We start from the raw sequence: 71,787 nt of genomic DNA on the forward strand, positions 1-71,787 counted from the left end.
CATGAGGTGCACACCAGATCTATGGGTATAAGATACTTACATCAATGATCCTAGTGTGTGTGGCAGACTTGTGTTATGAGTATGTTAATGTACTATTGAATAAAGTGTTATTCGTTCCTTGAGTAACTATCATTTACATTCATTGACAAGTACGTGACTTGGTTCGTGGAACTCTTTATTGATTATGATCTTATTCTAAATGATCCCTAGTCTATATCATTATGTGGGACAATAACGACACAGACTAGCACACGTATTAATTTATGATCATGTTTCACAGATCATAGATATGGAAATATTAGATTAATAATGTGAACACATGTTAGTCAACATGGCGTTGGATTGACCCACCTCGAGACACTGCTAGAATTGTTATTCTGTATGTGCCATCAGTTGGTCTTTAGTGGTACACCTGCTAGATCCTTAGACTTAAGATCGCCATTGTTTCTGACCATGTGTAGTGGTGCACATTGGGACTTACAAATGCTACTTCGTAACTAGGTAGTCATAAAAGTAGTCTTCGGGTGTATCATGAAACATGGAATGGGATGTGAGCGGATCAAGATGGAATCTGCCCATCCTAAATAATAGGAGAGATATCTCTGGGTCCCTCGAGATAGGTTGATTGGGAAGTGCATGGCCATGCCAATTTGATTAAGGAGTTAATCACAATTACTAGAGGTTATTCATGAATTGAATCCACTATTTGATCAAGTGAGTGGTCGAGCTATCGCAAGGGTGGAATGTATCTTGCCTTGAGCTTGACTGGTATCATGTGGCAGAGGGATTAGTACATGAATAAATGTACCTAGGTTCGGCCGATAAGATCTTTATGTACATTCGGGAGTCAGTGTGTCTTGCTAGGTACCGTTGCTGACTTGTGGTTTGAGTACAGTTTCTGTTCATGGCCATTTGCACATGAACCTAATGGGTCACACACTTAACGGGTTTGAATATTGGAAAAGCTTGCCTATATGATTGTCTCCAGTGCAAGTGGGAGATTGTTGGTGATGTGCGCAAGAGGCAACCATAACAATTTGGACTCAAGGCCCACGGGATAATTCATCCATGAGGGATTAGAGTAGCTAATGGGCCTTCAACATAAAAGCCCATTAGTATGCTATATAAATATGATGGGTGGGGCTAGGGGTGCACCATTCCACCACGCCACAACCCTAGCCACCACTTTCTCTCGGCCTGACCCCGAGACCCCAGCCACGCTCGTGGTGCTAGCACATCAGCGCATGGCATTCCTTCCCTGCACGTGTGGACTCCGTGGAGGCGCTGCTGCTATTGCTGCTGTGCTGATCGGCTACGATGGCGCGAGGCTGCTGTTGGGGCAAGGATGAGGAAGAGACGATCCGATCGACTACTTCCTCTACACCGACGCGCATCTACATTGGATCGGCTGCTCCAACTCTACTTCCGTTGCGCTGCGCGTCTAGTGGTAGCGATCCATGACTTCTCTACTCACAAATTTCCTTGAATCCCTACAAGTAGTTCATCATGGTTATGGCTCCACTCGATGAGTTTCACGAGGTTGCGGTGCCTCAGTCTGCTGATGAGAAATCAACTCGTAAGATTATGAGAAAATATCGGATGTCTTACTATACAAATGAAGAACTTATAATCTTACCGATCAGCGCCATGAGGACAATCGAGTATTTGTTGAGTTTGGCCAGTCAGCTGAACCCCTAATGTCTGCATACCTGTTAACGTTTTTGGGGAAGTCTCCCACAAGATACTGAAGTTGGTAGTTGAGACAACTTGTACATGATTCTGTCGTCAGGTCATTCCTGCATTGCACCAGCCCGTACATCATACTCGAGTTATCCTTACTAGGCCTGTTCACCGGTTTGATCCAACCCGTTGGAACCACCTAACCCGGCCCGTCTTAACCCATGAAAGTGATGTTGTGTGGGTTAAACAGTTTTCGGGTTAGGCCCATAATATCCAAAATGGGTTGAGATGGAGATAGTTTAGAACCGCATAACCCAGGTAAACCCGTCCCCATTCCTAGGTTAGGATGTTGCATCCTCCCCATCTACCGACAGTGGCGGCTGAGGATGAGGAGATCACGGCTTCTCCCGAAGAAGATGAGGAGGCCGTGGCTTCTCTAGGCGGACGGACATAGAGATTAGGACATCCCTGTGACCCAAGTTCCACATCATAGCAGCGAAGGAAGTCATAGATCAATTCGTCAGGGTGGCATTTTCACAGTGGTGACCCAAGGACAGGTAAATTGCTGCTCGATCCATAGTAGCGCGTGATTCTTAGTCCTTGGTGATTTGTTTGTTGCCTGGTTCTTGTTGCTAGTGATTAGGGTGGATTGGTTAGGATTTGGGTGACTAGGGACAGGATGTGCGAGTACATCTTGGAACTGAGGGATTTCAATGTTTCTTGCTACCTTACTAATTGATGTGTCCTGCTCCGAATAGAAATGAAAATAGCAACTACAACCAAAGTCATTGATAAAGTAGCAGTATTGTTGTAGCTGAAGTAGCAGTACTGTTGTTTTTAAGTTTTAAGTAGCTGCATCAGTAATATCTGAACTAAAACCTTTCTTGCAGAATGGTGATGAGGTAAATGTGGAAACTGAACTCGATTCAACTGCATCAATGCCACCATCTCCAGTGGCTGCAAGGTCAAGGACTGAATATCAAGGCAGAAAAACAAGCTTGGTAGGGATAAACAGAGGGGTGAACCTTCATACACTGGAAAGCAGGGGGCAAACAAAGGAGGTATTGTTAGCTAACACTGAACATTTATTCTTAGCATATGGTCAAGACTACAATGATAATTTATTGATATTTATTGCTGCAGCAGGTATATAGGCAGCCCACCACATCTACCAAGTCATCTCCAGTGAAAATTACAAAGCATGTGCAGATAAAGAGAAGGCATGGTAATAAAGCAAGTTATGATGTTTGGGATCATTTTACACCACATGAAATAGAAGATGGTCCAATCGTAGTATGCAATTATTGTCATCAAGTTTATACATGTGACAAATCTTTCCATGGTACAAGCACACTTCGAAGACATGTGATGAATCTATGCACATCGTCTCCATTCTGGGACCCAGAAAAGCAAAGAAAGACAGCTGAATAGCAAGATCACCATTTCAGTATAGAAGATTGCCGTAGAGCACTTAGAAAGATGGTTATACTTGATGAGATGCCTTTTAATGTCGTAGAAGGTGAAGGATTCAAAGAACACTCGAAGACACTTGAACCAAGATTTGAGCTACCTTCGAGAATTACTATGGCAAGGGATTGCATGAAAGTTTACTTGGAAGAGAAAACAAGGTTGAAGAAAAGCTTGAGTGGACATCAGATTTGTCTCACAACAGATACTTGGACGTCAAACCAAAATCTTAACTACATGAGTTTGACTAATCATTGGGTGGATGATAACTGGAAACTTCAGAAAAGGGTTATGAACTTTTGTGTGATACCTGATCACAAGGGGGAAACACTTGGAGAAAAGATTGAAGAATGCCTTTTAGAGTGGGACATTGGCAACATATTAACTATTACCATCGACAATGCTTCTTCAAACAATTTTGCAATTTCTCATATGAAGACAGTCAGCAAGGATTGGTAGGGGGTCATTTTAGAGAATGCGTTCCTACATATCAGATGTTGCGCCCATATTGTTAATCTAATAGTTAAGAGTGGACTAAAATTCATTAGTAGCTCTATGACAAAAATAAGGAATGTTGTTCTATATGTGAGATCCTCTCCTGGAAGATTAGTTCAGTTCAAGAAGTGTGTGGAAAAAGAGAAAATTTCTGAGCGGAGCCTCCTCTCGTTAGATTTAGAAACTAGATGGAATGCCACTTACCTCATGTTGGAGTCCGCTGTAAAATTCCAGAAGGCATTCTTTAGATTAGCTAAAGACAACAAAAGCTATTATGATCATTTTAGTGCAGATGGTATTCCAGATTCAGTGGACGGGGCATATGCAAGGGAGTTCCTTATGGTTATGAAGCCATTTTGCGATGTGACAGTAAGACTCTGGTTAGAAATATGTGACATCAGAGTATCTTTTTCCATGATTTTATCTCCATACATGACAAGCTAGACAAACTATCTAGAATAAATGACCGTGCTTGGAGTATGATGGCTGTACAGATGAAAAAGAAATTTGATAAATATTGGGGAAATATTGCCATCATGAATCCATTGTTATTTATGGCTGTCGCTTTGGACCCAAGGTTCAAGCTCAAATTTATAGAGTTTTCCTCTAAAATTCTGTATGACAAAGTGAAGGCAAAGGAATTTTGTAGCACAATTGAAGCAGGTCTTAGTCGCTTATATGATTTTTATGTTAAGGCTGTTGCTGGTACTTCATCATATGGTGCTAGAAACAACAGTCATCATCAGCTTCCAATTGATATTGAAGAGCATGTCGATTACATTTCTCACAGTTTAGTGTCACAGTTTGCTCTTCACCTCAAAGAGATCGAAACCAGGGAAATCAATTCAGAGTTATCAAGATACCTGAAAGATAATTATGAGAAGAACACAAAACAGTTTGACATCTTGAATTAGTGAAAAGTGAACTCCAGTAAATATCTTGTATTGTCAAAAGTAGCCAAAGATGTTCTAGCAGTACAAGTGTCTACAGTAGCTTCAGAGTCTGTTTTTAGCACCAGTGGTCGAGTGGTTTCTCCCTTTCGGAGCTCTTTGTCACTCAAGATGATTGAGGCACTGATATGTGCACAAAGCTGGCTATGTTTATTGCCCAAGAATGTGGATCTAGAAGAAATCATAAGGATTCCTTACCATACGGCTCGCTGCTGTTTGCGAACCGCTGTGGCGAGAACGCAGCATCGTTGATGAGCTGGTTCATCATCGTCGTCCACCAGGTATTGTTCCAGCTGTCTACATCGTTGACATACAAAGTGACACAAATGTTGAACACATGCCCTTGCTCAGCCTCAGAGGAGAAGAGGATTATATTCGGAATAGCGGAACTAGCACTGAATCAAACTCGACCGAGAAATACAACACCAGGGACTCCAATTCCATCCAACGAACTAGCAGCAAGCACAAGGATGGGTTGGACGATCCAAAGCACAGCCAGCATATATCATTGGGAATCTATGCAGTCCATGTTATTTTTTATAGGGTGTAATATAACCGATTAATCAAACTGCTGAATGAATAGAAAAAGCAATCAAGACGAATTGTTGACGCTTGCAATGACGTGCTACCAACTACAATTCTTGTAAAAAGAGAAATGGTCTCTGTGCAAACATAAAAAATACAGCGATGGCCTGAGGCCTTGGCTGCACAATGCATACCCATGACCACTAGTAGAGAACTGACTTTCGATGCGCCTCCTTTTGTCCCGATTTAAAGTTAGCCCAGGACAAAAGGGGGTGCGCCACGGTAGGCAAAAATGAAGGGGAGATTTACTCCCAGTTGGTTCTGCAACCGGGATTAAAGGCCCCCCTTTAGTCCCAGTTGTAATGGCTAGTTCCGGGGTGTCGGTGGCGTGACCCTTTTGTCCCGGTTGGAGGCTCCAACCGGGACTAAACTTTCAACCGGGACAAAAGGTGTTCCTTTTTTTCTCGGTTGGAGTTTTTAACCGGGATAAAAACTCGTCCCCATTATATACCAAGACAGAGGTCTTTCTTCCTCCTCCAGCCCGAGCCAGTCCACCACATAGACAGAGAGCTAAGCTTCACCTACTCTCCGGTGGTGCCGAAGCAAGAGAGGTGCTGCCCGAATTTTTTTCCCTCATTTTCGTGGGAATTTCACTCAGCCAACACAAGTGTTGTGAAGGTTTGCTACTTCATCCTCTTATTACGCTTTGATTTATGCTTTGGAGATGGAAAGTTTATTTGCTAGAATGTGATGAAGTAGAAAATGGAGAGGTATTTTGAGCTAGAATGTGAGGGAGATTGATGTGTCATATATAGTATGTATTCTTGCAGTGGGTTAAGAATGATGCTACCTTGTCTAGACGGTTTATCTTATCAAATTCAATATGATTTTTCAAATCCATACTTGTTGAACTTGCATACCGTGTTCATCTCTATGAGGATGTTCTCCGCTGAGCAGCAACGTATGTCAAGAAGGAGGTTCGATTCTACGAGAAAGAGTGGATACGGACATCGTGACAGTGTCCCCTTTTCTGTAGAATCGAACCTCTTTCATGACGAAGTGCAGTGCTGCCCAGTTGAGAACATGCTCGCGAGATTATCACGGTCTTCAAGTTCAACAAGTTCTGCAGGCATATCGTATTCATCTTGGTACAGTAAGCATGTTCTCCGTGGAGCAGCAACGAACGTCAAGGAGGAGGTTTGATTTTACGAGAAAGAGCGGCAATAGACATCGTGGAAGACTATGTCCCCTTTCTCGTAAAATCAAACCTCTTTCATGACAAAGTACGGTGCCGCCCAGTTGACAACATGCTCACCGAGATGATTACGGTCTTCAAGTTCAACAAGTTCTGCAGTGCTAAGGTAAGAATTTTGTTACATAGATGGCTTCTGCTACTGGAGGAAGTGGTGATGGTGGGGGCGATCGTCTTTCCTCTTTTGGCAAGGGGAAAATCATAGTTGGCCCTGAGGATAAGCTGAAGAAAATGAGCGTGTTGGAGAAAGCAATGCTTCGTTATTTGCAGAAATGTCATGAAGAAGCTGTTGCCGTGGGTCAGGAACCTCCTTTTGGTGGTCGTTATGCTCCACCCTCAGTCCCGGGTGTTTCACGTCCACTTAGTACTACCGTTTCAGGTGGCACAAATAAACCACAGGATGAGGCTGGGTCAGCGGAACCTTCGTCTTCACCGCCCAAGGATGCTTAAAGTCCTCCTAGATAATAATCAGTGGATGGCTTATTGTATTGTATCATGTTGTTTGGATCTTTAATTTAAATATGTGTATTTGTATCTATATCTAAACTTTCAGCATTATTTGCAGTACAACGTTTGACATGCTTTCAATCGTGAATCCATTTTCAAGTGTAATCAATTTTCACGCGTAATCCATTGTCAAGTGTAATCTATTTTCATGCGTAATACGATGCAGATGGACTGACAATGGATGCATAATGCCGACAAGTGGAGCAAGGTGTTTATTGATGGCTTGCATTATTTTCTCGAAGTGGCCAAAGCGAACAAGCCAGAGAATGGGTTCGTATGTTGTCCATGCTTCCAATGCAATAACAAGAAGGACTATTCAAAGGATTCCTAGGGACTATTCATAACCATTTGTTTAGATACGGTTTCATGCCTAACTATTTGGTTTGGACCAAGCACGATGAACGAGGGGTTGTAATGGAAGACAGCGAGGAGGAGGAGGAAGATGACAACATTCCGGACTGGGTTGCAGGCCAAGCTTTTGCAGATAGTACAATGGGCGAGGCTGATGAAGATGAGTTTGCAGAAAATGGCCCTACTGATGACCTTGGTCAGGTGTTACGAGATGCACACAGAGATTGCGAAACTGAGAAGGAAGCAGTAAAGTTGCAGCGCATGATAGATGATCACCAAAAATTGTTGTACCCAGATTGCCAGCAGGGCCATAAAAAACTAGGTACGACACTAGAATTTGCGCAATGGAAGGCAAAAAATGGTATGTCCGATAAGGCATTTCAGGGGATCTTGAACATTGTCAAGAAGATTCTTCCCGAGAATAATGAATTACCGTCCACAACATATGAAGCTAAACAGATTATTTGCCCTCTCGGATTAGATGTTCAGAAGATACACGGATGCCCTAATGACTGTATCCTCTATCGTGGTGATGAATACGAGAAAATGGATGTTTGTCCCGTCTGCGAAGCGCTGCGGTATAAGATCAGGCGAGATGATCCTAGTTATGTCGAGGGGCAGTCTCCCAAGAAGAGAGTTCCCGCGAAGGTGATGTGGTATTTCCCTATAATACCACGCTTGAAGCACTTGTTCAGGAACAAGGCGAATGCTAAGTTGATGCGATGGCACAAAGAAGAACGTATGGAAGATGAGATGCTGAGACACCCCGCAGATGGGGCCCAGTGGAGATCAATTGATAGAGCATTCCCGGACTTTGAAAGTGAAGCAAGGAACATAAGGTTTGGTTTAAGTACTGATGGATTCAATCCATTCGGTGAGTTGAGTAGTGGCCATACTACTTGGCCTGTGACCCTATATATGTTCAACCTTGCTCCTTGGTTGTGCATGAAGCGGAAGTTCATTATGATGCCGGCGCTTATCCAAGGCCCAAAACAACTCGGCAACGACATTGACGTGTACCTAAGACCGTTGGTTGATGACCTTTTACAGCTCTGGAAGGAAGAAGGTGTACGTGTGTGGGATGAGGATAGACAAGAGATCTTTAATCTACGAGCATTGTTGTTCGTAACCATCAATGATTGGTCTGCACTGAGTAACCTTTCGGGACAGACAAATAAGGAATATCGGGCCTGCACCCACTGTTTAGACGACACAGACAACATGTATTTGAAGCATTGTAAGAAGGTCATCTATATGGGTCATCGTCGATTTCTCCCTGCTCAACACCAGCTGAGAAAGAGCGGGATGCATTTCAAAGGGGCGCCAGACCATCGTAAAAGACCTGCACACCGTAATGGAAAGCGTGTCTTCGAGATGATAAAGAATGTAAATGTAGTCTTTGGAAAGGGTCATGGTAGCCAACCTATTCTGAACGACGATAACGGACGTGCACCCATGTGGAAGAAAAATTCAATATTTTGGGAGCTACCTTATTGGGAAATCCTAGAGGTTCGCAACGCAATAGACGTGATGTACCTGACGAAGAATCTTTGCGTGAACGTGCTAGGCTTCATGGGTGTTTATGGGACCTCGAAAGATACATTGAAAGCACGACAGGACCTGAAAGCCATGAGGCAACGATATGACCTACATCCGAAAAAGAGAGATAATGGACAGCACTACTTACGTCCTGCCAGTTACACTCTCAGCAAGGAAGAGAAGGATACCATGTTTGAATGCTTGAATAGTATGACGGTCCCGTCTGGGTACTCCTCGAATATAAAGGGAATAATAAATATGAAACAAAAGATGTTTACAAATCTCAAGGTGCATGACTGCCATATGTTGATGACCCAGTTGCTTCCGGTTGCACTGAGGGGTGTTCTACCAGAAAATGTCCGGTTGCCACTCGTAAAGTTATGCGCGTTTCTCAATGCGATTTTGCATAAGGCAATCGATCCATCCAAGCTATCAAAGCAATAGAATGATGTGGTGCAATGTCTTGTCAGTTTTGAGTTGATATTTCCACCATCCTTCTTCAATATTATGACGCACTTACTGGTTCACCTAGTAAAAGAGATTGGTATTGTTGGACCTGTATACCTGCACAATATTTCGAGAGGTTCATGGCAGTCCTAAAAAACTATGTTCTTAATCGTGCCCGTCCAGAAGGAAGCATCGCCAATGGAAACTTTTCCCTCCTGGTTGCGCCAACAACTTATGGGTAACTCTGAGATTCACCCACAGCTCGTTTGGTTAGCCAGGGGACCTGCTAGCACAATCGTGAAATTCCAAGACTATGAGATAAATGGTTATACATTTTACACGAGAGCCCAGGACCAGAAAAGCATGAACCAGAATAGTGGTGTCCGCATAGATGCCATAGATAGAAATAATCGCAAGGAGTCGTATTATGGTTTCATACAAGAGATATGGGAACTCGAATACGGACCGCTGTACATCCCTCTATTTCTTTGCAATTGGGGGAAGCTAGCTGCCGTAACCAAAGATCAGTACGGAATGACAATAGTAGATCTGAGCAAGACTGGATATAGTGATGACCCATTCGTACTTGCCAATGATGTGCATCAGGTTTTCTATGTGAAGGACATGTCTAGCAAACCCAAGAGAAATCCAGAAGACACATGAGAGCCAAAGTGCCACATAGTTCTTTCAGGTAAAAGAAAAATCGTGGGAGTCGAGGATAAAACAGACCAATGAGATGTTTATGATCAGTTTGATGGCATGCCTCCATTCGCAGTTGAAGTTGACCCAAGCATCCTGTTATCCAAAGAAGAGGCTCTGTACTTACGCCGCGATCATGATCAAGGAACTTTCATGAAGAAGAAATTTTACAATGTTGTATTGTAATGCGCTAAATTTACATGACCTTTGTGTAGTACTTGATACAATTTTTAATTTAACCTATGTATGATTTCATGTGTTCTTAAATTTGTTGAGGTGAAGATTTATTAGATAAACATGAACAATGTTAACCACATACATACATGAATTTTTTTGCACGTTGAAATTATTTAATTGAATAATTTCTTCATCATAGCGATGCAGTAAAATAATTATTTTAGAGGCTAAACGAACTGGTATAGAATCAATGACCAAATCACACTTATTGTCAATATACTCGCTAATTAAATATATTTTTTATGTTCAAAATATGTGAAATTTTTTGTTTTTGCATCCTGAAATGCAGTGAAAACATAAATAAAATCATTTTCCAAAAAACAGGCGCGAGATGAAATTGTGGGAAAAGAACCTTTTATCCCGGGTGACAATAGAAACCGGGACAAAAGGCCCCACATTTATCCCGGTGGACAACTACAACCGGGATAAAAGGGTCGCTTTCAATTCCCACCTGGGACGTACCCTTTTATCCCGGTTACAGTTAGCAACCGGGATAAAAGGAGGGCCCTTTTGTCCCGGTTGGTGTTGGCACCCGGGACAAAAGTGTTGGTTTCGATTCCCGCCGGGGGACGTACCCTTTTATCCCGGTTGCAGTTAGCAACCGGGATAAAGGGGGGGGGGCCTTTTGTCCCGGTTGGTGTTGGCAACCGGGACAAAAGGACCTTTAGTCCTAGGTGCAATTATGAACCGGGATAAAAGGGAAGGGGGGATAAAAGGTACTGTAGCCCCTTCTACCCCCCCCTCCACGCCAGTCACTTAGCCAAATTTTCACCCCACTGCCAAGATCCCGCGCCCTCTCGCCTGCTCTGTCGCCGCCCATCCACCTCCCTCACCGGCCGCCGTCGTCCTCGTCCCCCATTGCCCCAGCCATCATCGTCCCGCCGCCCGACCGCCTCGCCCACGCCCGGACCGCCTCCTCCTCCATCGCCCTGGCCCGCCTCCGATCCTCCTCCGTCGTGCCCCGGCCCCTCGACCTCGTTGCCGCCGGCCGCCTCCATCGTGGGGCCTTGTCGCCGCCTCCGTCCGAGTTGCCGCCTCCGTCAACGCCACCTCCTCTATCGCCACCGCGCCCTCGTCCATCGCGGAGCCTCCTCGTCGCCGCCTCTGATCCGTCCCTCATCGCCGGCTGCCTCCGCCCGTCGTTGCTGCGGCCACCTCGCTCCATCCCCGCCTTCGCCGTCATGCCACCCCGGCCACCTCATCGCCCAAGCTAGGCAGACAGCGTGAGGTCCACCGGCACGAACACTGGGAACGAAGGACTCTTGTTGACGCAAGCCCACCGGCTTTCGTCAGCAAGGGCCTTTTTAATTTGTTAGTTAGAAAATGAAGAGAAATTAGTAGATTAGTTGCCAAATCATTAGATATTTGTAGATTAGTTAGAAAATCAGTAGAAAATCAGTTGATAAATTTTGTAGAAATTCATTCAAATTAGTAGGAATTAGTAGTAATTTGCTAGAAATTCCAATAAGTATGTATAAATTAGTAGAAATTTGGTAGAAATTATTACAAAGTACTACTAATTTGTTGAAATTTGTATAAACATTCCGGACTTTGTGGGATTCATGTTATTGTAAAATTAGTAGGAATTAGTAGTAATTTGCTAGAAATTCCAATAAATATGTATAAATTAGTAGAAATTTGGTAGAAATTCTTACAAAGTACTACTAATTTGTTGAAATTTGTATAAACATTCTGGACTTTGTGGGATTCATGTTATTTTATGATTTCATGTATATACCCTTACGTACATGTAACTAAGGCGATTTCTATGATTCATGACTGTCATGTATGATTCCATGTATGTTTCAATCAGTAGTTGAAATGGCAGACGACAAGACCGTAAGGTATCTCATGGAGCAAATAATCGCTAGTGATGGTAGTGGCGACAACCTTCCAATATCGTACACCGATGAAGAGGGCACCAAGGCGGACATGTTCCTCAACATGTCCGGCGATGCGAATGAAGAGCATGAGCCCCAGCAACATCTTGCCGTGGCGGAAGGTTCCGGCGAGGTATATATAATTTGTATTGTTTGACGCCACCGTTAATACTACGTACTAATTAACGAATCTTGAACTGTTAGCCCTCTGGATCGACGCAAGGGCAGAAGACCCGAGGTCGTACAAAGGTGATGGAAGGGAGGCTTGTCATCATGGAAGTGACAGAAGAGGATAGGTCAGTTGCTCCCGAGAAAGTAGCAAAGAAGTACGTGAGTCAGATCGGGGCAATCATAAGGGACAACGTGCCTATCAGCATCAGAGAATCGAAGGGCAAAAGCACTAATTCGTACGCGCTCCCGGAGACACAAAAGAATATGCTGTGGGAAGATGTCAAGAGACATTTCACATTTCCCGAAGGATATATTGAAAAGGATGTGAAAGCGTGGACACTGAAGAAGATGGCTACACAATTCCAGACATTCAAGAAGATGTTGGATGCCAACTACATTTAGAAGGGCCGAACTCCAGACTTCAATGTGTGGCCAAAGTTGAGGGACCACTAGGAGGCATTTGTTGAATATAAGAGGAGTGAAGACGGTGTGAAAAAGATCCTGACCAACACTACAAATTCTGGTCAGAAGGGGTACCATCATCATCTACGGCAAGGTGGTTATGGCACAGCAATTCCCAAGTGGAAGAAGATGGAACAAGATCTGATCGAATGGGGAATCGTACCTGCAACTATTGAATGGCCCGAACAATCGAAAAATTGGTATTATGCTCATGGATGCTCCCTGAGCCAAGAGGATGGGACGTTGATATTCAATGAGACAATACGTGAGAAGACCAAACATCTTATGAAGAACATTGAAGACTCTAAGGCTGGGAGGTTGAAGGTGGACTGAGAGAATGATGAGCTCACATTGGCCCTCAGTAATCCCGAGGATCCAGGACATTGCCGAGGGTTCGGGGTCATTCCGTGGAAGTTTGCTTTCCGAGGCTACAGCGCATCGTACAGAAGCCGCAAGCGAAGAAAGGAACAGATCGAGGAGAGCTGGTGGCAGATACTAGAATCCAAAGTGCAGGCACAAGAAGAAAGAATATTGGAGGAAATCAATCGTTGAGTGGCCCACGCAGTTGCGGAGTTGGCCCAATCTGGAGCATTGCCGAATCCAAACTACGCCAGCCCTTCTCAACACCTCTTGAGCAGTTGTGCTTCTACAGGGGTCCCCGATGCGCAAACACCCAGGTTACCCGTGGAGGAGCAACGGTTCCCCGTGGATGCCATCACGCAACGCACCACATGTGAGCTGCATGCACCAGTCGGCAACCTGACTATTAAGGTATACTTATACATAATATTTATGCAATCTTGTCAATTGATCCACGCCTCGTGATCGGAGTTTAATAACTTGTTTACTTCTGCTATATGTACAGGTAGTGTACGGGAGTGTGTTACCAACCCTGGCAGGGCAGAGCAGTCATGGCATGGAGATTCCACCTGGCTACGCCAGCATCCGCGTAGAGCAACTTGTTGATAGCCAATATGAAGGCCTAGAGATCGACCTCCCGGGAGACGACGGGGAAAGGACACTCGCAGAAGCGCTTCATGGGATCATTCTATGGCGTAAACAATACATCATCATTCCCGGCACAGAGCCATCTCCTCAGAGCTCAAGACCGCTCCCCGTAGATCCCCAGCAGCGACCTTCTCCTCATAGCTCGAGACCCTCATCTCCTGCACAACCTGCTCCAGGATCGTCGCTTCCTGCTCTATCAAGGTCTCCATCTCCACCACATCCCGGTGGTGGGAGCGACGATGACAATAACAACACCCCTCCCCGATCACCGTCGTCGGGACCACTAAAGAAGCCACAAGCACCGCCTCCCAAGCAAAGATAGAGAAAGAAGAAAATAAAGGAGCCTGAAGTGACTTGTAAGGAATGCTGGGAGGCAATGAGTCATGTAGAACAGTGGGCAGAAATCCAAGCAGAGACCAGTGCGTGGTTCAAGAAACAAGCCGAAGAAAAAAAAGCAAGGGAGATGGAACCACCGCCAGTAAATCGAAGAGATTTAAACTTTTTTATCAAGATGGAGGAAGGAGCCAAGAAAAGGATACCACTACTATCAAACTACGAACGGGCTTTAGTAAAGGCTGATGAAAGAGACAAAAGGAAAGGAAAGTCATCTTCCAGTGGTGCTATCCCCGACCTCGGGCATTTATCAAAAAAAGATGCTCAAAGGGTAGCAGCAATGCCCTTGGATCAACAAGCAGAAGTATTGAAATTCATGCAAGAAACAGGTCTAGGACTTGATGAATGTTTAGGGCAAGTTGAGCTGCCAGCTACACCGCTCCCTAAGCCGAGATGGACTTATGAGCTAGGCAAACCTCTAGTAAGGCCTGAGTTGGTACGGAAGCTATCAACAAAGATGTACGAATTCCATCAATGGTACATGATGGTGTCCGCCGACTCGAGGGAGATGTACGGCCTTAAGGTAAAACCGATAGATTTTTACGGTGAAGGCGAGAAAGTTCTGTGGCTAGACTTCAAGGATATATACGAAGTGTACCATCATGATGCCCTGGACGTCTCTCTGATCAGGGCTTGGGTTTTGTAAGTGTCCGTTTATCTCTACATGTAAATTTTGGCTCATATCAGTTTTTTTTGCGTCCGTCACCGTACTAACTTTGTCTTCCATTTTATGTAGGATGCTAATTCAGACGTGCGGACGAGAGGCGTACCTACATATTGGCTCCTGGATCCATCCGTAGTTAACCAAAAACAGATACAATTATCGTCGGAAAAAACCTTGGTGGAAGTATACAATTTCCTAGACAAACAAAAATTCAAGGATTTCATACTACTTCCATACAACTTCAAGTAAGTGTGTGTATACCGTCTACTTTCGTTGTCTTTTTCCTTACCTGATTAATGTTAGTTAGCTCTAATATGCATGAACATTTTACATACACAACTTCCACTGGATCCTTATTATAATTGAGCCTGAAAGAAGCCACGTCACTATCTTCGATTCGTTGAGGAAGGATCCGGTGGAGTACCAAGACATGCAAGACATGCTAGGCTTGTAATAATTCTGGACCTTTATCTCTATGCAAAAGTTTCTTTCCTAAATTTTATCTCTGTTACACTATATCATTCATTATTCTAATCCGCAGCGCACGAAAACAATTCATAAGGACACACAAAGGTCCATTCAAAGAAAAACATACATGGAACATAGACTTTTGGGTACGTATGAAGTCTGCACATTTATTACATTGTATAACACGAATATTTCATAACTTATTTTTTTCCTCACTGAAGTGCTTAAGACAGGAACCCGGGAATAATCTATATGGCTACTACATCTGTGAGCACATGCACAGTTTTATGGGACCCAAGGGACTAAAGATGACACCGCACAACTTTAAAGTACGTAAAATAAAACTATTACTAGTTAATTATTTTCTAGCTTCTTATATTTAATTGTTCATGTAACATTCACAAATTTCCAAAATATAGATGTTAAATATTCAACAAGGACTCTTGAAGAAAGAAAGAGTAGCGGCAATATGTGAAGGTCTCATTGGATTCCTAATGGACGAGGTGGTAAATCCAAAAGGAGAATTTTATTACAATGGACGACAATTAGATGCTCCGAGCAACACCTCGACGGGAAGATTGTAGATATATAGTTTGATTTGTATATATAATACGTGCTAAGATTGATTTGTACTAGTTGAATTGTGTATATATAGTAATTGTATAATTACAAATTTCATTCGTTTAAATACTAGTTGATTTCATTATAAAAAAATCTCACTACTAAAGGTTAACAAAAGGGCCGTGGTACTACATACATGATGCATGAAAATTTCAAGCGCCATGCAGGACGCCATTTAGTCCCAGTTGTGAAATCCAACCGGGACTAAAGGGTAACCCCTTACTCCCGGTTGGGAAATCCAGCTAGGACTAAATGGGCACCCTTTACTCCAGGAGTAAAGGGCCTGTCCCGCGCCTAGCGTGGCAGGCCTTTTAGTCCCGGTTGGTGTCACCAACCGGGACTAAAGGGTGACCTTTACTCCCGATTGAAGGACCCGAGACTAAAGACCCCCCCTTTTGTCCCGGTTGGTTTATCCCGGATGGATTTTCGGGAGATATGCACCCTACCAACCGGGACTAAAGGCCAGTTCTCTGCTAGTGCGACTGATGGAGCGCGCAGAGGAAGTGTTCCTTAAGAAGACAATTTTTCCCTGGGATATTTTTATTGTACCAGGGAATAATGATATGATTCGAAGGCAGCCCAGGCGCCCAGCACGCAGCAGATTAAAGGTAGTGAGCGATGAGGATTCGATGACTAAAGCCATTTGGATAACAGCAAAGAGGATTTGGAGAAAGGTACAAAGAACTCAACTTTCCTCAATTTACCTTCAGATGTCATTTCTTCCAACACTAAGAATGTCACACCCGGTTTTAAGGACAAAACCAAGTGCTACCTAAATGTATGCCAGGATCAAGTTTCATACATATAGTGACATCATAAGTGAATAACAGCAACAGTATCACGTAAAAAGATACAAATAAAGACTTACGAAACCATCAGAGATACACAGCTTAAATACTGGAGACGGAGGCTCCAAACTTCACAGGCAATCGACTAGGGGTTGCGTACGCCTAGAACTCAGCATCATCTTCGGGATACTTCACACACCTTCTTCTTTTGAGCAGCAGTAAGCAAGGGTGAGTACACTTATGGTTGGTACTCAGCAAGGCCACAAGAAATAACCAGAATAACGATTTGAGTCCATCTTCAAGTTTAATTAATCATGTGAGGGTCCAGGCCGCTCTTGATCGTGAGCATGGCTGATCGATCAGTTTTACACTCTGCAGAGGTGGCACATCTTTACCCACAAGTCGCGTAAAAGTTCAAAGAACTTTGGACCCAACCATGCGATGCTAGCTAGGCATCATACCACACTTCCGAGGTGTGATTGCGTAGGGACGCTACGAGGCCTTTACAAAGATTCGCTAGTAAGTGGTAACCCGCTAAGGTTTTAGGTCAAAGCAGAGCATAACAGTCCCCTAGTGGGTACAGTGTCTTAGCAAAGCCCACTTCCCAAGAGAGCGAGTGCTATACCCCAGCAACGCCTCCCCTCTTGCCCTTTCGGTAAGATTACCCCATACTAGAGTTTCTAATTATTCAGCCAAGACCAGAGCCATTTAGTCTTGTGGTAGCACTATTTTCCTGGGTGGTCGCTCCATGTTCCGATTAACATTATCATGATATTATTAACAAAGCATAGGTAGAAGGTTGGTTAGGGACACTTGCCTTTCTCCGACAGAAAGTTACTCTTACTGCTTTCGGCTCTTGCTCTCTTGAAGCTCTTACTCTTCAAACTTCCGATCAGCGATCCTTCTACTCGGAGCAAACATTGGCACAAACATGCAAGCAACAAACAAGTATAACTAAGAACAATACACCAAAACAAAAGGAAAGCTTTAAAAGAGCGTACTAAATGACAAGGCTCGATATAAGGTCACACGAACGTAAGGAACGCTTAAAACGGAACTATGGTTGAAAAGATAAAGCTATCGAGAATTTTAAATTATAAAAGAAAGATGAGAGCTACAAGCTTTATTTATTTTAGGTGAGAAAAATATTGTAAATATATTTCAGAGAAATACCTTTAGTTGGAATTAATCAAGTCACATTCATATTTTCATAAGAAAGACGGTGTAAAGCTTAGTCAAATTTTATTAAAATATTGAAGTATAATTTATGCAATTTAAACATTTAATTTAAAAATAAGGTACATGTAAACATCTAAGTGCATAGCTTTATGATTCGGGTTGAACTAACTAAATTATAATTTAAAAACACATTTATATTCATATTAGCCAAATTAACATTTAATTATGAAAACTCGAGATATAACCTATATAGATTTTATTTAGAAAACAAATTGAATAAACATTAACCAAATTGGATTTAATTTATGAAACGCCGAGGTATAACTCTTAGTGGCTTTTAATTGGAAGAATTATTTAGATAGGCATTAACCAAATTTACTTTAGTTTATGAAAAACCAATATATAACTTAATTAGCTTTTATTTAGAAGAGGGTATGAAGTAGGCATTAATCAAATTAGCACTTATCATGAAAAATGGTGTATAACACTAAACAGATTTTATTTAGAAAAGAACTCGGTTATCAGACATTAATCAATTTAATATTAAATTTATTTTCAAAAAGAACATGTGTGAAGGAAAACATATCACTAACGTGTAATTTATGTGGTCATGAACCTAACGCAAGTTGAACGAGGTTAAACGGAGCTAAAACGTGGATTCTACAAGCTGAACAAGATTAAAAGGACCTAGATGTAAATATCTATAGACTTGGAGGGTTAGCTGAGAAGATTACCAAGACTCAGAGAATAGTCACTGCGAATAGATGGATCTTCAGGGTTACATCTGCAAAAGAGGATGGCTTGGATCAGATTGCAAGGAACTGAAACGTTCAGGGGTTATTTGAAGAGTTTCCAAGACACAAAGGAAGAAGCGAACTAATTAAAGGATCTTTGGGGGCCTTGACGCAAAACTGCATGGTGCAGCTCCTGGCCGGCGGCCTGCCAGGGCTCCGGTGCAGCGGGGGCTCGGGTGGGTGGTGCAGGCGGCGGTGGCCGGGCTAGGGGCCAAGGGCACGGCCGGTGACGGCGCACAGGCGGCGTGCGCGCGAACACAAACCAGGAGCCATGGCCACGGTTCCTGTTGCACAGAAACAGGAGAAAGAGAGAGGAAGATGGGAAAGCCGGAAACGAAGCCCGATCTCGCGCATGAACGGCAAAATGGAACGATATCGACGAGACGAACAAGATGGTGTGCTCACTTTTGGCCAGAGATGAACAATGGCGGCGGAAAAGCTCGCTGGAGTTGGGGAAGACGACGGAGCCGACATCGGATTCATGCAATCCACCACACCACAGTGTAGAGCTCGAAGAGAGGAACTCCATGGTGGTGTCGGTTTTCGCCGGAAGTTCACGGTTTCGCCGGAAAAGCTCGCCGGAGTTTGACGAAGACCGAACTTTGAGTTCAGATCTACGGAATTAGGAGAGGCAACTCGTGAAAAGGTTTGTAGATCTGAAATCCTCGCGTCGAGACGAACGCGGTGATATATATATATAGGCTAGACTCGGAAAAAGATATTTTCGGATTGACTTTTCTACTTTTTGGAATTTCTGAATTTATTTATCTGCGCGAAAACAATTCCAGAAATAGCCGGACTCGTTTTCTAAAGCGAGAAAAATACCTAGAAAATTTCGAAAAATCTGAGATAAATCTCAGAGATGGATTGGGATGCAAGGAATCCAAATAAAATACTTGGAGCTCGTGAAAAGGATTCTAGAGCCTTCTAAAAATTGGATTTAGCTCTAGGAAAAGGAGAATAAATTCCAGAAAAAGATGGAAAATCCTCACAAGGGTCTGGGCAATGTAAACGCATTTTTCAAACTTTTACACTCAAGAAACACCAAGATGCAACGACATGAATGCACAGACATAGAACAACATTATTTAATTTAGAAAAGTAAACAATTATTTTTCCTATACTAAATTTCCTGTAAAGAAAAATAAATGTTAGGAAAATTTTAAAATTATGAGAAAATCGCTGTTCAATTACTCTTTTTAATCACATCCTGAAATTCGAAAATTTCAGGGTGTGACAAAGAATTTTGGTGTTTCGAATGGGCAACGATAATAGAACAGGTAGACACTCGGTCATATCAATTAAAAATACTTAGTCACCTCCACACAGCTAATAATTTTAAGAGGCATGAGTATTAGAAGTTTATAAAGGAAATTTGAACCCATAGAAAATAATAAAAATTGTTTATGTTGTTTTCTCACACATAAATCTGTATTCCTATGGCTTTATCCATACATATATACATGGTCATGATGACATATATCATGCATTTTTTTTCCTATTGGTCGCAGCAGGAGCAACCAAACAGCACGCATTTGCTGCGGGGCTAGCCCAGGGCCTTGCAACACTTGTTGCAATGACCCGGACTTAAACACATGTTCACACGCACCTTGGGGAGCACTCTCGCACTCAGCATGTTCATCTCATCTGCATGCATCATCATATCCGTCCTGCTAGTAGTTAGTTATATTAGCAGCTGATTGATAGACATAGTAACCAGCAAGAAACAAATTAGACAACTTACGGGACGCGGTGAGGATGATCAGCATGAGGATCAATGGGAACGTTAGGACCTTTTCCGCCTTCCTTGTTCTACCTGTTTTGATCATCTCCATTTGATTGGCATGCAACTAGGCTGATTTTGTTACAGAGGAAGTGTGCTGGTCCATAGTGATTGTCGAAGATATTGGAGCATAAGAGCAAGTACATTGCTACAGGTCAGTGGTCTCATAGGCTGTCTCATGCAGTGTCATGTAGGATTTTTTATGATATGGAGGAGAGAGAGCGAGGAGAGAGAAAGAGGTCCTTGTTTCGCGATCAACCGCCTCATGAGCTAAATTTTAGGACTACAAGACAACTCAACAACCATTGTACGAGTTGTTGTTGCCATGCAACTCATAATATTTTTTTTCATATGCATAAATTAAGGAATTATATAGCTCAACCTATTGTACGGATTGTCTGTTGAGTCATCTCCAGATTACATGTCAATGCATAAAACCGCGTATTAGACAACAACAATATACTTGCTCTAAGGGAGGGAGAGCTGTTGGCGATGAATCTCGTGACAAATTCTCTTTCCCCCTTTTTTTCACTTTGTAGAAATTCGTTTGAAAAAAGTAATGATTGCATTATGTACCATTATCAATCAAAATCAACCAAACCTCAATCAAATAGGAAAATACAACCGACCCCATTAATGATTAAATCAAATCTAACTAACGCACACCAAACATTTGGTCCCTAGTCCTCATCACTCATGTCCCATGCAGCACCCTCTGTTCTCCATGTTGCTGATCCTTGAAGCATCGCCACTCACCAAAGTCCATACCAAACCATTGCCATCCAACCACACAGGAAAAGAACTGGCCCTACCCACAGCTTCGTCGTCGTCCTTCGCCCACACCGCACTAGTCACTAGCCAGTGCAGCGCTCGAGAACGATGACGACGAGCCCCACGCTCGCGCGGAAGGCCAAGCTCAAGACCCACCTCGTCTCCGCCAAGGCCAAGCTCAAGCTCCACGTCACCCCGCGCCGCGTCGTCCTCCTCGCCGCCGCCGCCTGCTCTGTCTTCCTCATCCTCTCCACCCTCCGCACCCTCCACTCCGCCTCGCGCCGCACCGCCACCCCCGCCGCAGCCTCCACGCCGGCGGCCGTCGCTGCCGTCCACCACGCTCAGCACGAGCAGGAGCAGCGGCGCCAGGAAGAGTGCGGCGGCAAGGCGGTGCCGGCGTCCGTCGCTGAGGCGCTGGTCCACTACGCCACGTCCGGCGAGACGCCGCGCCAGACGGAGGCCGAGGCCGGCGCCGCCGCGCGCGTGCTGGCGGCGCGCACGCCGTGCAACCTCCTCGTGTTCGGGCTGGGCCCCGCCAGCGCGCTCTGGGTGGCGCTCAACCACGGCGGCCGCACGCTCTTCCTCGAGGCGGACGCCGGCCGGATCGCCGCCGCCCGCGCCGCGCACCCTGCCGGCGTAGACGACCTCCAGGCCCACACCGTCGCCTACCACGACCAACACGCCGCCCAAACCACGGTCTCCGACGACCTCCTGCTCCTCCGCAACTCCTCCGACTGCGCCGGCGCCTCCCCGCCGAAGCCCCTCTCGCCGGACGACGTGGAGCGGTCGGCGTGCCCGCTGGCGCCGCGGGGCCTGCCGGCGGCGTTCTACGAGGCGGAGTGGGACGTGATCGTGGTGGAGGCGCCGGCGCCCGGCGCTGTGTACACGGCCGGCGTGGCGGCGCGGGCACGGCGGCCAGGGGCGGGCGAGACGGACGTGCTGGTCCACGGCGTGGACGGCGCGGCGGAGGAGAGCTTCGCGAGGGCGTTCCTGTGCGAAGGGTACATCAAGGAGGAGGCTGGCAGGCTCCGTCACTTCGCCATCCCGAGCCACAGGGGCAAGGAAGCCATACCATTTTGCCCTTGAGAGATGGTCAGATATGCTGATGACGTTAATTACTGAAGTTATTGTTTTTGTTTCTGGTGGAACAACTTTTGACACTACGTGATGTGTGTATGCGTGACTTCATAATGAGATTTCTGTAATTTTGTCAATGTTTATGTATAACATTGGGGAATGGGATATGGAGTGCTATGAACTCCAGGATGACAAAATGAACACTTCATATAATGCCTACTACAAATCTAAAATATACTCCCTCCGACAAAAAAAAACAAATCGTTTTAGGATTGTCTAAGTCAAACTTTTCTAAATTTAACCAGAATTATAGAAAAAACTACATATTTAGGTATGAAATAAGTCCCATTAATTTTATCCTGGGACATATTTTTATAATATACGTATTTGATGCCATATATTTTTCTCTATAAATTTGATCAAAGTTGAGAAAGTTTGACTTAAGACAAACCTAAAATGAGTTGTTTTTTTTTTGGACGGAGGGAGAACAGTCTTTTGTTGACTCTATATATAGAACTATTATCATTTCTGAAAAGTGAAATTAAACAAAGAAGTAGGGTTCGTGATGATGAAGATAACTCTGCCCGTTTGAAGAAGTGAAGAATTTTTTTTCACTCTAAGCAATGGCCATACAAATGCTATGCACCCAGCAGCAAGTAACATATAAGCACCGAGAATTTTTACAATTGTTGGAAAAACTGAGAGCCGTCCATTTAGAGGAAAAAATCATACAATGCAAAGATAGGAGGTATCAGAGAAATACCAAGAGTTACCAAACAGGAATCAAGTAAAAGATAATGTGGTACCATTACCCAATTTAATTTGATTTTTAACTATCTTTCTCAGATGAACTGCAAGCAAAAATTTAGAGACAAAAGTACCGAGAACTAGAAGTACCCAATGATACCTTAGTACCTTACAACCATTGTAAAAAAGGCTCGTAACCACCACATATGACATCTGCGGCAAGCATCGACCCATTTGCTTGCATTATTACCAATACTACTAGTCATTTTTTCTATAGCACAAGTATCAGATTTGGTCATGATTATTATTTTGAGAGCACAGGTTTAGTTTTTTTTTAATGCAGTGCACAGGTTTAGTTAAGAATGCATATAAAGATATGACGTAGGGATGACTGAAAAAAGAGTTTAAGGGAAGACCTTCTGACATAATTGACCAACAAGGCAACAACTGGTAGCATGGTGCCAACAGCTTTTATTTTCCTTGTCAATGAAGTGATTTCATTGCACAAACATCATATAAAATGACATATGACCTTTGACATGACGTTTCTCCACTTTGTTTCCTCAATATTTTGGAAGACCTGCAGCATTTGTGAACGAAATTCAGACCTTGAAAATTGCCACTCAAATTAGCAGCCTAGATTGATCTAGCTGAGGATATCCTTGGAATGTCAGAAACTTAGAATGATAGCTCCATGTTTCGCTTCTTCTGGAGACACCAGATGCAGAAAGATGCATCATTGCTTGAAGGATGAACTTGATTTTAACAAATGATTTATTTCTTTCTTGCATTGCAAGGTCGAGAAACCAACAAATTTACAACGGCTTCAGTCTGCTGAAAGCAGCTCTTGCCCGATTACTGGGAGAAGAAGAGAGGGTTGGACTTTGGAGAACAGATTACACTGCATGACTACTGCAGATAACTGATTGCACCAGGATACTGATTCCTGGGAAACGAGATACATGAGTGGCTAATAATCTGTCTATCCAGTCGAAGAGTGGATGTGATCAGTATCCATGGTGTCGATGGCCTTTCTGTTGCAGATTTTACTACTGATCTAGAGAACAAGGATCTTGGCTGGGTAAGCCAGAGTTCCCTTCGCTGAGGAAATCACATCTCACGCTCCTTCTTCATGGAGAGGAAAGCCAGGGACTCTGAAGCCCAGGGCAAAGACAACTTCAGGTGGGGGATGATTCAGAAACCACAGTGTTGTCAAGTTCGATGCATATCCAAGGTGGTCACAAATTCTCTCTGCAAATTCTGATATCTTTAAATGCAGCAGCAACTGCAGTTTTTGCCGTTTCGAAGCAGCATGATAGTAGGTTTCATTTTCCAAGCAGCATGAGTCGATGGTATAATCTGAGTCATCTGTTTCACAACTCTTTGCTCTTGTTTATGCGGGCTTTGCGCACCGCTTCTTGGATGTTCTTTTCATGCTCCTTGAGCATCTGCTCCATGCTTCCTTTTTCTGTGATCATCGAACCTGAGTGCTGATATCTTTTGCTCCTGCCCTTGTATCTCTGATCACACAAGAGTATACATAATAAGTGAGTAATGATCGATAATAAAAGCTAAAAAACACTAAAATACTCTGACCTTGATGCCAAAGCATCTAGGTTAGTACAATAGAGAAAAACTATCAATATTTTTCTGAGTAAACAGAATGTAAAGCTAACAATTTATCAGAAGTGTTGTATTACCACAATTGGGCGCTTCGTCCCCGGGTTATTGCTGTGAGAAGTGGACACTTCATTCCTTGCGTCAGCAGATTCAGGTTGAAGCATATTTGATCTGTTTTTCCGCATGCCAGGGGGGTTCGCCACCCGGACAGAATTGTATTTGCGTCCAGGTACCTCCGGATGGGCAGTGGAATCTCCCCTCATGATCCATGTGGAGTCAAATTTTTGAGATTCCAACCCAGTTGCTAATGTCCGTGTTTCATCCTGTGAGTTTAGATTTGCAATATTGATATCTGGTGCCGCACCTTTGTGTTTCTGTACGATGACAAAGAAAGTCAGGGTTAACTAATGTAGGGCTGAGCTGCTAATACTGAGACGTTTATTTTTAGCTCCTGATGAATTTCATTTATTTTAGCTATTTTTCTTCTTTTGTTGTTTATTTTTTTGCCTCTATTTACTTTTAGATTTACTTGAACTTAGAATTCTGCAAGAAAAATAATATGAAGTTGTACAGTCTCACTCTCAGCCGAGCTCTTGAATAATGCATCATACAGACCTTTGATTTACCATAGCCTTCATCAGCATGACTTAGTTTTGGATTCAAATTTTCATCCTGAGCTGCCTTTCTTTGCCTATTGAAATAGGAAAATAGAATTTCAAACCAATGAATAATAAACTTGATCTCAACCCCTGAAGAATATTGGGAAAATGGTACCTCCTATATTCCTCCCTTCTGAGTCTGGCATCATACTCTTTGCTTGGTGGACACTTCGGTAAGCTTGAGGGATTGCAGGCAAGTGGGCTTGTTCTGAAAAGCTAAAGATTCGGATTCACTTGTTAAGTGATGCAGTGCAAAGATCTCCAAAACTCTATTTTTATGTATCAGAGCTAATTAACGCATCGAGTTTGTTATTTGAGCCGAAGTCATTTAAACTCACAAAAAATAAACTGTCCAAAAATCATTGTAATTAGGAATAACTTGATAAAGAAAACAATTGAAAATTGGAAACCATCAGGTTTGATGTGCAGAACTTACATCACTCTGGAGAGTGGTGGCAGCTGTTCCACGAGCTTCTGGTTCGAAGGCAAGCAAAATATCTAGAAGAGTTAGAGCTGAGTGAGGAAAATCCTTAAATGTCTCAGCAATGCATCCCTTGTACTGGCTACCAGGCTTGAACATCCCTGTTTGGGGCACTTCCAGTTTATCCCAATACTCGTCGGAAGGTGATCCGCAGAGCTTGAAAATTTTGTGGAGTTGCTCCACCTACCATGGTATTGTTTGACAAAATCATGATACAGACCGAATGAGCATAAGGTAAAATTATGTGTCAACTGAGAAACCAGTATGGCCTATCCCGTATCATAAAAAATGTAACAATTGCCTGTACCTCAGTTCTTCCAGGCAGGATTGGCTTGCCAGCAAACAATTCTGCAAGAATGCACCCTGTACTCCACATATCCACAGAAGGACCATACTTGGTGGCGCCGAGAAGAAGTTCAGGTGGTCTGTACCACAATGTTGCAACACGGCTTGTCAATGGCTGCTGATTGTCTGGATCGAAAGATGTTGCGAGGCCAAAGTCTGCGATCTTCAGAACACCATTTCTATCAATCAAGAGGTTGGAACACTTCATGTCCCGATGCAAAACTCCATTGCTGTGGCAGTGATCAAGGCCACTAAGTAACTGCTGCAGTAAGCATTTGACCTGGATTCATGTGAAACAATGTAAGTTCATGTCAACATTTCAGATGAACCAGGAATCAAGGATAGTACGACAGTAGTCACCTGTGGCTCAGAAAACTTGAGGCCTGGAGTCGCAACAAGGCCAGCAAGGTCATGTTCCATGTAGTCAAATACAAGAAACAAGCTTCGTGAAAAAGAAGATGTTATAACCCCTTCCAACTTTATGATGTTTGGATGATTGAGTTTCCGTAGAACAAAAATTTCTCTAGCCATAAAGCGTACGCTTTCAGGATCCACATTGACGAACCGCACCTTTTTCAGAGCAACAATCTTGCCAGTTTTAAGATCCCGGGCTTTGTACACACTACTATAAGTTCCTTGTCCAACCTGCAATATGAAACAAGTTAAATAGTTGCTCAAACAAAAGGGCAACTAAAAAGTTAGCAATAATTGGTAACAACATTGAAAACTACCTAACCTGTATCACCATGTGAAGAGTTTACCTTGCCTAATTTCTCGAATGAATCTAGTCGCCGAGGGAACCATCCTTGTACTGCCTCTGGTGCCACATTTGTGAGCCATTCTGGCCATCCAGGATCAACACTCTCATCTGATAACGGCTTAGCCACATTGGGAACACCCAAGTCCAACTTATTTCCATACCTTCCCATTATGCCGTTATGCCCACTGCTGATCCATATTTTCAATCTATGGTGCATGCTGGATTTCCTACGGTGGCCAACAGCTGAAACTGGCTTATCTGCATCGTCCAACTGGTAACTAGGATCAAAACCATTTGTTCGTGGCTGGGAGGTGAGCACTTCAATATTTCCACCATTTGCGCTTGGTACGGTTGCAGGATCATTACTAGACGGTGTGAAGAACCATCGGAAACATGTGCATCCAGTGGTTTGGCTTCCTGAAGTTGTGCCCTCGTGCCTTCTAGAACACTTTGGACAAAGGTGACCTAGAAGCACATTCAATGCCTTTCCACTTGATTGAATGCACCGAATCTGTATTAAGCTTTGCAGTGGATTCCTGGCGAATATCTTCATCATTACCAGAAAACTAGTGCAAGAAGCCAGGTACTTCTTGTTCCAACAATAGCCTTGATGAAATTCTTAGTCAAAATTCCAAACTAGTAATGCTGAATGAGGTCTTTCATGTAATTCTATAGAGTCCAGACTGGTATTTCCTTGGAATTTCAGAGACAAAAAGCCTAATTACAAGAAACTCCAATCATAAATTAAACTGTAATTTAGAGAACTGAATAAAAGTTAGATGTACGGATAGCAAATTGACAGTGAATAATGCAACGTCTATCTGCCACCCACCAGAATTTTACAGTTCTATGTCTGCAACTCAGAATTAAAGTAAGATTCTTCAGAATGCAGGCAATGTTGAAGACAAAAATGTCACCTTTAAGGGCCTGTGTCTAGAGAAAATAACTCCTGTGATTCCAAATATTTGTTCAAAGGTTTCATTGGATTTCTGTAAAGGAGAAAGCAATCCTCTTCACCGTGGCCATTATCAGTACAATTGAAATTTTGTTTGCAGCGATAAATGCATAACACGATGTGTTGATAACCTAAAATGAAACCAATTGATACTAAAATATCAATCTAAAGGGGCAACAAAGGGAAATCAGCTAATAAAAATCAATAAAAACTGCAAGTTCCAAACAAAAGAATTGAGGATTTACCACAGAGTTAATTCCTTGCTCTTCTTCCCATTTCAAGAAAATATATTGGCAAAAAAATTGAACACTATACCCCACCTTCCCCTCTCTCCATTCTAGATGGAGGAGAGAAAGGTGGGAAAATATGAAAAAGAGAAATTGGATTACAGTTAACTTCTCCATGATATTTCTTTTTTAAGATTTCTTCATCTTCTCCTTTCTAAGATAACAGAGAAAAGTAAAGAAAATTCCAAGAGGGAAAATAGATTATCTACGGAATACTTTTGCACCAACAAAGCAGGGCAAAAGGAGAGGAAGGGAGGAATTGTCGAGAGCTAAATTTAGTGTTTGGTAAGAGGAATAGTAAGAACTGGACCTATCCATTGAGGCCCTCGAATGCGCCATGGCCATGGGATCGCAGCCAATATGGAGGTGGATTGGAAGGCGAACACTGAGCTGGAAAGGAGAACAAAGCCACCCTAACACCAGATCTCATCGTGCCCCTTTTTTTCGATATAGATCGTGCCCTTGATGGATAGGTATGGGATGCTGCTGGATGGCATGGGGAAAATTCTCCACTTTTTTCCCTTGGAGCCCTGCTCTGATCTCTTGACACAAATTTGTCCTTATACAAATACAAATTGCAAGTTTGCCACCAAAATCAAAGCCTCCACACTTTTGTTTACCACTAGTAAAAAATTACCATAAAACCATAAATTCTTTTTTCCTCACGGAACATAAGTTTTTTTAAAGTAGGAAAAACTTATATTACTTCAACATTAAAGCATTACAATCACGTTCTAAAGCCACCAACACGCAGGTTGGGACACCTTTCACATTAGGGATGAAAGTGGTTCGTTCATCCGCCCGAAAGGGTTCAGACACTTATCTAAATCCAGCTATTCAATATACACATCATATTTGAATCTAGAGAGTCAAAGTTGGATATCTAATATGTGAATATGACGAATATCAATATTCGATACATCTTGGCACCATTCGTACCCGAATTCGATCTGAGAAAAAAATAACTATCTATATTCATATCCGTACATATCCATTCGTATCCGATCCGTTTTCATCCCTACTCACGTACATAGAAACACACTAACCCCTATAAGTGCATGCAAACGTGTGCCCTACTATATGGACAACAACTATGAGGGACTAGACCTGATCATGCCTTTACCCGACCTGACAAACCCAACCCGATCAACCTGGAAAAAACCCAACCTAATCCGACCTAATCAATATGCTGGTGGGCTTGGGCTGATATTTATGATCTGATCTAAAACACGGGCTGGGCATGGGCCAAAAATTTTGACAAGAAATGTTAAAAAAAAACAACCAAACCCAAATATCACACACAAAATATATGGGTTTGACCCAACCCGACCCGACCATATCACGGGTCGGACGCGGGCCAAAAATCTGACCCGATGGACGGCTCGGGCCAAAATTTTTAACCTGAAACTCGAAAGAATCCAACTCGAACCCGACCTGACCCGACAAATGACACAAGGGACTGAATCAGCATATGTTGAGATTGATGAAGTCATCACAGACGCCTCAGTATCGAGGCACATGTCATCTACCACTTAGAACAACAAATTAACTATAAATACGAGCACCCATGCAAAGTATGAGACTAACCAAAGAAAAAAATGAATTCTGGTGGAATCTTAAACAAAGATAAACATGAATTCTAATGGTATATCTTTAAGCAAAAAATATATAATTTGCAGTGAAATGTTTATTTGGTTTCTCCTCAGTGTTACATTACACATTGCTTTACCCCCGCACTTGCAAGTCCTTAACTACTGGCATTAGGGTGTCACAGTTCAGACATCAGGTATTCGTTGTATCGCCCCGCCAACGCGACAAGTTTGGATGGAGCCAGTGAAAGATCAAAGGATGTGAATGAGTGAGGAGCCACTGTGACTTGCATATGCGCTGCTGCGTCGAAGAGCTGGCTCTTAACTGGCACTACCTGCACCATTGTATAACACAGAGTTCTGAATCCAGACGAGCCAGAGAACATGGAGGTCCAAACCAATTATTAACTTTGAAGATTGCAAAAACATTTGATAAGCCATTTTATGGACAAGGGGGAAAATGTAGATCACCTTGTTTGGGTTACTGAAAGAATTTTCATCCATCACATTGCTAGATGTGAGAACAGTGGCGGTCGATCGCAGCAGTCAATGCTAGCCTGAAGTCCAGTCGTGGAGATTGTGACTTGAACAGCAACAGATTCAAAGTTTACAATCTGCACAAGAGCTTTCGAGATTAGTTCAAGGTCATAATCCTTCAGACACAAGGCTCTGATGAATGCAAGGAATTTTACTTGCCTTTACTCTTAGAAATGAACTATTGTCTGAATCCTTCCAAGTAACTGCAGATGCTGCTAGAGAAACATTGCTGGAGCTGCTGGAACTGATTGTTGTTGGATGAACAATAGAACCACTAGACTCACGGAAAAGCAACTGCATCCAGTAACTAGGAGTCCCGTAATGTTGCCAGGTATTGAAGACAATAACGTCTGGGTTCCACCTGAATAGTTTATTCAAACACAATTACCACAATGGATCAGATCAACAATAGCAGAAGGAAGCAACGAAAGCATTAAGCCATAAATACTAACTTTTTCTCAATATCGTCATTTACGAATAGTGGAGCATGGCAAGCCATCTCAACAACATCACTGCCAAGGAAAAAACCATCGAGGCAAAGAAACATCAGATCATGGTGACTAGATGAGCAAATACAACATTTAAAATTTATGCACAAAGATTCAGGTGTGATCACCAAGTAACCCACAGATGAAATTTTTTTAAAAAATTATTTAAAGAGATTTAACCTATTCTTCTCCAGCCCAGTAAGGAAAGCAGCTTCTGCCAGGGCAGCAAGAAGAGTTCCTCTACCAGCATCAGTTTTCCAAACCGCATACTCGCTGACAAAAGCCTGAACTCAAATCATGTTTAGAAAGATATTTACAAGTGATACGTCAGAAACGAGCGCCATTTCAAAAGATTCATAAAAGATCACCATTTTGTAATAGAGATTTACCTTGGGTCCAATGCGGGATGTCTTGTCAAATGTGTTCTTCATGGAAAACAGAGTCTTCGCATCGGCATAGACCTAAACAGAGGCATGGATGGAATCTAAGAGAAGTTAATTTGACCTTGATGATGAATAATGAAAGAGAATCACGGTACCTAGACAGCGAGAAATAAGGTACAAAGCATGGAATAAGGAAATTTACATGGAAATCATATAAATCGGCTGAATGATCAAGTGGTCCAGATGAGCCATCACAGTTTGAAATTAGTTGAATGTCTGGATACGCCTCTCTTATGGCACTGTAAAACTTGAGGTAATTACCTGCTCAATACAAATAGAGAATAATTTTCTTCTGCACTGCACTAGATAGTTCGCATTATATTTGTGCACTGCCACTGGGAGTTATGATCTGTTATTTTTGTACAGAAGGAGAATGTTAAAATATTGACTCTGATCAACCTTGTACTGAACGACCTTCATTGAATCTATACCATGGCGCTTTGGAGGTTGATGTGTTGTTAGATTTGAAATGGGAAAACATATCATGCTCTAGTAAATGAAAAAACTTCCTCAAAGGACCTTATGAGTTTACAAGGTATCACTTTAATAATTACAATTTGGTGCGTCCTCAATAGCTTTAAAATTTTTCTCTTTTTGTTCCTTTCCTTAACATATTTTCAAGGACACATATATTATTATGATTGCAGCCAGAATGACAAAGAGTTTTAGACAGAAAAAAAATAGATAGAAATAGTATATGAGAAATGATATTTACAATATGCTGACTGAGTCGATAACAAAGATTTAAAGTAAAAAAATTGGTATCAAAAATATATATAACTAACTTCATCAGTAAATCTTGGAAGCACTGGCAGCAAAAACAGCAACTGACCTTTTTTTAAGAAATACTATATATCCGAGTTCTATTTCCTTCTCCATAATTACACAGCTTCTCTACTCTTATACACAAGACCTGTTCAACTTACCATTGTAGAACTGTTTTCCGCAGTCTTCATTTCCAATTGCAGCATACTTTATTGGGAATGGTTCAGGGTGCCCCATTGCAGCTCTAACAGAGCCCCAAGATGAATTTGCACTCCCCCTTGCAAATTCTAGACTGTCCAGTACATCCTTTACAAAGACAAATAGTTCCACAATGATGGAGCTAAGATTACACGTTATGATGACTATATCCATAAAAGATAAAAATATATTGTATCTCATATTGCGTCTTTCACTCTTTACATACTAAATTATGTGCAAGCTTGGTACATACAAACATGAGAGTAAAGGATCAAGCTACCGTAACATATTCTATAGTAAGGTTTAAGATGGAAAGAATTTTAGCATCATTTAAGCAGAATGGTTCTATACAGTGGTCTCATAAGGATCTACACATAATGGTTTTTAATACCCAGAGAGGCATTCTCAACAGAAAAATATGAAACAACAAAGCTTGAACCATACCTTTACAAAAGGTGCAATAGCAGCTGTATCAACTTCATCATTGTAGCTTAAACCTGAGTTTTAAGATGGAACACTCCATCAGCTAAGAAGGCCACCCAACACTGTCAAAGGTTTGACATACCTAAAAGTATTACCACTGTTGAATACCCAGATTGGGGCAGCGCCCAGGTCCTCAGAAAGCTATGGTATGGATTTCAAATGTAATCATTAGGTGACTATAAGGATAAAAGGGCTGTCGAAACAATGTAATCTGGTACCTGGAGAAATTCAAAATATCCAAGGCCATCATCGGTCCAGTAATTCCAACAATCTCCGAAGTGTCCGGGCCTCTCTTCCCACGGACCAATAGATTCCCTCCATCTGAATGCATTTCTTAGCCAGCCACCTTGTACAAAGCAACCTCCTACAATATTTGCATGCGATGTGTCAATTGTTCCCAACATATTTGAGCATATAACAACGCATCTCATATGTGATATATCCAATCATCAATAACCCTCTTCAAACAAGACGTACCAGGAAATCTTAAGAATCGTGGTTTTAAATCCAAAAGCATGGATACAAGTCCGTTGCGAAAACCATGTCCCTGTTTGTGTGGAGAAATTGGTTGTCAAATACTCAAATCAACCCATAGACAACAACAGTGGCCTATACTAGAAAGAGAACAAAATTTGTTTCTGAGAAGATGAAGTAAATCCTAAGATACTAAATACACTTAATAGATAAACCACTATGTTTTAAACATGATATCCATCTGAAACATTTACATGTAAACTTACTTTATCAAACAACAACAACAAAGCATCGAACTGGGTGCCACATTGTTCTTCTCTTGTTCTAAAGGATTATAAGTGGCTAACAGTAGTATGATTTGCAAAAACTACAGAGCAAATACTCTTGCAGACAAGTATTTGCACATGACCAAGGTGGCTGGTCCATGATTTAATGGAATAGGACTTAATTACTAGAGTACTGCAAAGAGTATCATACTTTCAAGATTACGGGGTAAGGTGCTTTTATCTGCCAGGCAGAAATAATTGGTCATTGCTTCATATTCAGAGGTTCAACATTCATCTGGAGGTATTATTCAAAGACACTTCTTACTTGGTGTGGTTTATGTATTTCAATATCAAGGTCCAGAACAAAAACATAATATACCTTGTATGTGTCTGCAGGCATGAGTGATACTTGGTCAAACCATACAACTCCTTTCTTCTCAGATGTTATTTGAAGCCTTGAGGTTCTATCGGTTCCTTGAGGAACCAATTTTTGCTTGACCTTTATCCAATTTGACTTGCCAGCAACTCTGCAGAACGTAGTATTTAAGTGTGAATAATCAAATATCTTCTTCTGGTGCCAACATACTACTGATAAGTGATAAAAGATACCAACAATATCGTAATTGAAGCCAGATTTCGCGACCCATCAGAGCTTGTTAGTGAAACTGTCAAGGATGCAGTTTGTGGCGATTTAACGTACATAACAAGATTGTATGTCTTTCCATCTTCTATGTTCTGGAAGTTCAAATGATAGCATTATTGAAAACAAAAAAGTATGAAATAGAAAAACAAACTAGACTGAACATTTGCTTAACATCAGAGCGTGAAATCTAGCATTAACTGAAATATACAAAGAAAATGCAAGGGGCTGAATGTTGTCACTTTGTGAGAAAAGAGAACCATAATATCAAAGCATTGGGACATACTGTAAAATACCATAAATTTTAATATACATTAACTTAAAGTTTGTTTATAAAACAATTCATTTCTCATGCTGATATGTACAAGCCAACATCTGATCAACTTAAAGGTCCTACCATGCCCCAGAAACCTGGGTTGTAAATCCCAACACCACCAGCTGGACAGTCATTATTGCAGAGGACCTCCATCCTTAAAGCAACAATATTTTTTCTGAAACATGATGTACGATCAGTCTCCACAAAAATGGAAGAGTCGTCTCCAATTATTAACCATGGGTCGATGTTGGATGGAGTATTTGGGCCTCCTGCTTCGAAGCCTGAAGCAATAGGTCCGGAACCTGGTTATGCTGAATGTCGACATTTTGAAGAACATTATGAGGTAAAAAGGTTTATTGTGTTCTCCAGCTTATGCTAAAAAAGTAAACAGAAAAAATACAGCGATGCTCAGAATGATCATGGCATCTAGCCTCTCTTATGAGAATTCACTCCGATATGCAAACAATAGAATCAAGAATTAATTCCTTTTCTTATGGGAACCAAGAGTAGCTAAATTACCTCTGTTACTAACAAGTTCAGCCCATAATCCACCAGCTCCTCCGCGGCCCATCTCCTAGTAGAGTATAACATGGTTAGTTATTGCAAGAACGTAATGGACCATGTGTATACAGTATACTTGCTTGGATTGTTCCGAACATAAAAGATAAAACCTGGGAAGCCCATATATCAAAGAGGTGTCTACCAAAAAATTACTGCTCACCTCAAAAAATACTCCAAGTAGTGTATCAGGGATCTTTCGCGCAAGCTTTGGCGAGGCATCGATCTTGAGGGTTACCTTCTGGGTTGCCTCCAAATGTGATGCTAGACATTTGCAGACTATGCAGAAAAGGAGCAAGAAGTGGATGAGCGTAAGAGAGAGCCCTTCCATTGAACCCATGCGCTTCAACTTTGCAAAACTCTAGTTCTGTAAGCAGCATGCATGTCCGAACAAATTATATAAGAAGCTGCTAAGAGATGCCAGCAGCAGAGTTAGGTTAAATGGGTTGTTGGAGCCTGGAGGCTTGGAGCCGTAAGTCGCAAAGAACCAGTCTCCCTTCTTAGGTGTTTGGACATACCCCATGCTCCTACATAAAATGCGATCTGGGAAAGAGAATTCTTATACAGCCTTACTCTTGTAAAATTCTACAAAGATAGTGATTCGATCCAGGATCTCCAGACCACAAGTGGAGTCTCTACAACTGTGCCAGATCTACCTTTCTAAATGTATGAAACTTCCTAATATTATCACTAGTAGAAAATTGGGCTTTAGTCCCGGTTGGTAGGGTGCAAATATCCCGAAAATCCGTCAAAAGACCCACCACAACCGGCGCTGCAAAAAAAAATCCAGAGCTCCCAGGAGCCCCCCCCCCCCCCCACCACACACACACGCGCGCACGTCACAAGTCACGCGAAATATGCGCGTGCGCGGTTCGTGGGATTCGAACCCACAACCTCCAGCCTCGCGCATAGCTTCCTTGCCATCCCACCTACACATCACATTTGAGTACGTAGGGGATGCTATCCTTTTGTATTAACTCGTGGGGGACCCTTTTATCCCGGTTGGAAACACTAACCGGGATAAAAAAAACCCCCTTTTATCCCGGTTGGTATTACAAACCGGGATAAAAGGGTTCGAGGATTTAATCCTCTTCCAGTCACCTTCCAGTCACCTCGTTGGGAATCCTTTTATCCCGGTTTGAAACACCAACCGGGATAAATGACCCCCTTTTATCCTGGTTGGTATTACAAACCGGGATAAAAGGGTCAAGTGCCTTTTATCCCGGTTGGTATTACCAACCGGGATAAAAGGGGGGGGGGTCTTTTATCCCGGTTGGTGTTTCAAATCGGGATAAAAGGTCTCTCAGAGTCTTTTTTTCCCACTAGCCTTTGCAACCGGGATAAAAGATCCCGGTTAATTGGTGAGCCCCCCACCAGTGACCGAGTTTTAGTCCCGGTTGGTGAACCTTTTGTCCCGGGCCAACTTTAAACCGGGATAAAAGGGGTGCATGGAAAGCCAATTCTCTACTAGTGTATATATATAAGCATAAAGGCAGTGTGTTCTACTCCCGTTTACATATTCACAGTCAAAAAAGGTTTTTACATAAAAAAGATGCTTCAATAAAAAATACTACTCCCTCCATAAAAAAATATTATTCCCTGTTGACTTTTATTCATAATGTTTGATCCTTCATCTTATTCAAAAATTTATGCAAGTATCATTTATTTTGTTTATGACTTATTTTATCATTAAATGTATCTTATCCATGACTTATCTTTTCATATTTGCACTAAATTTTTTATTAAGACGAATGGTCAAACGTTGTGAGCAAAAGTCAACAGTAAACAATAATTTGTGTGCAGCATACACAAAAGGCAAAAACTACACCCGTGCTGGTGCTGATTAGTGGAGATGGTTATGAACTAAAAGGAGCCAAAAGGCATGCAGCATGCTTACAAATTTGTATGCTAGGAGGCTAAAAACTATCCCGGTGCTGGGTCTGTCATTTTTCTTTGTGGGCGTATTCTTCAAAATGCTCACATGATCTGCTGATTAGGCATCGTTGTGGATAGTTGGCCACTTGCCAGCTGATGCATGACATGCTCTATCGATAAAAGCAGGGTGGCCATTATAGTCTATAGATGACGTGCATGCGTGCTTTGCTTCCAAAAATAATGTTTCTTGCCGTCGCATGCAAGCGTGCTACGCTCAACCGTCCTATGTTGTCGTAGAGTACTACGCAGTAGCCAGTATGAATCATCGATCAGCTCCGGTTGCCACTTGCGGTTGTTGTTGTCGAGTGTGTTACACTTGCACCCAGTATACGTCAACTCCGTTGGAGATGAGGACCACCACCTCGTCGTAGCAATCCTCTCGTCTACGTAAGAAGCCACCGTTCGTTCTTGTGATCAAACATTCCAAACTTTTTGAATATTATGAAAAATTTAGGATATCTTTTTGAGTAAAATACATTTTCGACCCTTAAACTTGCCTATTATATTATGCCACATTGGTGCATATACTCTAAAAATATGTTTTTAGCACGGATATTTCCCATCTTTATAATTTGAATTTCAGATTATATTTCGACTGTGTGTGGGTAGCTCGGGGGAGTGACCTCCAAGTCCATTTTTCTTGCTATTTTATTTAGCCAATTTTTGTTTGACTATTCGTGCATATTAAAGAGCCTTGAGTATCCGTGTCGCTTCAAATAACCAGCACAGATAAGATTTAATTGGCGTCACGAATGATGTGTTCTACGGTAATGGTATATTGCTGCCACTGAACAAATAGCCACATTTCTCATAAACATATGACATCAAGCCTAAGATTAGTTCATAACCACCTCCACTAACCACTCAAGCAATACTCGGTTTTCTTTTTTGGTTTTTCTGGTTTCCCCTCATGAACACCATGATGGTGTTGGTTTTCGCGAGGGGAAACTAGAAAAAAAAACGAAACTAGGCATTACTTGAGAGGTGGTTATAAACCCTCCTCTCCAGGGATCAAATCGCTTCACGTCATATGTGTCTCGCCAATTTAGTTATTTATCCAATGGTAGCTACCATATCCATCAACAAAAAAGAAGTGCTTACAGTACCTTTGTCAACTTTAATATCTACTGGCTTTGAGCATGTGCGCCAGCCTGCCACCATCTTCTCTCCTTTACATGGGCCACACTTGCCTGATTCCAACAGCCCATGGCGTAGCCCATCCTTACGCATGGGCCTAGCAAACCCATCCTTACGCATGGGCCCTAGCAATCAACAGAACAACCGTGGAAATTCGAGAGTGACCTAGAGCCCGAGATTCCTATAGGCCTGCCGCTGCCGGCCTGTTGCTCTGCGGATGCAAATCGGCCTCGCGAGTGCATGCACGTTGGCCACGGTTGTTGCCGCCTGTCGGCGCGGCCCAGAAATCCATCGAAGGAGCAGGGTTAGGTTTGGAAAAAGTCTATCGCACGCGGTGTCACGCTCGAGCCGTAGAGCGCAACCCATGCGGCCCACGTAGTGTTCGGTATTTAATTGGCCTGCACAGCACGTGTTCATATGGGCTGACGTTTATTGGCCTGCACCTCTAGCGCTGGATCGTTTATTGACCACCTATAGAGCTGCGGCCTATTTTGGTAGCTAGTTGGGCCACAAGCAAAATATAGTAGATTAGCCTGCTTGGTTAGCATTTTTGTACAACAGATATTTTGTTGGGCTATTTGGACTTCAGCTTGCTACCACCGTTAGCCCATGTTGCATACGTTGGTTAGTTTAACTAATCATATGTAGCAACTTATATTCAAATCTTCAAACAAAATATATCAACATTGGTCTTGTTTTGTGAATCTCGTCATAAGGAACACGATGGTGAAAACATAATTGAAAATGGATGCTTGATGAGAGAGTAATACTCATTAAAAAATACAACTAATTTTTTTTGCTAACATCAGCGGCGGCGATATCATTGGAAAGGGACCTCCCTACGGAGGTTGTGCAGCGCCAGGAAAGGTAAGGCAGAAGGTCGCGCGCTCGCCCAACGCGTGACCGGTCGCGACTTAACTCAGTCCTTTAGGTTTAGCTCTTTATTTTTATTTTATGATTTTCTATTTTCTACATATCTTATGACAATTAAAAAGGTACAAAGCTAATATATTTTGTGACAATTTTAAAGCTTAAAAGGTAACATTCCTTGTGCTGTTGTTCTATGAGTATATGCCTGGTGCAACGTCAAAAGTGTGAAGCCAAATACCACAAATTATTATTGGCTTGGGCGGTCCATCGATCTGCCCGATTTAAATTATCAATTCCGACCTGATTGAATTGTTTCTATCTGTCATCCTGCATACCTGATTCCGCTTTCTCGACTGGCCTCTCGTTCCCGTCACCGGATAAAAAAATACGAAAATAAAAATGGTTAGGGTTTTCACGACCTCCCGACAGTTTCCATCCTTCTGTGCCGCGCCAAACATTACAAGCATTATTTACGCTTGAATTATTAAAGCTGGATACATGAAAACCACATAAAATTCTAGAAATATTTTTATTCACGGCAAGCCTTCATGTACTATGTCCTTGTGTTACAGTACGCACTGCGTTCTCAAGATACTGAAAACTTCCTCATACTGATATATATCAGTATCAAAGTCCAGATCTCAAGGATTCATCTCCTTTCTCTGCAACATTACTGATAAGTTTGGACTGAGACAGAGCGAGATCGAATGAAGTGAGCGAGTGAGGGGCCAGCCTGACTCGCATGTACTCTGCTGCATTCCGCAGCTGCCTCTTGACTGGCACGACCTGCACAGTTGATTACAATTTAGAAGCAAGCGCTGGATTCAGATGAGCACCAAGGCAGCAACCAGTTCTGAACATTTGAACAAGTTTAATTTGATAGGTCATTTCAGACGTAAGAGGAATTTGTTTACCTTTTCTGGGTGACTGAAAGAATTTTCATCCATCACATTGTCGGATGTGAGAACAGTGACTGCTGATCCCACTGCATTGACACTAGCCTCAAGTCCTGTTGTGGCGATTCTGACTATTACAGCATGCCACCCAAAGTTTACAATCTGCACAAGAGCTTTCGATACTAAGGTTACGATATAAGTCCTTCAAATTCAGGAGAATGCAGGAAATAGAACTTGCCTTTACTCTCAGGAAGCTATTCCCTGAATCCTGCCAAGTAATTGCAGATGCCGCTAGAGAATTAGAGTATCTGGAGTTGATTGTGATTGGATGAACCATAGCGCCGCTAGACTCACGGAATAGCGTCTGCATCCAGTAACTGGGAGTCCCATAATGTTGCCAGGTATTGAAGACAATAGCATCCGGGTTCCACCTGGTTGTTTTATTCAAACACGGATACCACAATGTTAAATCGACAAGAACACCAAGAACCACCGAAAGCATAAAGCCATAAATACTGACCTCCGATCGTTGGTATTTACAAATAGTGGTGCATAACTGGCCATCTGAACGATGTCACTGCAAAGAATCAACAAGAGTCATGTAACTTACAGTAAATAGTAACAGTCATGTAACTTACAGTAAATAGTAACGCCATCAGATCATGGTGTCTAGATGAGCAAAAACATCTTATGCAGGAAGATTCAGGGAACCAAGCAAACCACACCTATTTCTCTCCAGTCCAGTTAGGAAAGCAGCTTCTGCCAATGAAGCAAGAAGACTTCCTTTACCTGCATCCCTTTTCCAAACTGCATATTCGCTAACAAAAGCCTGCGCACGAATCATATTCCAAAAGATATTAACTGCCCGTCCAGCATTGGATTATGCAACAGGCATTTATTATCATGTAGATAACAAAATGTAGAAAACAATTTAGTTCTTGAGAGTCTCCAAAACTTTTAGATAACATCACATAATGTTCTTGTCATACCCTGAAATTTTCGAATTTCACGATGTGATTAGAAAGAACAATTAACAATAATTTGCTCACAATTTATAATTTTCCCAACATTTATTTTTCTTAACAGGAAATTTAGTATAGGAAAAACAATTGGTTGTTGTTCTGAATTAAATAAAGTTGTTATGTGTGTGTTGCATTCATGCCGATGCATCTTGGTGTTTCTTGAGTGCAAATGTTTTAAAACGCGTTTAGATAGCGGTTAGGCTTTTCTGAGAATTTTCCAGATTTTTTCTGGAATATATTCTCATTTTTTTCTAGAGCTAAATCTATTTATTAGAAGGCTCTATAATCTTTTTCACGAGCTCCAAGTATTTTATTTGGGTTCCTTGTGTTCCAAACCATCTCCAAGAATTTTCCTGAATTTTTTAGAGCTTTTCGAAGTATTTTCCGTGATATAATAGCCATTTCAGAATTTTCTGGAATTGTTTTTAGTTCGAAATTAATTCCCAAAATTAGAAAAAGGAGGAAAATAAAATCAGACTCCAACACAGCCTATTAATACTTTTCGGTGATCGCCATGACATCCTTTATCCAACGCCGCAAATCTTACCTTGTTTCGACAACCCTAGCTCCCGCAGTTCGACGCCGAACATATCAATCTATTGAACTCTAGCGAGTTCTCCGAAGAACTTTCCGGCCAGCAACTCCGGCGAAATCGTAAGTTCTTGGTCAAAGGTGAGCGAACCAAAGCATTGGTCTCGTCGTTCTCTTTCCGTTTTGCCACTCCGGTGCGAGTTTGGAGCCGTTCCCTAGCAATCCCTTATTTTACCCTTATCTCGTTGTTCCGGTTCATCGCCACCTCCATGGTCGAGCTTCCTCAGCCTAGCAGCGTGCCTGCCCTGCGTGCCGAGCCCCTGCCCAAGCCGCCCGCTGCCTTGCGCAACGTGCCGCCTGCCCGAGCCGCTCGCCCAGCCGTGCCCCGCACACCACCCGCGCCACCGCCCACTCGCACACCGCACTGCTGCCGCCCAGCGCCGCCGCCTGCTCTGCATCCCGCGATGCCGGCCAGCCGCGCCCCCTCCCTGGCCCGGCCGCCGCCAGCAAGCCGGCCACCGACCGGTTGGTTTTGACTGGGATGCGTTCATGAGGTAGAAGAAGATGAGGTGGCAGTTTTGCAGTTTAAAACCTGAAGATAGTTCTATTCCCGAGATCCAGTCCAATCCTTAGTTATAACGCGTTTAAGCCCTCAGTTTTCGCAGTTAAACCCCTGGAAGTTTTAAAACCTCGCCAACAAGCCCTTGCATCTTGTTTTATCCGTATCTTTTCTGTTTTAACTCCGTTTTGAGTGATTCTTTCGCTCACGCGTTCATCTTAACGTGTAGATTAGTTTTGTACCACTTTTTAATACTGTTTATGATGATTAGTGTACTGTTTTTAATTTAATTCATTTGTTTGCTTGTATGTGCGTGCTCTGGATGTTTGTTTTGGTTGGTTGCCACGAGTAGAACGAACACAGTTCAAGAGTTTTCAAGAGCGTGAAGATGAAGATTTTCTAAGCAGCAACACTACTCTAAGGAAGGCAAGTGTGTCCTTGTGCTTTTGTCCTTGCAACTATATTTAATCACTTTTGCATTGCTCTGCATTTAATATTGATGGGTCCTATTAAGGTTTTGTTGGAATGTAATATGGCAAGTGTTGGAACGTAATATGGCAAGTGTGCCTGTACACAAGCCTACATATACGTATGACAATCAATCACAGTAATGCATTGAATATTCCCCAATCACTTTCTATCATGGTATCACGAGACGGTAACGATCCCCGTTCCTCTCGCTTCCGCAATTAGCGCCGCGCCGCTGCTCTTCACGAGCGCCGCGCCGCCGCCACTACGATCTCGATCGCCGGCGTCATCCCGCGACCGCGCGCGCCCACGGCGCCTGCGCGACGCGCTCCTCCATCGCGACATACCGCGGCGGCCGTGAAGGATCGGACGCCAAGCCAGATCAAGTCACGTACGTCTACACCACGTGATCAGCATCCAGTCACGTACATCTACATCGCTGCTTCCTGTACGACCCCCGGCTGCCCTCGGGATCGCGTGATCTGATGGCCGAAACTGACGCCGAGCGCCAGGCCCGCGAGGCGCGCGAGCAGCGCGAACGCGACGCCGAGGAGGTCCGCCTCCGCCAGGCGGAGGCCGATCGCGCCGCGGCCCTCGACACGTATGAAGCCAAGTACGCCGCCGTCCACGCCGCCGCCATCGCCGTCCTCAACATCAAGGTCCTCGTGCCCTCGGTTTTGGATCGCACCGCCGACAACTACAACCGGTGGCGCACCATGTTCCTCACCGTCCTGGGCAAGTACGCCCTCACCGACCACGTCCTCTCCGACGTCATCAACGCTGATCGCCCAGCGTGGGTGCAGATGGACTGCACGGTGCTCACCTGGATCTACTGCACGATCCACGCCGACCTCCAGCAGTCGACGATGAACCGCAAGCCGAATGCACGCGGCGCGTGGCTCTACCTCGAGAACGAGTTTCTCGGCCAGCGCGAATCGCGCGCCCTGCTGCTCTCGGCGGAGTTTCGCACGGCGAAACAAGGTTCGTCCTCGATCACCGCCTTCTGCCGCCGCCTCGAGACGATGGCGGCGACCCTCAGCGACTTCGGCGATCCGATCGGGGACCGGACCCTGGTCCTCACCCTCCTCCGCGGCCTCAACGGCAAGTTCCGGCCCATGGTCTCCAACCTCAAGATGCGGCAGCCCTTCCCCACCTTCGAGGAAGCCCACACACTTCTTCTGCTTGAGGAGATCGACATCGATGACCTCGCCGTCGGCGAGGCTGCCGGGGCCTCCGATCCGCCGGCCTCCTCCACGTCGACCGCCCTCGTCGCCGCTCCACACCCTCCTGCTGGCCGTCCTCACGGCGGACACGGCCAGGGCAACCAGGCGGGTCACGGCCAGGGCAGGCACGCCTCCGGCCAAGGAGGCTACTATGGCCAGGGGCAGGGCGGCACTGCTGGCCCCGGCCAGCAGCGGACCGGCCGCCGCCGTGGTGGACGCGGCCGCAACCAGCAGCAGCAGCAGCAGCAGCAGCCGACCGACAACACCAGCGCTCCGCAACACCAGGTGCCGTACTACAATCCGTGGGCGGGCCACGTTCAGTTCTGGCCGTGCCCGCCAAATGCCTCCGGGACGCCGTTTCGTCCTCCGCCGGCCGCCTTCACCGCCCAGCAGCAGTACGTGCAGCAGCCGTACACCCTTGGGCCTCCTCCAGGGTTCGGCTACGGAGGACCGCCGCCACCACAGCAGCTGCAGCAGCAGCCCTGGACGCCCATGCAAGGCATGTCCTGGGATCCGTCCGCCCTCGTCAGCAACTTCAACAGCATGACGCTGACACCTCCTCCGTCCGGCGAATGGTATGCTGACTCCGGTGCCGGAGCTCATATGGTCAACAACGCTGGTATACTTTCCAGCCTTCATCCTCCATTGTCATCCAGTCCTTCATCTATCATCGTTGGTAACGGAGCTTCGCTTCCCGTTACTTCTATTGGGTCACACTCTTTTCCTACCACACGACGTCCTCTTGTTCTTTCTAATGTTTTAGTATCGCCTAACATTATTAAGAATTTGATTTCCGTACGTCGTTTCACTATTGATAATAATTGTTCCCTTGAGTTTGACCCATTTGGCCTCTCTGTGAAGGACCTTCAGACACGGAGCGTGATCGCCAGGTGCAATAGCACGGGTGACCTCTACCCGTTCTTCCCGGCACCATCCAGCACCACTGCTGCCCTCACCACTGCCACGTCATCCACCTCCCTCTGGCACCGTCGTCTCGGTCATCTCGGACACGCGGCTTTATCCCAGCTTATTAGTTCCAATGTTATTTCCTGTAATAAGCACAACACCGATCATGTTTGTCATGCCTGTCAGCTAGGTCGCCACGTGCGCCTACCATTTAGTGTGTCAAACTCACGTGCTATTCATCCTTTTGATTTAATACATTGTGATCTTTGGACGTCTCCAGTTGTTAGTGTGTCTGGCTATAAATATTATTTAGTCATTCTTGATGATTGCACTCATTACACCTGGACGTTTCCATTACGCCTCAAATCTGAAACTTTTGGCGTCATTTCTAACTTCTTTTCATATGTCCGCACGCAGTTCGACTCCACCATCAAAGCAGTTCAGTGCGACAATGGCCGCGAGTTTGACCACTCCTCGGCCCGCACGTTCTTCCTCACCCATGGAGTCGTCTTTCGGATGTCGTGCCCATACACCTCCCAACAGAACGGACGTGCTGAACGCACTCTTCGCACCGTAAACAACATCGTGCGGTCCCTTCTGTTCCAGGCCAGTCTTCCTCCTGTTTATTGGGCTGACTCACTCCACACCGCCACTTATCTCCTTAATCGTCACCCAACTAAAACACTAGACGGCCGCACCCCCTTTTTCGCTCTCCACGGCACACAGCCCTCCTACGCTCACCTTCGAGTCTTTGGGTGTGCCTGCTATCCTAACCTCACGTCCACAGCTCCCCACAAATTATCGCCTCGCTCCACCTTGTGTGTCTTCCTAGGGTACTCATCTGATCACAAAGGGTATCGATGTCTCGACCTCCACTCCAATCGGATCATTGTCTCTCGTCACGTTGTGTTTGATGAGACATTGTTTCCATTCTCCGAGATGTCATCCACCCCTCAGGACCCCCACACACTTGACTTTTTGGATGATGCTGATGATTTCTCTACGCCAATTTGGCCAAGAGTTGTGACTGCAGGTACTCGTCTTCCCGGCGGCATGGACGCTGCCCCCGGGGCCCCTGGCCACCCCGCCGGCCATGGGAGTGGCGCAGCCGGCCCTGCCGACCATGGCAGTGGCGCCGGCGGCCCCAGCGGGCACACTGCTGGTCACAGCAGCTGCGCAGCTGGCCATGCCGGCAGTCCGACTGGCCACGGCGGCCACGACGGCGGCTCGCTGTCCACTGGTCCTGATGGTGCTGCTGCCCCTGCGGACTCGGTGTCCCAGGTTGCTGCTAGCGGCGCCGGACGGACCACCATGACGGCTCCAGAGGCAATCGTCCCCGTCACCAATGCGCATAGCATGCGCACCCGTGGCAAGGACGGTTTTCGGCAACCTGTGGATCGCCTCAACCTCCACACGACGGTTGCCGCTACCTCTCCAGTGCCGTCATCCGTCCGTACTGCTCTATCGGACCCGGCATGGCGCCTTGCTATGCAGGCCGAGTTCGACGCTCTCCAGAGCAACGACACCTGGACGTTGGTGCCTCGCCCCCCTGGCGTCAACCTCGTCACCGGCAAGTGGGTTTTTCGTCATAAGTTCAAGTCTGATGGCTCTCTTGACCGCTATAAAGCACGGTGGGTGCTTCGCGGTTTCACCCAGCGACCGGGCATTGATTATGATGAGACTTTCAGTCCAGTTGTCAAACCAGCTACCATCAGGGTTGTCCTCACTCTGGCACTGTCTCGCTCCTGGCCGATTCACCAGCTCGATGTGAAGAATGCATTTCTCCATGGCACCCTGAGTGAGACTGTCTACTGCATCCAGCCGACTGGGTTTGTTGATTCCTCCAAGCCCAACCATGTCTGCCGCCTGAACAAGTCACTCTATGGATTGAAGCAAGCTCCTCGTGCCTGGCACAGTCGCTTCGCCTCCCACATCACCTCACTTGGGTTTGTTGAGGCCAAATCCGACACGTCGTTGTTCATCTTCTGCAGAGGTGCTGATATGGCTTTTCTCTTACTGTATGTTGATGATATTGTGTTGACTGCATCTTCTCCGAGCCTCCTTCACCGGATCATCGCAGCACTTCGTCGGGCTTTCTCGATGACCGACATGGGGCCCCTTCACCACTTTCTGGGTGTTAGCGTTCAGCGCCGAGATGATAGCTTATTTCTCTCTCAGCGGCAGTACATGCTAGATATTCTGGAGCGAGCTGGTATGAGTCACTGCAAGCCGAGCAGCACTCCTGTGGACACTCACTCCAAGCTTCCTGCTGATGGTGTCTCTGTCTCTGATCCCAGTCAGTACCGCAGTCTTGCTGGGGCTCTTCAGTATCTCACGTTCACCAGGCCGGACATTGCCTATGCTGTTCAGCAGGTCTGCTTATATATGCATGATCCCCGGGAGCCCCACCTCAGTGCTCTGAAGCGCATTCTTCGGTACCTTCAGGGTACCCTGGATCTTGGATTGCACTTACACCGGACCTCTCCAGCTGATCTTACCGTCTACACCGATGCAGATTGGGCGGGTTGTCCCGACACACGCAAATCCACCTCGGGTTATGCGGTGTTTCTCGGCGACAATCTCATCTCTTGGTCGTCTAAGCGTCAGCCTACAGTGTCACGGTCCAGTGCAGAGGCGGAATATCGAGCTGTTGCGAACGGTGTCGCCGAAGCCTGCTGGTTGCGCCAGCTCCTGACAGAGCTTCGCTGCCCTCTCCGTCGCGCTACAGTGGTCTACTGTGATAATGTCAGCGCCGTTTACCTCTCCACCAACCCGGTTCAGCATCAGCGAACCAAACATATTGAGATCGATTTGCACTTCGTCAGAGAGCGAGTCGCCCTCGGTGAAGTCCGCGTCCTGCACGTTCCCACCACGTCCCAGTACGCCGACATCTTCACCAAAGGTCTGCCGACGTCTGTCTTCACGGAGTTTAGGTCCAGTCTCAATGTTCGCGGTGCTCCCAGTTTAGACTGCGGGGGAGTGTTGGAATGTAATATGGCAAGTGTTGGAACGTAATATGGCAAGTGTGCCTGTACACAAGCCTACATATACGTATGACAATCAATCACAGTAATGCATTGAATATTCCCCAATCACTTTCTATCAGGTTTGCCTAGTTTTTATTATCATTCCTTATCAACCTGGGTTTTATCTTTCTGTTGGGTAGCTATGCTTAGCTGCTATACTTGGGTTATGGTGGTTTTAATGTACTCAATGATTAAACTTGTTTTACTTATGCTATACCTTCCATTAATACAAGATCACCATGCTTAATTGGAACATGGAGCGACCACCCAGGAAACAGTGCAACCACAAGAACTAATGGGCTCTGGTCTTAGCTAATTAATTAGATTCTAGTTTAGGGTAATCTTACCGAAAGGGCAAGAGGAGGGGCTTGAGTCGTTGTATAGCCCGGTCCTCTTGGTAAGTGGGCTTTGCTAAAACACTATACCCATTAGGGAGGTTTATGCACGCACCGAAACCTTAGTGGGTTACTTCTTATTAGGGAATCTTTGTAAAGGCCTTGTAGTATCCCTATGCAGTCACACCTTGGTAGTGTGATGAGTGCCTGATTAGCACAACATGGTTGGGTTTAAAGTTCATCTGAACTTTTACGCGACTTGTGGGTAAAGTAGTACAACCTCTGCAAAGTGTCTAAAACTGATCGATCAGCCGTGCTCACGGTCAAGAGCGGCCTGAACTCTCACATGATTAATCTATCGGAAGTTCCAAAGTTGAATTAAATTGTTGTTATTTATTGCTGTTATCTTTATTTATGTTCATGCTTAATGTGGGTTGGTGTATACTTATACCTTAGTAATAAGGTGCTAATATAATTTGACCAACTAAAAATGCTTAATGCAGTCAACCAGTCAGCGTTTCCTTGTTTAAGCCTTGCATGCATATTTTCCCCACACTTGCTAAGTACGACATGTGCTCACACTTGTTATAACCAACGTTGCTCAGAAGAAGAGGATGCTATGGAGTTTGTTGAAGCTGGTGCTGAGTTCTAGGCATACGCAACCCCAGTCGACGGCCTGTGAAGTTTGGAGCCTTCGTTTCCAGGATTAAGCATATATCTCTGATACTCTTTTTCATTACGTGATATTGTTACTGTTATTCACTTATGATGTCACTATATGTATGAAACTAGATCCTGGCATATATATAGGTAGCACTTGGTTTTGTTTTAAAACCAGATGTGACAGTTCTAATCATCACTTAAGCTCCATACATGTAATCCTCATAGTCTCTTTGAGTTGCAATGTATAAAAAGAACCGAAACCATATTCGTCCTCTATTTTCTTTCCTTTTTGCAAAGATTAGGAACAGAGATCTGTAAGAATAATTAAATTGCATAATAGAACCTTGGGCAACCATCAATACTATCTGGTTAACCCTTTAGGTTATCATTGAGTGGATGTACCCAAAGTTCTACCCAATACATTATAATATTAGAGGACTCTTATATGATTACCCTAACATCCCAATAGCAATGTCAAGAAAGCCCTGAATTATAAAAGAGGGCTGTTTCACAAGAATTTCCCCACAAATGAAAGTGGAAAGCAATTCAAATTAGGAGTTACCTTGGGTCCATCACGAGATGTACTGTCAAATTCGTTCATCATGGAAAACAAAGTCTTAGAGTCGGTATAAACCTGAACAACAAAGAATTGTAGGAACTTAAGAGAAGATATTGACCAAGATGACAGATAATGAAACAGAATAACATAATGTAGACAGCAACAGACAAGACAAAATTAACTTGGCAGAAAGAAATTTACATGAAAGTCAAACAAATCAGCAGGATGATCAAGTCGTCTGGAAGAACCATCACAGTTTGAAATCATTTGAATGTCTGGATAGGCGTCCCTTATAGCATTGTAGAACTTCAGGTAATTACCTGTTCAACAGCAGTATTGAAAATTGTGTAACAAAAACTAGGTTCAACTTTTAGGCTGTAGTACTGTACCTGTTACGTTTAATTTTTTTCATTTTTATGCAAAATGTTTAGTTTGTGTACTATGAGGAGATATATTGTAACTTATCAACTTACCACGGTAATGCTTTTTTCCGCAATCTTCATTTCCAATTGCGACATATTTGAGTGGGAATGGTTCTGGGTGCCCCATTGCAGCTCTAACAGAGCCCCATGTTGAGTTAGCGCTCCCCTTTGCAAATTCTAGGCCGTCCAATACATCCTGCAGAAAGACAAACAGTTCCAAAATAATCAAGGTAAAATTACGAGTTATGGCAAGTTCCCACAAGTCAATAAATGGTAAATCATATCCTATAGTGAATTTGTTGCTATTGACATAAGCGGAAGAAGTTTGTTCGTGGACAAGCTTGGAAAATACAAATGAGTATTAAAGAACGAAACCCACTGTAATATCTTTTCTGGTATGGATTAACAAGAGAAACTTAAGCATCATTCAAGCAGACTGATCATATCTTATTGTCTTTCATCTGCTGAGATGCATGCTTACACAGGTAGATATGAAACAAGAAAATGATGTCTAATTTGCTTATGCACCATTTCACGTACTCACATGTGTCTAAGGAGCATTTAAATGAAAGATATTTATTATATTAAGATATGTTGGCCCCGCTTGAAAAGGAACTACGGAGCTGAATACAAACCTTTACAAAAGGAGCAATTATAGCAGTATCAACTTCATCGTGGTGGCTGATTCCTGATTTTAAGAGGGAATTTTCCATCAGGTAAGAAGACCACAAGGATAAAAGATTTAAAAAACTAAATATAATTACCATTGTTGAATACCCAGATTGGAGCAGCACCTAGGTCCTCAGAAAGCTTTGATGTGGATTTCAAAGGTAGTAGTAATTATTTAGGGGGTGACTATAGAAAAGGAAAGGCTCAAACAGTGTGAACTGGTACCTGAAGATATTCATAATATCCAAGGCCATCGTCAGTCCAGTAATGCCAAACATCGCCAAAGTGTCCAGGCCTCTCTTCCCATGGACCAATAGATTCTCTCCATCTGAATGCATTTCTTAACCATTCACCTTCTACAAAGCAACCTCCTACAGTAGAAGCATGCCATCTAGTTAATCATTCCAGACATTTCTGTGCGTACATTAAATTATTAATAAATCACAAATCTTCGATCATCAAGAACGTGGTTTAGAAAACAAGCACATACCAGGGAATCTAAAAAATCGTGGTTTTAAATCCAAAAGCATGGATATAAGATCTGAGCGAAAACCATGTCCCTGTGCATGCAGGACAGAATTGGTTGTTAAATACTTCGAGGAACTCATGCACGATACCTATGACTGTATAATGTAAAGATATCATATTCATTTCTAAAAAGATGAAATAAATCTCAACATATTGAATACTCAAATAAACGAACTTGTAAATTTAGCCAAACAGGTTGTCCGTGATCACAACATTTTATGTTTTACTGGAAAGGGCACTGAACTATTGTAGAACTGAGCAGAGACTCGTAAGAGATTTTTCCTTCACAATGTAGTATTTTTTTTTGCATTTTTAAAATTTTCACATTGTTCTTACTTTGCTAGGTCTTTTCCTATCTTTCAATGTCAAGGTGTTGAACCATAATATAATATATGGTGCCCACAAGAAAAATAATGCAGCATACCTTGTATGTGTCTGCAGGCATGAGTGATACTTGATCAAACCATATGACTCCTTTATTATGAGTTGTTATCTGAAGCCTTGAGGTTCTGTTGGTTCCTTTAGCAACCAACTTCTGCTCCAGTTTTGTCCAGTTTGACGTGCCAGCAACTCTACCAATGCAATCCTTTCAATTGATGTGAATAATCAAATGCCCTCATCCACTTCACAATGCCGTGGGAAAAAATACTTACTTTAGATTAATTGAAGCCAGATTCTGTAACCCATCTGGGCTTGTTAGTGAAACTGTCAAGTCTGCTGTCTCTGGTGACTTGACGTAAATAACTAGATTGTAGGTCTTTCCATCCTCAATATTCTGGAAGGGGAAATTGTAACATTATTGAAAACTGAAAGTGGAAATATAGGAAAACAAAAACTTTACAAAATATTTGCCTAATATCAGAGCATGAAAAGCTAATACTACCTGAAATATCCAAACAAAAGACATGAAACTTAATGGTATTAAAATAGGAGTTATTGATATTGCATATATAGAGGTTCATTTTTTTATGAAATTGTGCATTTCTTATATAGGTATGAATAAGCAACATATGGTCAACATAAAGTTATACCATGCCCCAGAACCCTGGGTTGTAAATGCCAACACCGCCAGCTGGACAATCATTGCAGAGGACCTCCATCCTTAGAGCAACAATGTTCCGACTGAAACAAGATGATCTATCGGTGGCCACAAAAATGGAAGAGTCATCTCCAACGATAGACCATGGGTGAATGTTTGATGGAGTATGGGGGCCTCCAGCTTCAAAACCTGAAGCATAAAATTCAGAAGCTCGTTATGCTAAACCTGAATCATACATTTCGTGGCATCTTCTAAAGAAAAAAGTATTATGTTCTCCAGGTTCTAGATTATACTTTACATAAGAAAAATTGGTGCACTATGACTCACAGATATGCTCATAATAATCATGATTTGCTTGAAGATGTTCAGCCAAAAGTGCAAAACAGAGTTGGCTTTCTTTGGAAAGTAATAACATAGGAATTATTCCGCTTCACTCCCGAAAAGATAAGTACACCTAACTTCTCATCAGATAGTTGACTTTGAAATTCACAGAACACATTGAAAATATCTAAAAATACCTCTGTTACTAACAAGTTCTGCCCATATTCCACCAGCTCCGGCATGGTTGATCTCCTACAGAATAACCAGACTAATTATTGCAAGAACATAGAGGATAATGGATTGCATATGGGTAATTCTGATAATATGCTAGTATTCTACAAAAGCCCATCGAACTGGTATCTACAAATAAACTACTGACTCACCTCAAAAAACACCCCAAATAGTGTATCAGGGATCTTTCGAGCAAGCTCTGGCGTGGCATCAACCTTGACTGTTGCCGTCTGGGTCAACTCAAACTCTGATGCTAGGCATTTGCAGCCTAAGCAGAAAAGAAGCAAGAGGCATGGGATGGTTGTTGGAGAGAACCCTTCCATGGAACCCATGCACCTCATCTTGCAAGCGCCAACACAGCTAGGAGAAGATGCTATTATGCCAGGTCAACTGAGTTAGGTGGATATGGATAAGTACCAAGTTATTGCAACAGGACCACCTCCATATTACAAAATTGTAGAGAAGTATTGCGTATGGCATAACTTGAACCAAGTCCTAAATAATGTCTATATATATTCAACTATGCATCTACAAGCTCTTGAATGAACAATATTGCAGATACGACAACTGAACAGCAAGATAGATGTCCTAAACAATTCCTTTTATTTTTCTTTGTATGGAGGCCCTAAGCTTTTTTGTTTCTATGGAAATCCTGAACTACATGATATTCAATTGTACATGTGCAGTGTAAAAGAAGAGATGAATTTCAGATGATACTACTACTGTTGACTCAGACAAAAATATCCAAGAAGCCTCCCTATAGGCATTCTATCAAACATCTTGTCTGCACAACCAAGAGGGTCGATGGACAAGTCATTCGGGGGCAAAGAGGGAACCTTTAGCGAGTTCCTCACCACGGATTCACCTTTCAGCAACTCAGGGTTGAAGACAAGGCGAGCTAGCTTGAGCAGGATCGGAAGACTGGAAGAGTGGTTATACTGGTATAAATAAAGTAATAAAATGTGGAAGTACCCCTACCTTTCAGAGTTACGCCTTTTCACTTTGCCACTCAAAGATGAACTTCATCTCAATTGAAATTTTTTTTGAGAGAATCTGAATTGAACTTTGGAACACACTGGCGAGCTTAGGTTGCCACTTCTCGCACAAATCACGGCAGAGTAAACATTTATCTTTTCTTGTTGTCCTTATCCAGAGGCTCGCTATTCTGGCGCTATCATCAATCATCATAGTTGTTAATTGGGCTGCAGACCATGGACGACTGAGCGAGCACTGGGAGTACCTTTTTGGGCCTTAAGATCATCTGTAAAAAAAATGTTGGTGGATGGGCGCAATTGATTGGGCCTCTATGGATTCCGAGCAACTGCTCCACCTCCTCTAAAGAAAATCTTTACTAAAAAAAAATATGATGGTCAAACCTGAAAATTTCATAGACTTGGCCAAGACATATTTAAGGGTGAATTCAAAAAAAATAATCTCATATTAGATGTTAGTGTATTTTTTTTCTTAAAGAAGTTTAATTTAGAATAAAACCAAAACCACCAAAAAGCGTGAACATGTTTCTTTATATCGGCTCCATACGAAGAGTACGGTCTCTCATGTCTATTATGAAAACTAGTTATTCTGAGATTCAAAATTATCCAGACAAACAAGTCATTTTACCCTATTTTATACATGTATATGCATACGAGTAGTCAATGAGCATTAAATATGGCTAATAAATAGGATAGGTTAGGTCATTTTACTTTCCTAATAATCGATTTTAAAATTCCTAGAATGACTTATGACTGATGTTTTAGGATGGATGAAATATTTTAGATTTAATTTATAAATTTATCTATTTGTACAAATATTTAAAAAAGCTAAATAATGAAACGGGTGAAAAAAAAAAGTTAATGGTGTAATATATTTAACAACAAAGGTATCGGAAGCTTCGACTTCTCATATTAGCTTGAATGAAAACCTCCTACTACTCTCTTTTAAGAGTATAATGCTTTGCACATTTAAAGACAGCATAGATTTCTTTTTCTTAAAAAAGTAAACAGTTTTCAGTGTGTCAAGCCGTAAAGTAAAGGAGTTCGAGGCCACGCAGGCTGCCACTGGACGCGAACCTATAAATGTGTCCGCTTCTCTTCCCCACGCTCCGTTTTGGCGCTTCTATCCCCAACCTGTGGCCATGGACGCTCCACCCCGCACCACCACCACCACCCCGTCCCCCTCCCGCGCCTCCTCCTCCTCCTCAAACCCCTCCTCCACCCCTCCCGCTCGCCTCGCTCCACCCTGACTCCCCTCCCCATGGCGGCCATCACAACCACAGCCACCACCGCGGCCGCCTCCTCCTCCTTCCTCCGCCGCCGCCCCGCCGGCCACCCTCTCGTTTCGCTCCGCGCGTGGCACGGTCACTGCCACCACCGTCACTCTTGCAGGCTCGCCTGCCGTGCCGCCGAGGTGTCCGGGGCCGAGCCCTCCGCCGCGCCAGCGACGGCGGAGGCCGGAGGTGGCGCGGTGTGGGTGCCGGTCGTGCCGCTGGCTGCGCTGCCCCGCGGGGAGCGCCGCGTGATCGTGCAGGACGGGGAGGAGATCTTGCTGCTCTGGTACAAGGACCAGGTCTTCGCCATCGAGAACCGCTCGCCGGCCGAGGGCGCCTACACCGAGGGCCTCCTCAACGCCAAGCTCACGCAGGTGCGTTTCGGGCGCTCGTAGCCTGCTCGGCGGAATGTCAGTACTCACTGTTGGGTTGGGATTTGAAATGTTAATAGGGATCAAGTACCAAACCCGTGAAAATTCTCTAGTTTCAAAGAAGTTACAAATTATTCCCTAATTATAAACTTCACTAGTTGGTTCTAGAGTTTCAAAAAAAAAGATAAAAAGATACTTCTAAATTGTGTGCTTTGCGTGACGAACTATCAGCTTTATGCCTGTTTTGTCTGACCAAAAATGCATCATTAAGTGGTTGATGTCTGACAAAATGTATCTACATGCATTCGGATCCGTACCCACTCCATGAACTAATGAAACTACTTTCATTTATGATTGATGAACACAAATGTGACACTTGGTTTCCTATAGGCTGCAAGTGCTCAGGAAAGCTTTATTTTATTAGTTTCAGAACCTCCTTTATCTTGCCTATAGCGCTGTATGAAACGATTTGAGGAACCCTTCTGTTCAGCCATATCAAGCCTTTTAACTTGTAAACTCTGTTTTCGAAGATTCTTCAAGGTTTCTTTCACACATTCTGTCTAATCCACAGTCCACATCACTGTCTATGATGTGTATGCTAGTCTTTTTTTTTCTCTTTGACTTTGACACACAATACATTTTTATAATATCTTATGGACAACTTATATGATATAATTCCATGTTCTTTCCAAAAGATGTAACCTTGTTTATTTTTTTGTTTTTTAGGATGGCTGCATTGTTTGCCCATCAACTGAAAGTACATTTGATCTTCGTACTGGGGAAATAAAGGAATGGTATCCCAAAAACCCTGTCCTCAGGGCCCTTACGCCTGCTTTGAGGAAACTATTCACTTACCGTGTGAAAACAGATGACGAAAACATCTACATCAGCATCAGTGGGGCTGAAAGTGCAGCATCTGCTGAGATTATATTCAGTGGGAAAGCTCAACCTGGAGTTACTGCATCTGATGTCAATGTGGAAGAGGTACCAGTTTTCCCCTGTCTGATCACTCATTCTTACTTCAAGGGCCATCTTCAGAAAGATTTCTTCTGTAGATGATTCCTTCTTTTCTCATTCACTTCAGTCTGACCCATTACATTCTCAGTGAAATGAGAATTTAACTGAACCTTTACATCTAGCTTATATCCTTTTACATTTTCAGGTGAGGATGATAGTTGACGAGGATGTCGGTGGATTCGGTTTCACCAGTGACAATGAACTGATCAATGGAAAAGCCGCTATAATTGGCTTTCTCTTATTGATAGATTTTGAACTTTTAACTGGCAAGGGTCTTCTCAAGGGAACTGGTTTCTTGGACTTCATCTATGCAGTTTCAGGAGCTTTCAATTGATAAATATGTTAGTTCTTTGGTGTTGGAATGTTATAAAGGTACTTCACTACTCTTAAAAGTCTAGAATTAGCCTACTATTGAGTGCATGAGCATTACGTTTACGTGTACATGTAAATGAACATTACTTTTACCAGTTAAGTAATATGAGAGATACCTTTGCAGTACTTATTTGACACATCTGTCTACAATAGTGCATTTCACTCACCTTCCATAGATTCGATACACAATGGGTGAAACTATATCCATATCATGCACTGAATATGAAGTACTGTAGATTATTTATGTGGAAATCATCTAATCAATGAACAGATCGACGCTCAGCCCATTGTGATTAACTAAATTGTCCAGAGCCTGATTGTTGCGCATATCAGTTTCAGATCATGAGAAACGTAAGGGTGGATGTTGCGGCAATACAAGACATGGATGGTTATATAAGAATGGGTCATGGGAAAGAAAAAGGACCGACCATTGTAGAAAAGGTTGATTGATAAATTTTCCTTATGTACTCTGGGTAATGCTGTAATAGAGTGACTTCTAGGAGAGCAACATTAAAAATGAAGATGGTGTGCTGAGTGTCATGGCAGCTTCTGATGCAAACTTCAACCTATTTAGGAGATAGTACATTTATCAATAGAGTTGCATAATGAGGTTGTTATATGTCGCGTCAATGATGTTTATTATTACCGTGAAGGTGCAAATTGTGATGCTTGGTTTTGCTGCTATCTGTGGGATGCTGTTCTCATTAGAGTTTTCTTTCTTTTTTTTAAAAAAAAGAATCTAGTTGGTGCTCTTCTCTTGTTGTTCCTTACATTTTTGTTAACCCCTTGCATGCATTTCTGAATATTTAGCAGTAAAAGGTAGTCTGTGGTTCAAACTTCAATGTTATCTTCCCATATAGCTGGGCTTCATGAATGCTATGGTGGATAATCTCACCCCCACCATCATTCTCATCCAAACACAGCTATTCTCAGAGTTCCCAGCTTCTTTTTTGGTTAGCTAGCAGTAAGCCTAGTGTTGTGCGGAAATAAGGTTGCTTCTTCTTATACCTCTGAGATGAAGAATCATAAATAGTTGTGACTGGTAATCCAACTCCGTGTCTCCCCCTCTCCTAGTCCATCTTCAGCACTCTTTTTAACATCAAAGTTAGGCCTGCGCTGATCGGGCTGAAGAAAAGATGCAGTTTATATTTTTCATCCTTGTAACTAATCTAACAATTTTTCAAGATCCGTTGTCTCTAACAATTGATTGTGCTAATGCTGACCTGTGACACTGAACACTTCAGTGCTAACCTCTATGACTATGGGCCGGTGCATACTGATCACTGATCAGACATACAGTGGAAAATAGAAAAGTTCAAATCACTTGAAGGTGTATGGGATGATTGTTCATGGATTAAATCCATCTGATTGTAGCAGTCAAACCTTTGTTCCTGTAGCCTGCTCTGAATCAGCTAAGCCAGTAACAGAGAGACATCACATAGCAGTTCTGGCGACATCCTGTGCACCCACTCCTAGCTTCCCGTGTCTACCAAACTGCAAAGTTTTTCTTTCTGTAGGTTACCAATGTGTAAACTGATCCTCTGCATCGACACAAGTAATAATTTCTCTAAAATTTCTCTCCAAGTAAATGCCAAACATATTAACTATTCTCGTGTCATGGAGAGCAGAGTCACGAGCACCATAGCTATGTTTCGCTGTAAATTTTAGCGTAAAGTTACAGCCCATACGTTGTATTGGCAACCAACAAATCAGGTTTTACTGTTAGTTATATTGGTGGAAGGAATTTTTTTTGTTTTAAAAAAGAATTGGGGGATGACTCGAATAAAGTAATTGCGATTTTCGTACTGCAAAATGAGGCCCTGAAGAGACGCGGCATTATCCTACGCGTGAACAAAAAATTATAGGAAAAAAACATATCAGAAAAGCTCGTCACCCTCACCTACGTAAATTAGAGTTGACAGCAAATTGTAGCAACCTTAGGTTCAAGTGTAAACTGGTCCTCTGCACCGACGTGATTGGCCGAGTTTAGGTCCAAGTGGTGCCAAACTTACTATTAAGTATCCTCTGTTCATGTGGAAATTAAAAACCATGAGTGTGCCATTCAGTTACAGAAATTTCAGTGTGAACTTCGTTTGTGCTCAAACTTAGCTGCGTTTCACTGTAACTTTGTTTACTTTATTGGTAACCAACAGTTCACATTTTCATGTTACTACTTACATTTGCGGCTAAAAACGTTCAAGCTTACTATGTCTCTATTGAAGATAACTGAGAACTTACTTTACCAAACTTACTTTACCACTTCAGTGTAACCATCGTACTTACACAAAACTAGCTTACCTAAGGGCACCCGCAATGATCACAGAGAGTGAGCTCTCTATAACATTGTACGCATTAGCTATAGACAATTTTTATAGTCACATAACGCATTGACTATAACATTTATTTAGTGGAGCCCACATGTCCTTTTTTTAATCTTCCTTCTCCCCCGCTCTCTTCCTCGTCTCCTCTCCCCCAAAACCGGTAGCGCACCTCCGGGCTCCGGCCTCCGGCCGCTGCTGCTCATCGGTAGGCCCGCTCGGCCTCAACCGCCAGCGAGCCGCCCACCTTGCTGCTATGTGCGTCGGTGGACCCTCGCTATGTTAGTCTAGATCTGCTATAGAGATTTCATAACGCTCCCCGTTGCGGGTGTCCTAAGGACGTCTTTAACAATGAAGCTCCCTGCACAACTCAGCCAAACACTCGGGAAGCGTGCATGCGAGAGGGAGGGATATCCGGAGAAGTACGAGATAGGCGCGGACTGAAGCACCTGCCTCTTGCTTTTTGTACTGTAGGGGGTGTTTGGCTCTAGGAGGCTAAAGTTTAGCCCTATCACATCGGATGTTTAGATACTAATTTGGAGTATTAAACATAGTTTAATTACAAAACTAATTACACAGATGGAGTCTAATTCGTAAGACAAATCTATTAAGCCTAATTAGTCCATGATTTGACAATGTGGTGCTACAGTAACCATTTGCTAATGGTGGATTAATTAGGCTTAATAGATTCGTCTCACGAATTAGCCTAGGGTTCTGCAATTAGTTTTATAATTAGTTTATGTTTAGTCCTCCTAATTAGCATCCGAACATGATAGGGCTAAATTTTAGCCCTTGGTATCAAACACGCCCTTAGTGCTACCCTTTGGAGACGCCCTGCTGCGAGGTCCGGAGCGACGACACGTGGCACTATCCCACGCGCTTACATCAACAAAAGGAAGACAGAGACAGAGCCTGCTGCCATGCTCACCTAGTAAGAGAAAAAACCTAGTGTTAGGCACCACATGGCCAAGGTCAGCCCAAATCTCTGACTAAATCAGACAGCTAGCCAGAAAGCTATGCCCTAAATGTACATTAGTAGCCTGCTGTGCCCTCGCGGCATCCTTAAACCAGTGCGCATCCTCCTGTCCCCTCCTAAGTCGCCATTAGTCCAGTGAATCAAGAATGCGATGGGGGAATTAATTTGTCTCTGATCAGTGTTGCTCCCCTTAATTAATTTAGTGCACGAGCTGGGAAGCTTCCTCCCAGATGGAAGGGGATTAACAATCAAACAAAAAAGATGCCAACGTGATGCGGTTCTGACGTCATGTCATGCAATGCTTGCGTCAGCGTACTAGGGGTCCCACGTGGCACGCGCAACTAGAGAGATTAGAGAGAAATGTCATCATTACTATTTTGGAAATTTTTGTATAGCTTCAAGCACATTATTTATTTTTTAATAAAAATACTATGAAAATAATGCAAGCTGCATCAGGGATAAAATTTTTTTGATCTTTTTGATCGTGGCCGAAATCATTATTCATCCGATATATCGCCCTGTTCACCGAAAGATCCACACCTAAATTTCGATCGAAATTTCATGAATTTTGGTGAGGCTTGAAAAAAAAGCTGAGATCAAAATTTAAAATCCTGAGCGAACCTGAGATGGGTGAACGATTTGGACACCGATACCGGTTCTTTCCTGTCGATCCAATACATTTTTCTCATTTGTTATTTGGGATAGTTCCTCTTGCTGATGCATGCTGACATCGTCGAACCATTAGCTATCAGTCCATCACCTCTGAAAGATACGCTTTTGTGGCAGTAAAGCGTTCTGTCATCATCTGATTTCGTCCCACATATTGGAGGCGCACATACCACCTAAAAGTATGTCAAAATCATGTGAGATCTTACACACGCATGTGCACATCTTTCAATTCAAGAAAACATTAAGGTTACATTCCAACTTATCTTTTTTTTTCCAAAGAAAAGTTGCATTGCCTTCCGACAGTATCTTCTAGAAGAGATTGTTTTGTGAAATGTTATCTTGCGACGGTACGGTGCTTAGAAAGAACAAACAGTGCTGCCAGTCTGGCAGGTATGCAGGATGTGCTTGAAATCGGAATCACACAAAAAGGGGAAAAAAGAAGTAAAATTAATCAACAACAAAAGGTTATGTTCCGAGTCATACACATAAGCTATACATCATACATGGTTCATAAGAAAACTTAATTGGAGTTGTATTTAATTAAGCTGTAACCTTCATGGCAAATGCTGTTTGTCGTTCTTTAAACATTTAGCAAGTGTTGTGCTACCCCTTTCCATCTTTTCTTTTCTTGTTTTTTTTGACGTACGTCGGCATCACCTAAATTGCCAGATTATTAGCTAGGAGAATAAAATTGGCCTTCCTCGATGATCAAATAATCAATCCACTGCCAAGAAGGCAAGAACTAACACCGTAGTACCTCAATACATCATAGGAGTTGACAAAAACTAAATCGACTCCCTCACGAAAAGAAAATAAAACGGAATGGCCCGGCAGCTTCTATTGCATCGCCATGGCTGCCCAGCTCTGACTTCTGAAACATGACGACAGAAAAACAGCAGGCAGCCAACCCCATCAGGGCAGGCAGTACAGTAGTGTACGCACAGTCGCGTCGCGCAGGCGCCGATGAATGAACGCCGATCGATGATTGCCGGAAACCTCAACTACCCCCCTGCAGGCCTGCAGCTCGATCGAAGATCTCTCGGCAGATGCATGCACGAGCGCGTGCATGGCCGATGGATGGCTGATGCATCAGAGCATGCAGAGCACACCCGATCCAAGCTGGCATTGAGGCCCAGCGCCATTAACACCCACAGGTGACAGGCCACAGCTCTTCCTCCTCCTTCATCGGCCAGCCATAACACCTGGATCGTCAGCTGATGATGAGTGAGGAGATCGAAGCATTCACTGCCGCGCGGGGCCTAGCTACTCTCTCTGAGACAGTGTGCCGTCCCCTGGGATGTGGACCCACGCGGCGCCTGATGATCAGCGACGATCCGGCCGGCCGGGCGGCGCGGCGCCCTGGCAGCGGCCGGCAGTGCAGTGCCGCCGCACGCGGCGGCGCATGTGTGGCCTGGCTTCGCCATGCCGAGGCACTGGTTCCTCCGTACGCCCCTGTCCATCTGCATTTCTTTACATGCATGCATGCAGCGCGCGTTCGATGCATAGTAGCAAGCCATTAGTAAGACTACTGTTACATTGGGACGGCATTTCTGGAGTACTGTGGTTTATCAGCTTGATAGTGTGTTGTTTTGGGAGTAGCTCCGCTCCATTCCAAAATGTAGGTCATTTTGCCTTTTCTAGATATATATATTTTGCTATGTATCTAAACATACTTATATCTAGCTGCATAGCAAAACTTACGTATTTAGAAAAGCTAAAATGACCTACAATTTTAAACAGAGGAAGTAGTATTTATGGTTTATTTTTTCCTGTATATGAAATTCATGTGGACTGCTTTGTGAAGCTTGTGTTACAAAATAAAAAAAGGCCATAGTAACCTTTGTAAGAGTTTTCCCTATGTATGAAATTCCTGTGGAATGTTTTGTGAAGTTTGCGTCACCAAATAGAGATATGTCACAGGAAGTTTTGTAAAAGTTCGTGTGCTTCCTAGCTTTGAATTAATCTCCCTGTAAATGTTGGATTCAATTTTATGATATTCTACTATACATAATTGCAGATGTCTCCAATAATAAGTCTTTTAGATCCGAAATTCAGGTTGTAGCTGGGTAGATCATATCAAACTCCTAAAGGATCCATGCTACAGAAAATGTTCCAGAAGTACTGCTCCCATTTAATCGTTTGTGAGTTTTTATTGCTTCCACAGTTCATGCAGCGTCCGGAGGTTTCCATGATTCCATCCTAGCTACTTAATACTCATTAATTTATAAATAAAATAATATAGAATTATTGGGAGTACAAAACTGCGGCATCCAGGCTATGCTTCGACATGATCGGACCTACGTGCAATATATGTGCGCCCACAAGATCGACTCCTTGCTGTCCTTATAGATTTGCAGGGCTTAGACCCACAAAATATCCGCAATCACCTTCACCATATATTGATGAAGACTATTTTTAGAAATAAAACAAAAAATTTACTCAATCTTGCATAGGGATGGACACTGGTGGAGAACTGACCTTCCATCCACCCCTTTTATCCCGGTTAATATTTAGCCCGTGACTAAAGGTTCACCAACCGGGACTAAAACTCAGAAACTGGCGGTGGGCTCATCAACCGGGACTAAAGAGCCTATTTAGTCCTAGTTGTAAAGGCTAGTGGCCCTGACGGACCTTTTCTCCCGGTTGTAAACACCAACCGGGACTAAAGGTCCCCCCTTTAATCCCGGTTGGTGTTTCCAACCAGGGAAGACCCCTCTTTAATCTCGATTGGTGTTTCCAACCGGGATTAATATTTTAGTCCCGGTTGGAAACACCAAAGGTCCCGGTTGGTGTTTCCAACCGGTAGAAAAGGGTCGTCCCCTCATTCCACACGCCCTCCACCTCCTCGATCTTTCTCTCTCAGACTCTCTCCACATTAAATCGGCGGTCCTTCGCCGCACAGCGCACAGGTACGCTATCTCCTTCTCTCCTTCTTCCTCTCTTCTTGCACCCATAGGTCCACAGCTCCTCCTCTCCTCCCTCTCTCCTTCTTCCTTATCCTGATCTCCTTCCTTATCCTCTCTTCTTCCCACGCAGGCGGGTGGCCGGGCGCGCGGAGCCGAGGTGGCCGCGGGGTGGGGCGGGATGGCGATGGGTCGGAAACGGCGCGCAGGGGAGCCGAGGCGGCGGGGCGGGGTGGCGGCGGGCCGGAGGTGGCACGCGGGGGAGCCGAGGCGGAGGCAGCGCGACGGGAAGGGGGCGTGCGGGGAAAGCAGAGCGGGACGGGCAGAGGCTAGGCGCGGGGGAAGCAGAGCGGGACGGGCGGAGGCCGGGTCGGTGGCCGATCGACGGGCGTGGGCTTTTTTTATTTTATTTTCAAAATTCTTTAGTCCTGGTTGGTAACACCAACCGGAACTAAACGGGGCCTTTAGTCTCGGGTGGATGACCTGGGACTAAAGGACCCCCTTTTTGTCTCGAACATTTAATCCTGGATGGCTTTTCAGGAGATTTGACTCCTTCCAATCGGAACTAAAGGTCCGTTTTCTACCATTGGGATTTCCACTTCGACTCCCACCGATGAAAAACCCACCTTTAGTCTCAGTTGAATAGGGTCATAGATCCTAAAATTCCAACTGGGACTATCTACTCGAGACAAAAGGGGCTGTCTTTAGTCCCGGTTGATTCACGCGGGACTAAAGGGGCTGCTACATAGACGCAAGCATGCGCCCCTTTAGTCCTGGTTGGTTTACGAACCGGGACTAAAGGGGGTACATGCATGCACATGCACGTACCCCCCTAAGACTTTTTTTTTACATTTTGTTCCATATTAATACTAATTTTTGCTTCACATATATATACATCCTTAGCGTACACTACTTACACGTATACGCTCGTATTGTATGCAAATCGTACATATATTTCATGATAGTACTATATATATATATATATACAGAATTCTTAGTATATTATACACATCAAACTAGTATTTATACAATTACTATATATACAATAATTTGTCCTCTTCATTCTTAGGATCCTTCCGTCGTGGTGTTGCTCGATTCGGCTATTGAATATCCATCGTAATAAAATTCTCCAACGGGATTTATCACCTCGTCCATCAGAAATCCTATAAGACCTTCTTGGATTACCAAAAGCCATTCCTTCTCCAAGAGTTCTTCTCTAATTTGCATCATCTGTAATTTGGAAATATGTCAATATTACACCAACAATTAAATATAAGGAGGTACAAAACAATTAATTATTAATAGTTTTATTTTACGTAGATGTATATTTCCCGACAATGTCACCTTCAATTAATTATTAATAGTTTTATTTTACGTACATGCATATTTTCCGACGATATCACCTTGTCCCGCACAAAACAGTTCATGTGCTGACAAACGTAGTATCCACATGAATTACTGCCTTGTTCATGTCTCAAGCACTTTAGTGGGAAAAAAACAAGCCATGAAATATTCATGTTATAGAATGTACAAAATGTGCAAACTTCATATTTCAAGAATGATTGTTGCAAAACAGTGAAGTGTGCTTTATGGAACAAATCACTATCATTGCTCAAACTTGATTTCCTTCCAAGGGTGCCCATTCCCTGTAGCCTCCCCTCGTGGCGTGATGTTGGAACCCCAAATATAGACTTCTTCTTCCACATGGGTGCACATCCATTATCGTTGTTTGGAATAGGTTCGCTACCAAGACCCTTTCCAAAGACTACCCTTACATCCTTTATCATCTCAAATACACGCTTTCCATTACGGTGTGCAGGTTTTTTACGATGGTCTGACGCCCCTTTGAAATGCATCCCTTTCTTTCTTTCTTTCTTAACGGGTGGTTAGTAAGAAGAAATCGACGATGGCCCATATACACAACCTTTTCAAATACATGCTATCTATGTCATCGAAACAGTGGGTGCAAGCCTCATATCCCTTGTTTGTCTATCCTAAAAGGTTACTCAGCATAGGCCAATCATTGATGGTTACGAACAACAATGCTCGTAGGTCAAAACTCTATTGTTTATCCTCATCCCACACACGTACAATTTCTTCCTTCCAGCACAGTAAAAGTTCATCAACCAACGGTCATAGGTACATGTTAATGTCGTTGCTGAGTTGTTTTGGATCTTGGATAAGCACCAGCATCATAATGAACTTCCGCTTCATGCACATTCAAGGAGGAAGGTTGAACATACATAGGGTCACAGGCCAAGTACTATGACTAGTACTCAACTCACCAAATGGATTGAATCCATCAGTACTTAAACCAAATCTTATGTTTCTTGCATCACTTTCGAAGTCCGAGAATGCTCTATCAATTGATCTCCACTGGACCCCATCCGTGGGATGTCTTAGCATCTCATGTTGCTTACGTTTTTTTTGTGCCATCCCATCAACTTAGCATTGGCATTATTTCTGAAATGCTTCAAACGTGGTATTATAGGGAAATACCACATCACCTTCACGAGAACTCTCTTCTTAGGAGGCTGCCCCTCGACATCATCAGGATCATCTCGCCTGATCTTATACCGCAGCGCTCCGCACACCAGACAAGCATCCAATTTCTCGTATTCATCACCATGATAGAGGATACAATAATTAGGGCATGCGTGTATCTTCTGAACCTCCAATCCCAGAGGCCAAACAACCTGTTTAGCTTCATATGTTGTGGACGGCAATTCATTATTCTCGGCAAGAATGTTCTTTACAATTTTTAATATCCCCTAAAATGCTTTATCGGACATACTATTTTTTGCCTTCCGTTGCAGCATTTCCAGTGTGGTACCCATTTTTTTATATCCCTGCTTGCAATCTAGGTACAACAATTTTTTATGATCATCTATCATGTGCTGCAACTTTTTTGATTCCTTCTCAGTTCCGCAGGCTCTCTGTGCATCCTGTACCACCTGACCAAGATCATCAATAGGGCCGTCTTCTGCAAACTCTTTCTTCATCAGCCTCGCCCATTGTAGTATCTACAAAAGCTTGGCCTGCAGTCCAGTCCGGAATGTTGTTATCATCCTCCCCTTCTTCACCGTCTTCCATTATAACCCCTCTTTCATCGCGCTTGGTCCAAACCAAATAGTTAGGCATGAAACCGTATCTAAACAAGTGGCTGTGAACAGTCCCCCATGAAGAGTAGTCTTTTTTGTTACTGCCTTGGAAGCATGGACAACATATAAATCCCCTCTTTGGCTTGTTGGCTTTGGCCACTTCGAGAAAATAATGCAAGCCATCAACAAACTCCTTGGTCCGTCTGTCCACGTTATACATCCATTGCCGGTCCATCTGCATCGTATTATGTAAGAAATGGACATAGGGTTTCATATTAGATGAAAGAGAAAAATATAGAAATGTGTTTATAATATTTAGTCTTGCAATAAACATGAGATAAATAAATTATTACGTGAGAAATGAACATAGATCTTCATATTAGATAAAGATTTGATTAATATTAGGTAGGAAAAAATAGAGTAAATGTGTTTATAATATTTAGTCCTTGCAATAAGCATGAGATAAATAAATTATTATGTGAGAATTAGACATAGGTCTTCGTATTAGATAAAGAACTTGATCAATATTGATAATTTACACCAATCAACCTTCATAAAGATAAAAACAATTCACATGAAAATTACACCAATCAACATTCATAACATTCACTAGGTCGAAAAAAAGAAAAATGCTAGAATTCTGGAACAAGACAATAAACATACATATACACTAAAGATTACAGACGCTCCATGGTGGACTTCACATAGTCAATTATCCTAAAATAATGGTACAACATAGTAGAATGTTCGCCCTCCAAGCCATCTCTGCACATGACTCAATCTTCTACGAAGTGTATGGAGAGCCACCTCCGTTCCTCCAGTACCAGAGAATAGTGTAAGCACATTCATACCATGTGCAGACACTGTTCTCTGGTACTGGAGGAGCAGAGGAACCAGCTCTTTAGAATGTTCCTCCAATACCAGAGAATGAAGAGCCACCTCCGCTCCACCAATACCAGAGAATAGTGTAATCACATTCATGCCATGTGTAGATACTATTCTCTAGGATTGAAGGAGCGGAGGTGGTACATCCATTGCCGGTCCATCTGCGTCGTATTACATGAAAAATAAACATAGGGCTTCGTATTAGATAAAGAACTTGATCAATATTAGGTAGGGGAAAAAATAGAGTAAATGTATTTATAATATTTAGTCCTTGCAATAAACATGAGATAAATAAATCATTGATCAAAGAAATAAAAATTATAGTAATGAACAAATTCTATTTCTTACACCTACAAAATTACCTTAATTTTATTGCAATGACTAAATATTAAAAACACATTTAATCTAATTTTTCTCATACCTAATATTGATCAAGTTCTTTACCTAATATGAATCATATATAACAAACAAGCTATCCATCAAATTCTAGCTAAAAACATGTATAAATAAAAATCCTCTCCATTGTCCCTCATTCTAAAAAAAACTTATTTTTCTCTATCTCTAAAGCATAAAACAAAGCATAATAACAATGAATGAAGGGAGGATGAAGTAGCTAACCTTTACAACACTTTGGATGAGCGAAATCCTCACGGAAATGAGGAAAAAAAATCAGGCAGCGCCTCCCTAAGGTTGCTTGCTCGCCGTGGAGGAGGAGGAAGAAGCTCTCGGTCTGGTGGAGTAGCTCAGGCTCGGGGAGGAAAAGGGGGAATCTATAGGCAAGGAGCTTTTGTCCCAGTTGGAAATTCCAATCGGAACAAAAGCCCCCCCCCCCGCCTTTTGTCCTGGTTGGTAACTCCAACCGGGACAAAAGACACCAACCGGAACTAAATCTTTTGTCCCGATTGGAATTACCAACCGGGACTAGGGGGTTTTTGTCCCGGTTGAAATTTCCAACAGGCTCCCACTGTCGGTGCTAGATTTTTTAGCTGTTACAACCATAACTTTAAGGGGTAGCTTTAGTCCCGGTTGGTCTTTCCAACCGGGACTAAAGCTTCCCCCGTCGGTGGCTCATTTTTGACCTGGATCCTAGGTCCAAAGTCAACCGGGATAAAAAAGGTTGGATGGAAGGTAAGTTCTATACTAGTGTTCCTACATGTGGCTCGCTTGAGAGGTAGAATGAGGACTAGAGGGCGGTGCTGGTGAATGATGTTCTGAGAGGGTTGTATTGTGGCTTGCCAACTATTACCGTGTTCAAAAGCCACCGTGCGATTGGGATTCATCCAGATTTTGCTTGGTTCTCTGTCAGTTACACACTAATGGCAGGATGATTGTGACAGGGAACAACAAAAAGTGGCTATGTTTGGGATCTATGTGGAAAAGAAGAATTTATAAAATTTGAATATAATTTTCTCTTCTTGTATTCCTTAATATAAATTAGGTATAAGGTGTCTAGGGAGTCTTTTGTAAAAATAAAGTTTATCCAGATGCCCAAGACTAAAACTTTAGAGTTTAGATACACACTTGCATTGTTTGTAGTGTTACTATTATAACCTCATTAAAATTTCTTATTACCGAAATAGCTGATTATTCTAATGTGTTTCCTCAATTGCAACAGAAACCATAGTTTGTTTTGATACATAAGAAAGCAACACGTTGTACCTTATCTCAACCAAAATTTAAGTAGGCCGTAAAAAATGGTGGTTAAGCAAAATTCGGAAAATAACTATCCATTTGATTCAATCTTTACAAGGTCTTACATGTTATTCATAAATGTAGTTAGTTACATGTATGCTATTCATAAAAAAAAAATTCAAATTTACTAAGGTTATTTGCAAGGTTTTTGCACACACTCAGAGTTCATTTTTACCCTCCAGTCATAATTATGTAAACGAAAAGGTGATGTAATTGGCTTCATTCAACAATCTTATCACATAAAAAAATATTAGTAGAGTAATTACCGGCCAAATCTTTGTGCTAACAAAACAAAATAGCCTTATAACTCCAAACAGAGGGAGTATTATCTTGAATGTCTGATGATAGCTTCCCTCGAGAAACTATAAGAAAACATACTAGATTTTTGGAAATAGATATAGTTTTGGCCATTCGGTGCTTCACGCTAGATAAGAGGCACTCCCTCTGCAAATAAATTAATTAGTTTTGCATTAAGTGTCATGTATTTAAAAACAAAAATTGATGGGGGAGGGGTGACTACTCTCATAGTATTTGACAATCACCTAGAAGTCCCGCTCCAAACTAAAAAAAATTCCGATAAAAAAAGACTTTACGCCAAAGTTGGAAGTTGAAATCTGTTAAACTGCGTTTAAGTGTATTCTGAGCCAAGTTTGGGAGCTACCGGTACCCCCGTGCGCTGGTCAATGTGAAAACACACACACACATGGCTCTTGGCTCTCCTGCCCGTGGCCCACACCGGCGGTGGGGAGGCGTACGGACAAAACCAAGGCTACGGTCAAACCATGATGCCACGTGTCGCCTCAACAGCAGCCTCCTCCTTTTGTCGTTTCACTTGATTTCTGTCTCTCCCCATGCCTTCTCGCTTTCTTCATGAATTTGGCTAGCCACTGCTAGCTCCTCCTACCTGCATAATGCAAGCCAGCCTCTCCACAGCACCAAACACCCATGCGTGTGGCCGCAACGACGTACGTGATGGTGACAGCCCTTTTTTCTGTGTTGAACACTGTTCACCTCTCTAACTAGATATGGGTCTCCACCAGCAAGATCCTCAGGATCACACACAATACTTAAAGCTTGCAATCTTTTGGAAGGATAGAAATCGAATTCATATGTAACTAAATATATCAAATTTTTAAGATAAAAGTTACATTATGAAACATGGATTCTCGAGATGTGCCGAGGATGTGATGACAGCTCAACTTTTACATCTTAGGTTTGCCACATGTTATCTGAAACCAATATTAGTTGAGCTTATAAGGTTTCCATTCATGCATATGTGAGGATGAGCAAATTCTTCCTACCTAGATTGTGAGCTTCTACCTGAGATTAAACTGAGCTTATTATCTAATGCCCATCAAACTATATTACTCCGTACGAGAGAAAAGTTGCCCATCTCTATCAGTTTGAGAAACGGATTTTGGGGATAATGACCCTGAACTCCTGAAGGATCAGCTGGTACGTTTCTCTTGGTCCTATACTAGGTTTGCCATGTGTTATGCAAAATATGCATAATTTAAAGATTTTCAGTCATCTGACGATGTGCATTTCTTGTTCCAAGTCGCGTATAGTACCACCTCAGAATCCGGTGAAGATTGACTCCGCTACGTGTTTGTCAAATAAGAACACGTGAAAATACAAGGACACGAGAATCGTGGATGGTGCTGGGTGACGTGGAGGGCCACTAGCCTGACACGTGTTGATTGGTGAGTGAAACCACATCTTGTGTTGGTATCTTGAGAGGTTTTTAAATTGCTGATGCTACTGTATTTACAGCTGTGTTGAGAGTGCCACAAAAGGTTTCTTTGGACAGCCAAAAGTTGATGTGTGTTTTCGGTGCGTGCGCGTGGTCAAAATGTCACGTTGCCTTGTGCATCTCAATTATTAAGTATTGCCTCCTCGTTTGATGGAGAGCCACTCAAAATTCAACCAGATGTGCGAGCCAAATACTGTTACCTAGATATAACATTTTATTTATTTGTATAGTTATGTTTAGTTATGTTTTTTATGAAGGGAAATTAGTGCAGTTCAAAGAATTCCAGCTTTTTTGTTCCTGCAAAACAAGAATTCATATATATGTGCCATATTGATTGGGTTGTTACTAACAACCAGGGTTGACTCTATGAGTTGTTAAACTAATTCTGCTGGCTGATAAGGCCAGTTAGACGATATATCAACGGTAATTGGAAAATATTGGCACATAAATTCAATTTCCGGATAAAATTGTACTGAAAATAAGAAAAGCCATATCAAATTTGACAAATTTACTGAGACTACATGCTGTATATCTGGACATGATTTTCTTATCAGAGCTTGCTGATAAGATCAGTAATTACTGGTAATCGGCGACAAATATCACAAATAAAAATTGGCACTGCTTATCCCTGTTCGTTGGGTACGGTGCTGCTGTGTTTAAACCTTTTTCTATTTCATGATTAAAGTTACTTTTTCAAGAGCTATCTAATTTGAGTTCAAGGTAGTTGAGTTTCTAGATTCATGTTAAGAGTTCCCATTTATTATAACTTTGACTAGGGAGGAGGCGCCCTTGGAGAAGGGGTGTTACATTGGTAGAAAAGGGACCTTCCATCCAACGTTTTTTTTCCGGATTATCTTTAAACCCAGGACTAAAGGGCCTTTAGTCCCGGGTCAAAAACCAACTTCGACGGGGGCTCTTTAGTCCCGGTCAGTAATATCAATCGGGACTAAAAGCCCCTTTAGTGCCGGCTGTAATGGCTAGAAATAATGATGGAATCTGGTGGGACATTTAGTCCCGGTTGGTAACACGCCTTCTTTACACGCGACCCCCTCTCTCTCCACCTTATCTTCTCCTCCTCTCCTATATCTCGCGCAAGCAGTCGGGCGACCAGGCCTCTCCCATTCTTCCAGGCACCTTATCCTCTTCCTTATCTTTCTCTCCTTCTCTCCCATTCTTCCAGGCGGGTGGGCGGGCGACGCGGGCGGTCCCATTTTTTTTATTTTTTTGGAACCTTTTAGTCCCGGTTGGGGGTCTTTAGTACTGAGTGAATGACTCGGGACTAAAGATGGGAGCCTTTTGTTCCGA

The 71,787-nt window shown here is 43.1% G+C and overlaps 4 protein-coding genes and 1 pseudogene across 6 annotated transcripts; 2 read left to right on the plus strand and 3 right to left on the minus strand.

The window, feature by feature from the left end:
- Positions 1-21,090: 21,090 nt before the first annotated feature.
- Positions 21,091-22,345, plus strand: LOC117866724 (glucuronoxylan 4-O-methyltransferase 2). The gene has a single exon (XM_034750997.2). It carries the CDS (start codon positions 21,240-21,242, stop codon positions 22,215-22,217), a length of 978 nt encoding a protein of 325 aa, XP_034606888.1. The 5' UTR covers positions 21,091-21,239; the 3' UTR covers positions 22,218-22,345.
- Positions 22,346-25,646: 3,301 nt separating this feature from the next.
- LOC117866723 (probable serine/threonine-protein kinase At1g09600) lies at positions 25,647-28,577 on the minus strand. Its single transcript, XM_072290228.1, has 4 exons — positions 26,822-28,577; positions 26,601-26,705; positions 26,023-26,340; positions 25,647-25,898 (listed from the first exon to the last, which is right to left on the minus strand). Exons 1-4 carry the CDS (start codon positions 27,374-27,376, stop codon positions 25,647-25,649), a joined length of 1,230 nt encoding a protein of 409 aa, XP_072146329.1. The 5' UTR covers positions 27,377-28,577.
- A 1,112-nt stretch (positions 28,578-29,689) lies between these two features.
- Positions 29,690-35,354, minus strand: LOC117866368 (alpha-L-arabinofuranosidase 1-like; annotated as a pseudogene).
- A 3,906-nt stretch (positions 35,355-39,260) lies between these two features.
- LOC117833120 (alpha-L-arabinofuranosidase 1) lies at positions 39,261-53,314 on the minus strand. Its single transcript, XM_034712512.2, has 18 exons — positions 53,138-53,314; positions 52,312-52,532; positions 52,126-52,180; positions 51,600-51,796; positions 51,222-51,343; positions 50,993-51,140; positions 50,531-50,600; positions 50,266-50,411; positions 50,136-50,181; positions 50,007-50,059; positions 49,423-49,567; positions 49,151-49,269; positions 48,953-49,024; positions 40,383-40,486; positions 40,178-40,234; positions 39,896-40,088; positions 39,676-39,819; positions 39,261-39,547 (listed from the first exon to the last, which is right to left on the minus strand). Exons 2-18 carry the CDS (start codon positions 52,498-52,500, stop codon positions 39,389-39,391), a joined length of 2,019 nt encoding a protein of 672 aa, XP_034568403.1. The 5' UTR covers positions 52,501-52,532; positions 53,138-53,314; the 3' UTR covers positions 39,261-39,388.
- A 1,032-nt stretch (positions 53,315-54,346) lies between these two features.
- On the plus strand, positions 54,347-56,869 carry LOC117834737 (uncharacterized). Of its 3 annotated transcripts, none has more exons than XM_034714265.2 (4): positions 54,347-54,799; positions 55,523-55,780; positions 55,959-56,185; positions 56,457-56,869. In XM_034714265.2, exons 1-3 carry the CDS (start codon positions 54,413-54,415, stop codon positions 56,145-56,147), a joined length of 834 nt encoding a protein of 277 aa, XP_034570156.1. In that variant the 5' UTR covers positions 54,347-54,412; the 3' UTR covers positions 56,148-56,185; positions 56,457-56,869. The 3 variants fall into 3 exon arrangements, with proteins under 3 accessions (XP_034570156.1, XP_034570155.1, XP_034570153.1); XM_034714264.2 differs by having other exon boundaries at positions 56,525-56,869; XM_034714262.2 differs by having other exon boundaries at positions 54,353-54,799; positions 56,519-56,869.
- The last annotated feature ends 14,918 nt before the right edge of the window (positions 56,870-71,787 follow it).

The sequence above is a fragment of the Setaria viridis genome, chromosome 8 (assembly GCF_005286985.2).
Source record: "Setaria viridis chromosome 8, Setaria_viridis_v4.0, whole genome shotgun sequence".
NCBI classification, from domain to species: Eukaryota; Viridiplantae; Streptophyta; class Magnoliopsida; order Poales; family Poaceae; genus Setaria; species Setaria viridis.

Bases quoted from the DNA above. Each gene is read 5' to 3' on its own strand.
- LOC117866724 (XM_034750997.2), top strand. From the start codon at position 21,240: ATGACGACGAGCCCCACGCTCGCGCGGAAGGCCAAGCTCAAGACCCAC.
- LOC117866723 (XM_072290228.1), bottom strand. From the start codon at position 27,376: ATGATGAAGATATTCGCCAGGAATCCACTGCAAAGCTTAATACAGATT. The intron at 26,706-26,821 runs GTAAACTCTTCA...TTCATATTGCAG, and splicing joins CATTCGAGAAATTAGGCAAG to GTTGGACAAGGAACTTATAG. The intron at 26,341-26,600 runs GTACGCTTTATG...ACATGAATCCAG, and splicing joins TCAATGTGGATCCTGAAAGC to GTCAAATGCTTACTGCAGCA.
- LOC117833120 (XM_034712512.2), bottom strand. From the start codon at position 52,500: ATGAGGTGCATGGGTTCCATGGAAGGGTTCTCTCCAACAACCATCCCA. The intron at 51,141-51,221 runs GTAAGTATTTTT...TTGCATTGGTAG, and splicing joins CTGGCTTCAATTAATCTAAA to AGTTGCTGGCACGTCAAACT. The intron at 50,601-50,992 runs GTATGCTGCATT...CTGCATGCACAG, and splicing joins TGCCTGCAGACACATACAAG to GGACATGGTTTTCGCTCAGA.
- LOC117834737 (XM_034714265.2), top strand. From the start codon at position 54,413: ATGGCGGCCATCACAACCACAGCCACCACCGCGGCCGCCTCCTCCTCC. The intron at 54,800-55,522 runs GTGCGTTTCGGG...TTTGTTTTTTAG, and splicing joins TCAACGCCAAGCTCACGCAG to GATGGCTGCATTGTTTGCCC. The intron at 55,781-55,958 runs GTACCAGTTTTC...TTACATTTTCAG, and splicing joins CTGATGTCAATGTGGAAGAG to GTGAGGATGATAGTTGACGA.